We start from the raw sequence: 65,272 nt of genomic DNA on the forward strand, positions 1-65,272 counted from the left end.
CACACACACACACACACACACACACGCACACTATGCTACGGTAACTTGTACTTTTCTGATGTAGCTACAGAAACACAAACCAACTTTCCAGCTTTTTGGCCAATAGAGACACAAACCAAACCAAACCAAACCAAACCAAACCAAACCTAATATCATGCAGCCAAACATCCATATGTCTGGAGAAGTTTAAACACAATGGTTAGAAAAGGGACGCTGTGGGCCGTCAACTTTGGCTAGGGTAGAGCCTATGGGTGGAGCCTACGGGTGGAGCTTGTGGGCGGAGCCTACTGGCAGAGCCTACGGGTGGAGCTTGTAGGCGGAGCCTACAGGCAGAGCTTGTGGGTGGAGCCTACAGGCAGAGCCTACGGGTGGAGCTTGTAGGTGGAGCCTATGGGTGGAGCTTGTGGGTGGAGCCTATGGGTGGAGCTTGTGGGCGGAGCCTACGGGTGGAACCTGTGGGTGGAGCCTACAGGTGGAACCCGTGGGTGGAGCCTACAGGCGGCGCCTACGGGTGGAACCTGTGGGTGGAGCCTACGGGTGGAACCCGTGGGTGGAGCCTACAGGCGGAGCCTACGAGTGGAGCCTGTGGGTGGAGCCTACAGGCGGAACCCGTGGGTGGAGCCTACGGGCGGAGCCTACGGGTGGAACCTGTGGGCGGAGCCTACAGGTGGAACCCGTGGGCGGAGCCTACAGAGGGAGCCTACGGGTGGAGCCTACGGGTGGAGCCTATGGACGGAGCCTGGCACTGGTGCTCACTTGTTTATTGTTGTAGGAACAGTTAGACGTAGCTACAGTTAGCTAGCTAGTGAAACAAAGATGATGTGATACTGGTGTGGGCTTCTAAACGCCTAGATGGATCCTTGGTGGATCCTAATAGTTGGATTGTTACAGTAACAATACAATAACTCAAATGTACTCAGCAAAGTAGTTATGGTGTGGCTACATGAGATCACACTAAACCATACCAAATCATACCAGTAAGACAGTAGTTCTGGTACCAGTAGTAGTAACAGTAACCATAGTAACTGTAGTATCAGTAGTACTAGTAGTTTTGTACAGTGTACCAATGTGGTAATCAGCGCTCAGGATGAAACACAAAGTTCTCCTCCTCTTCCTCCTCCTCTTCCCTTTTTTCCTGGACTTTTTTGTGCCTGCAGTTCCTGTATGGATGTGTGTGTGTGTGTGTGTGTGTGTGTGTGTGTGTGTGTGTGTCTATATCGATTATATTGTAATATATTTAAGGCTAAAATAAATGGCATTATTGGCTTTTGAAGCTTTCTAAAGTGCCATGGTATATTTTTTGTAAATACTGAAGTTATAAATATCAAATTGTTATAAATATGAAATTAAAGTTTAGATGACACAATTTTGCATTTAGTGTGAGATATGTAAACGACACGAGGAGCGCTTTGATTTATCTCACCAGACACTTTAATAGACTCAGACACCCAAACAAGACACATTAAAACAAACACACATCTTGTTTTTAAGTAGTAAAATTAGATTGTGAGGAGCCAAGTTCCAAATAAAAACCTTGTTATTGTCAAGACAGGAAGCTAAAGTTGGTCTTTTTAAAGCCTAAGTATTTATTTAGCCTAAGCCTTAGTTCATCTGGTTATTGTACAATTAGATGTGACCATTCTGTATCTACTGTACACTGATGTCTAATATCTAATAAATATAATTCTTCATCAACAGTTAATGTCTCCTGTTTCTTCAACACACACACACACACACACACTTACTAACTGTTCACAGGGAAATAATTAACTACTGACTGCTAACTCTGAAGTACTGTTGACTGCTAATTGTTACCTACTAATTGTTAACTACTCATTGATAACTATAACTAATGGTTTTTACTCACTGTTGACTTATTTTTAACAGTTAACAATTAGCTGTTAACTACCTGCTGTTATCGACTATCTGTTCACAAACTGTTGAATTAGCTGAAGGAATGTATTTCTTAAACATTCATTGCCATCAAGGCTGTTCCTAACATTGAAAGAGGTAAATCATCATGGATACGCTTAAGCAGAGGTTGGAAGTTGATGTTGCACATCTGTTGAAGCAATTTAAAGTTGAAGTTTGAATTTGCACAATATAATGAGAAATAGGAATACAACAAAATAAATGAAACAAATTGTGCAGGTGAGATAAAAAAAAAATTTTTAAAAACCTTAGGGGCATATACTGAAATCTCAAGACAAAATGAGTTTTGTTTGTTTTCTTGTAAAATAATAAAAACAGATATAAAAACAAATATACCTAGGTAAGCAAAGTCTTCTGTTGGCCATCGGAAAGGTGACGTACCAGGACACAGTGTGCCATGCAACTAACCCAATGCCAAAGTTACTTTTATACCCCCAAAATTCACTAAACATATTAAGAACATTAAGAACAGAGGTAATAAATATGTCTAGGTTGGTAATAAACAGTAGAACATCATCTGTGTATAATGACATTTTATGATGTCTTTGCTTTACAGCGATACCATGAATAGAGAGGTCATCACCTCTGTGAAACAATTTAAATTTTACTATTAGTGTTACTATCGTTATCACTCTCTCCACCTACATGTAAACCCAACAGCTGGATGCAACAAGTCCAGGCAAGTTTTCTGGGGGTTGTCAAACGGCACAGAAATGTAGGGAATCGCTAACTGAAGCAGAAGTAGACAAGGCAGGTTGAGGGAAAGTGGGTTCACCAAAAAAGTAAATAACAACACTTGCTGGAAGAGGATCTCCTCTCTTCTGCTCTTAATGTGTAATTCATCTAAAGTATGTCAACTCCTAATGAGCCTTGTCTTCCTCACGGAGGCAGGACACATAAAAGAAATCTCTTAAGATGATGTCTGTCTGTGTGTTACTGTCCAACTTTATGCTTTTGCGACTTGGGTTAGGCAATGATCATGTAAGCTATTTGACATCTCACCAGCAATGAACAGTTTGTTTTTTATTCATTCCCTTAAAGCTGCAATAAGCTACATTTTCTGACCACTAGAGGGTGATAAAAACAGCAACACATTTGTAAATAAACTCACAGCAAAGCCACTCCTCCCTCTCTCCACTGCACTATGGAGGCTCCTAAGGACAAACATTGCAAAGCAGCATGCATAAATGCTAACAGTTAAGCTAACCGTACCTACAGAGAAGTGTCGCCGGTTACCAGTCTCACTTTGACAGATCTTTCTCCTGCTGAAGGTCACATGACCCACAATGACAAGTGAAGAGGCAGGTAGCAAGTTTACTAGTTTAACAAGTTTACTAGTTTAACAAGTTTACTAGATTAACAGGTTTACTAGTTTAACAAGTTTACTAGATTAACAAATTTACTAGTTTAACAAATTTACTAGATTAACAAGTTTAACAGGTTTACTAGTTTAACAAGTTTACTAGCTTAACAAGTTTACTAGATTAACAAATTTACTAGTTTAACAAATTTACTAGATTAACAACTGTAACAAATTTACTAGATAAACAAATTTACTAGTTTAACACATTTACTAGATTAACAAATTTAACAAATTTACTAGATTAACAAATTTACTAGTTTAACAAATTTACTAGATTAACAAATTTAACAAATTTACTAGTTTAACAAGTTTAACAGTTTAACAAGTTTAACAAGTTTACAAGTTTAACAATTTTAACAGTTTAACAAGTTTACCAGTTTTACAAGTTTACTAGTTTAACAAGTTTAACAAATTTACTAGTTTAACAAGTTTACTAGATTAACAAATTTACTAGTTTAACAAATTTACTAGATTAACAAATGTAACAAATTTACTAGATTAACAAGTTTAACAGTTTAACAAGTTTAACAAGTTTACAAGTTTAACAAGTTTAACAGTTTAACAAGTTTACCAGTTTTACAAGTTTACTAGTTTAACAAGTTTAACAAATTTACTAGATTAACAAGTTTAACAGTTTAACAAGTTTAACAAGCTTAACAGTTTAACAAGTTTACCAGTTTTACAAGTTTACCAGTTTAACAAGTTTAACAAATTTAACAAGTTTACTAGTTTAACAAGTTTAACAGTTTAACAAGTTTAGCAGTTTTACAAGTTTACCAGTTTAACAAGTTTACTAGTTAAACAAGTTTACTCGCTCGCTTCATTGATTCCACCATTATGAGAAAATGTTCAGGTATGGGAGGAGGTGAGTGCCACTTTTAAACAGTGAGGCAGGAGTTAAAAACTTTTTTAAAAACTTGTAAAGCTCCTGGAGGGGGAGCTTCGTTCAGGAGTGGAATTTCACAACAAGCTTTAGAAAAGAGGTGAAAACAGCAACACAGCTGGATATTGGTTTATATCATTATGTCTCAATTGTGACACTAGTTTTTTCCTTGTGTTTCTCTGTATTCCCTTCCTCCCTTGTGTCTCCACCTCCCCAGTCTGTGTGTGTTTGTGGCGTGGGTGTGGCTCCCTCTCTCCCCTAGCTCCTGGGCTCTTGCCTCACCTACACACCCGTACCTCATCACTCATCACCACCTGTATATCAACCCTGGCTCTCCATCCACTCACCACCAGATTGTTCCTCCTTGCTCGTGGTAGTCACTCTCTCAGCCGCTCAGTATCAAGTATACCTGAGTTAATTCCTATGTTTCCTCATGCCTGTTTTGTAACAGTGTTCCTCCTGTGTTCAGGATTCCTCGTGCCCTCTCCTCAGTGTCAACTTGCCTGCCAGCGCCATTCCAACCAGCCAGTCTGCTCGTCTGTTTGTCTGCCTGCCTGCCAGCTCAGCCCGGATCAACCACACCACTCAGCCCCGCTGCCTTCTGCCTCAACCCATCTCTCCGTTTCATTCCCTAATCTACCATCAGCCTTACAGTAAACCTTTTTTCCATCTCCATCCATCATTGTCTGTGTCTGCATTTGGGTCCAAGAAACTAACCGTAACATCAATGAAACCTCCACATAGCACACATTAGCTTCAGGATTGTTATAAGGTCTGATATCGTTTTTTACAGGTATAAATGACCATAGATTTAGCTGTAAGAACATAATGTGCAAAATAGACAATGAAAGGCTGTTAATGACGTTTAGTAAGAATTTATTGTCCGAACAGAGAAATTCCATGACAACACAAACACAATTCACAAGAAAGATTAATACAGAATGAGAGTAGTTGCACCCTGTGACAGTTCAGTTACTTCGGCCTATAGGGGCAAAGTTTGAACTCCAACAGAGCCGTCAGCATATGGACATTTAACATAACACTTAACAAATGGTAGGCTAAGATTCAAAACCCTGGGAGATATATGACATAATAGTTTGGGATATTTACATTTCTGACCGTGTGGATCTGTTAGTCTAACAGGTAGGAGAATTATCTTCACTCCTTACTTCAGTGTTGAGGAGTCTTTTCCAGACATGGCAGGCAAGGAGACATAAGGATCCTTCATCTGTCTTTTAACCAACTGGAACATCAAGTCAGCGAGGAGTCGAGGAGGGAGGAGAAGACGCAGTTTAGCCAATTGGAACGCAGCCTCTGTCTCTCTGAGGGCTGAGTGAGGTTAACAGGAAATGACAACACATCACTTCCTGTCTGGTACTTGTGCAGGAACAGAGGAGCCTGGGGTCAACAGTGTGGTGTGTGTGCATGTCATCTCTCTCTCTCTCTCTCTCTCTCTCTCTCTCACACACACAAATGATAATGGATAATAATAAGATTCTCTCTTCTTTGAAGGTGAGGTCAGCAGCGTTTGGTTTCCTCAGTGATGGAGGTCAGCTCTGATTGGCCCTGGATGATTGGTTTGACCTTCAAACCCAGTACAATCAGCGGCGTTTGGTTTCCACGGTGATGGAGGTCAGTTCTGATTGGCCAGACAGGATTAATTTGACCTCCTGACCCCACCTTTCGCTGGCGACAACACAACCCGCCCTGAAGCTGATTGGATACAAGACCTGTCCTGCCTCTCTCCCTGTCTCCTTGTCAGAAGGAGAGAGAAAGAGAGAGAGAGAGAGGGTTTCTGTCCACGCTAAGTTTAAATCCCTCCGTGAGTTCTGCCAACTCTCTCTGTTTTTACCATATTTATATTTCACTTCTTTTATCGATCAGAAATTTGTTTAGTGATCGGACCGCCTGAAACAGAAAACTTTTAGCGACAGGCCGCTCTCTCATTGCCGTCTTGCTTGCCCGCTAGCTTAGCACGGCTTGTTTTTAATTTTTTTAAGTTTGACAGCCCTGTCTTTTTTATTGCTGGTTACATGGATTTTACTTTACTGCCGGTTACGTTTGATTTTAATACTCACCTCTCCAGCTAGCAACTGGTCGCCTTTCGTGGCTGTCTTGGCTATTTTTGGCTTCCATGCTTTCGAGAGTGTTTTAACTACCAAGGAAAACCACCTAGAAAATAGGACATACCGGCATAACATCACCTAACGTTACCGGAGCCTGATCTTCGCAAAGGGCCCAGCTTTTGGGCCCTGACCAGTAAGTCCCTTTCCCTGGAAGCTAACCCATAGTGCTAGGTTTCTGCTAACGCCACATGATCGCTTGTGTGTAAGTGTTGGACTGTGTCTTTCTACATCTGCCTGCAAACTGCAAACTACGATACAGCTCACTTGTCCATTACCCATAGAACCCTTTACTGGCCATAGCTGTTTTCTATCTCCCCCAGCTACTGATCCAGACCATATGGCCACCTCCATGCATATGTCACCACTCACCTTTCCTTCAGAATACAAGAGCTGGGTACCGATGGTCACCTCCTGATTCGGATGAATTGTCCACAATTAAAACTGAGCTCCAGTCCATTGAAGTCCTGATCGCCGACCCCAGCAGTTGTCTCAGCTAGCAGTTGAGGACCCTGCTAATGTCACTACCGATGGCCAGCTCTCTACCCAGGACGACCACTGGCTCCACAAGGAAAATGTCCTGCACCTGGCTAATCACTTGTCCCCTCTCGCAGACCTGGCCGAGGACGACTCTTCTGCTAGTCCGCCCACTGCTGTAACTGGTCGAGTGACAATTTCAACCAGAAATTGGACGGTTTCCTCTCCTCCGTCCGGCGGCTCCAGTCCTGTCCAGAAAAGAAGCGACTCTGGAAATCAGCCTCAGAGTCCATCACCCGCTCTAACGATGAGTCGCCCTGTGCTGCAGGTCACCTGGTGGCCTCCTCCCCCTCACCGACCTCTCCTCTGCCCGCAGCGAGTCAGCTGACCATCTCCCAGGATGAGGAACAGGCCAACGTTATTAGCGCCGCTAAGGCTGTAGCATTTGCCGTCCTCTAAAGTTGCCACCAAACCTTGCTGTCTACAACTCTGGATGTACATCCTGCCCACCTGCTGTGATGTTGTTAGGTGACTCTATTATCAGATCTGTAGTTCTTCCCGGTGCCATCATGTACTGTCTATCTCATGCTAAAGTAGCAAACATTACTGAATTGGTTTGTGCTCTCATCGATCTGCACCCGACTGTTCACACCATGATTATCCACACCTGCACCAATGACGTAATGTCCAGACAATCAGTTAAACTACAGTATGAACTCGAGTCACTGATGACCACCATCGAGAGTCTAGGAAAGACCTGCCTGCTGTCCGGTCCCATCCCCAACACGACCAAAAACAGCAAACGTTTCAGCCGCCTCTTCAGTTTACACTGCTGGCTGCAGAACTTTTGTATAGCAACCGGCTATGGGTTCAGTAGCAATTCTGACTCTTTCTGGACTGTTAAGGATCTTTTTAAAATGGACGGTATACACCCTAGTAAGAAGGGTACAATGGTACTCACCTCTAATTTAATTTATTTATTATATAGCTTTTAACAGAAACTGACTAGCATCCCATCAGGTTTCTTCTTCTTCAACAGGTCCCCAGCCTAAACAACCTTTATCTTTTACATTAATTTCACCTCTGCCCCTGTGGTATCTTTTCACTCAGGCTTCTCTATTCCAGTAATTATAAGCAATAGGCCTTTGAAACTTATTAATCACCTCCGCTCTGCTGTTACTTCCAATTTTATTTTTTATTTATTTAATTTAATTTAATTTAATTTAACCTTTATTTAACCAGGTGAGTCCCAGTGAGATTACAAGATCTCTTTTTCGAGGGAGCCCTGGCCAAGACAGCAGCGATACAGTGTTGCAACAACATACGAAACAAACATTAAGAGACATACAATAAAAACAAGGCAGTAAAACAAATATAAAAAACACACAATCCTGCACCTAAAAAGAGTAGATGAGTCTAGCTAGGGAAGCATTTACAAACTCCAATTGAATCGGCCTCCAAACCCTTCACTGCACTTTTAAAAGTGCTAAACGGGATCAGCTCATTCAGCTGCAGATCTGTCTGTAAGAAGTTCCAGGCTGTAGGGGCAGAGAACATGAAGGCCTATTTGCCGAGTTCAGTGCGAACCTTAGGGACAGACAGTAGGAGGACGTTGTTTGAGCGCAAGCGGTACTTACCAATTTTGCGTGAGATGTGCTCACAAAGATAAGAGGGAAGCAGGCCGAGGATGGACATATAAATAAATATGCACCAGTGAGTGAGTCTGCGCATGGCCAATGAAGGCCACCCAACTCTGGCATATAGAGTGCAATGGTGAGTTAGAGCTTTGCAGCCTGTGATGAACCTCAGGGCGCTGTGGTACACAGTATCCAACCGATGCAAGCATTGGGCAGAGGTGTGCATATACAACAGATCTCCATAGTCAAGCAAAGGAAGGAAAGTAGCCTCAACTATTTTTTTCCTGGCAGCCACAGAAAAGCAAGATTTGTTCCTAAAATAAAAACCTAGTTTAAGCCTCAGCTTCTTAGCTAAGTTTTCAATGTGAAGTTTAAAAGTAAAATGATCATCAATTAAAATACCTAGGTACTTGTACTGCGTCACTAATTCAATGTGACGGCCCTGCAAGGTTACAGTGTTAGGAGGAGATGCTAGGGTCTTTCTGGCATTAGAAAACAACATCAGTTTAGTCTTTGCAGCATTCAATACAAGTTTCAGATCAAACAACCTTGATTCTACAATAGAAAAAGCAGACTGTAAGTACTCAACAGATTGAGCAAGGGTGGCACAGCAGCAGTAAATGACAGTATCATAAAAATTAAACTGTGCATTTGGTACATTATGGCCCAGGTTGTTTACATAAATGGTAAATAAAAGTGGACTGAGGACAGAACCTTGAGGGACGCCTGACACAACATGCAGTACACTGGAGGAAGTGCCATCAAATGTGACACATTGTGTCCTTTCAGAGAGGTAATTTTCAAACCAACCAACAGCCTGCACAGACAAACCAATATTGAGCAGCTGTTTCTTCAGGATATGTTTTTTTGTGATCTAGTGACTCAATGATATCATTAACAACCTTTAGAGATGCTGTGATGGTACTGTGCTGCTTCCTAAAGCCAGACTGAAATGGTGAGAGGATATTATTAGCGCTCAGGAACTCCTTCAGTTGCTCATTTACCAATCTTTCAAGGACCTTCGACAAAATGGCCAAGTTGGAAATAGGCCTGTAGTTATTTAGGGATGTAGGGTCTCCCCCTTTTAGCAGTGGGAGGACATGGGCAGATTTCCTCACTTTTGGGATGGCATTGTGGGTGAGAGTGAGGTTAAAAATGCTTGCCAAGGGTTTGGCAATAAAATCCACTGAAAGTTTTAAAAAGTATGGATCAAGATTATCTGGGCCTGCAGGTATTGTGATGTCCAGCGATAAAAGGGCTCTGTGAACTTCATCTACAGAGGAGTAAAATAAAAGGGCTGACCATCAAAAATACAATCATCAATATTGTATGAGGAAGGCAAGGTGTTTAAAGGTGGAGATTGGGAAAATAGGGAGCCGGAGGCATTGAAGGAGCATGTTTATCCACAATAAGTGTGAATCCATCATAAAAGAGTTTCCAAGCAGATTCAACATCATCGATGAGATCAATCTTATCCCAGTCATAATAAAATAAATCATATAAAAAGCCTTGCTCAGAAAAATGCTTCATATCACGTTTTATAACGAAGCAAGGTTTAGACTTGGGAATTTTGGCATTTCTGATTGCAGCAATGACACAGTGATCGCTAATATCATTTGCAAAAATACCAGTCTTAGAGTACTTGTGGGGGGCATTAGTTAAGAAAAAATCGATTAGGGACGATTTCTCTGCATATTTGGGGTTAGGGTGTGTGGGGGACCCTATAATTTGAGTAAGATTTAGTGAGCTACTGAGATCTTTAAAACCGTCAGATATAGGCTTTAGCCAATCCCAGTTTAGGTCACCTATCAAAATGATCTTGCTGTATTGCAGTTGTGACAGCAGCTGCGACAGTGTTGAAAGTGCGTCAGCAGCAGCTGACGGCGGTCTATAGCACCCGACTACAGTGACAGAAAACCCTTTTGAGACCTCAATATTTAGGGCCAAGAATTCCAATTGTTTACTAACAGATTTAGACAGTACAACATTTACAAGAAATTTTCTCTTCACAAAAATAGCAACCTCACCCCCTCTCTTGGGGTGATCAGTTCTATGAACATTAATGGAGATGGCTTTATCCGAAATAGATTTAATGAGCCAGGTTTCGGATAAAACAATAACATTGGCATCGGTTGATTTAGCCCAAATACGTAATGAGTCAATTTTAGGGAGTAGGCTATACCACGTATATTCACATGAATAACACCCAGGCCAGACCTGCATTTAAAGTCAGCCGGAGTATTACAAATCTCAATGTCAACTGGGCTAGGGTTAGGCTGTACATTACCGGAGATTAACAATAAAAGACATATCAGATATCTTTGCTTTGTAACACTGTAAGGCGGCTCGTTTTTAGACTTTATTGGAATAACAAAGTCAGTGAGAGAATTCTCAGAAAACACAAAACAGTTTTTCAAAACAGAAAGGCATGCAAGGCAAGGTAACTTGATGGAATTGAAAGAGTCCACGTAAGAGTGTCTCGACACTCGCCCGTGCAGTTCGTGGGGCAGAGTGCTGGTAAGCGCGCCGGGCACGACCGGCGGAGAGCGCACCTTCCCCGGTTCACTCACCCGACGGTGGTCGGTCAGCTCATAGTCCCAGAACGAGAGCGCAATAAGCGACACAAGAGGGAATTTCATTGTCAGAAATGTAGTTCAGTTTGTGCGGTAGCAATGTAATTCAAATTAGTGAGATAGTTCAGTTTATAGGAAGTCCAGTTTGTGAGTGTGCGTGTGTAAGAGGCGAGAGGGGAAAGGAGGAGATGCACCTGAGTTGGAGGTAGGCTAGCAGCAGAGTAGCAGCGAGCACACTGGGAGGAGGCCAACAATGGAGCAGGGGCGGAGCAGGGGCGGAGCAGGGGCGGAGGAGGGGCGGAGGAGGGGCGGGGAAGCAGGGGCGGAGGAGGGGCGGAGCGGGGGCGGAGCGGGGGCGGAGCAGGGGCGGAGCCACACTGTCGGTTGTAGCAGCGGTGCGACAGGCCGAGCGGCAGACCCAGCAACAGGTAGAGGGAGGCGGCGGCCAGGAGGGAAGGTGAGCGAGGAGTGAGTATAATCCAAAAAACTCACAAGGATTGACAGAATCCCACAGTATTTTGCTCAATCCAAAATTAATTGTAGCTCAGCAGAATGTAGTCAGGGTTTTGAGAGAGGCAGGTTTCAAACTTTAGAGCCAAACAGACAAATAAAACAAACATCTCACAGGACAAACGGACGTGAAGAAGCATGCTGCCATCTTGGATGGTATTGTTTGATACAGGTTTCCTGTAAAAAAAGACACAGACAATAAAGCCTATCTCCCCAGTTGTTCTTGCTCTGTTTACAGTAACAGTAATACAGATAGAAACACATAGAGAAATAAGGATGAGTTCTGCCCTCTAGCGGCCACAGAGAGGAACTGCAACTGTAATCATGTAATTTGAACTATTAATAACAATATTAATATCAGTATTACGTTTGCATTTTATTAAAACTATTATCTGTACAGATGTTATAAATACTGACATTAACAGTAACTAACAACTAACAACAATATAATTATTAATATCAGTATATATACTATATTATTATTGATGTCAGTATTAATAAAACAAACAAAAAAACAAAAAATATATCAGTATTAAAACCAAGATTTATGACAGTGTTAATATCAGTTTCTAACTTGAGTATTGTATTCATATTTCTAATAATAAATCATTGTGAATATCAGTATCAATAACAAATATCAGTATGAACAACATCAGTATTTAAATCATGTCAGTGTTAATATCAGCACTTATTTCAGTATTAATATGATCATTATTAATATCAGTATCAATAATATCAGAGCTGTAGTTACTCTCTCTCACCACTGGAGGGCAGTGAACACTGATCATTTCTGTACGTGTTTCTATCAGGATCTATATCAGTATTAATATCATCTGTATTAACAGCAATATTACTATTACCACTATTAATATACATATTAAAAAATCTGTATGTTTCAAATGTTTCATCTATATTAAGGGACTATTAGTAACAACTGTAAGAAAATCTGTAAATGTTAGTAATTTTAGCAGTTGACTTAACATGTTGAACAGTTGTTTACATTCAACTTTATTACTTTCAGTATTTTATTTTGCTCATATTCCATGATGAAACATGTTGGTATCTGCTGATTTCAGTAAAGTTTGATGGTATTTTCAGCTCCATGTGGAAACAAGATACTGACAGTTCAACATGAAACCGAACGACAGAAAGAGACAAACTGCCTCGTAAAATCTGATTATTATGGTCTGTGAAGAAAGTCCAGCGCTCTGCAGTGAAACTCGACCTGACAGCCTTCATCAGGCTGCTGAGGCCTTCAGGGTCCCGTCACAAAGTCAGAAAGTGGGACAACATGTAGCCATGTGGCCAACATCTAAAGGAGGCAAAGAACAAGAACATAGTAGAGAAAAATAATGAAACAAAATGAAACAAATATAATGCAAAACACAACAGATTGGTAACACCAATGGGAAATATAACTTCAAATTTGACCAAGAAAATATGAGAAAGAAAATCCCAGCAGAGACAAAACAACAAACAACAAACAGTGAAATAATTTATAGCAGAAACTGAAGAGACACAAGTTAGGTTTCCCTGCTCCTCATCAGATGATGGGACTTGGTGATGATGGTAGATTCTGGTTTTTGTGGTGAACTGTTCATGTGTTCAGTCTTCAGAGGGAACACATGAACTGTTCATGTGTTCAGTCTTCAGAGGGAACACATGAACTGTTCATGTGTTCAGTCTTCAGAGGGAAGCTGCAGTTGGTCCAGACGGACAGACGGGGGCGCTCTCTCTCCACATCACATCATGTTTCTGTTCACTGGTCCAACCAAACTCTCTCAAGCTTCTGTCAGCAGATGAAGCCCTGAAAGACTTTTGGCAGCATGTGTTGTGTTGTGTTGTCCCATCCTGTTTGTCTGTTTATTTATTTGTCTGTTTGTCTGTTTGTTTGCTTGTTTGTCTGTTAGCAGGATTTCTCAAAAAGTTATCAGTGGATTTGCACCAAACTTTCAGGAAAGAATAATAAACAACATACCACAATAATAATAATAATAATAATAATAATAATAATAATAATAATAATAATACAAGTTTTAAGTTGTGTTAATGTTTGTGCACTCAGTGCCAAAACAGGAGGGGAGGGGCAGGACTGTGTGTGTGTGTGTTTGTGTGTGTGTGTGTGTGTGTGTGTGTGTGTGTGTGTGTGTGTGTGTGTGTGTCCACTATCAGTATTTCTGTCTTTGTAAATCATTTTGAGAACTGTCATGTTCCTGCACAGATATTAAAAATCCATAGTATTTTTTTTCTTCATAATTCTGTGCAAAATGCAGACTGTATTGATCATTCTTGTTTTGGGATTGATTATTGATCAGTTAGATCTAGGTCGGCTCGTTCTCTGTAAAGTCCTTTCAGACATGAAGGGCAGTAGAAATAAACTGGACACACACACACACACACACACACACACACACAGTGTGTGCGGAGTAGGCATAATGACAGATCTATAGATTTGTTTTTTCTTCATAATTCTTCATGTTTAGAATAAATATGTGAACTTGAGTGTCGGCAAAGTAAATCAGTTGACAGATTATATTTTCCTTCATTATGAGAAGTCATGACTCACAACATAGACAACAACAGAGAATTATATTGGTTTATTTTAGGACAATAATTACATTTTAAAATAAAAAACACATTCATAACGAAACTTGTTGGAAAAGAAGATAAAACAATGTTTAACCTTTAATTAATAAAATACCAAATATAACAAAGACCAAAATAAAGATATTTTAACCTGTCAATCATAAACAACAACTTGATTCTGTCTGGTTTCATATTTCATTCATTTCATTTTAAGTAAAATATTCATGTTCCAGTAGCTGAGTCGTGTTAAAACCCTGTTCAGTTTCCCTGAATATAGAAAACATTCTGCTGACAGTGATTGATTAATATGTTCTTTACAGTAAAACAACTCATAAATCTATATGGAAATACACACATTAATATGCTCACATTAGGATGGAACTGTGTGTGTGTGTGTGTGTGTGTGTGTGTGTGTGTGTGTGTGATCCTGTACAGAGTGAACTATCATCTCAGCAGCTGTCTTTGGTCAGCAGTGTGAGTGTTTCTCTCTCCCTCCTCTATCTGACAAGAGACACTGAGGAACCAGACCCAGACCTGAACCAGAACCCAGGATAGAGTGGTTCAGTGAATGTGGAGTGGAAGGTGTGGATGTGGATCAGTGAGTCAGAGGAAACTCTGTAGAAGGACAGAGAGCCAGCAGACCAGTCCAGATACACTGCTACTCTGTCAGAGTCAGAGGGGGGGGGGGTCACAATGATCTGTCATTGTGACAGGTAGACCAGTTGGGACCGGCACCACCACAGAATTTGAATAGATAGAACGGCAGAACACTGTTTTCTATGGTATTTTGGCTGGTTCACCAAAAAATGATGTCTATGGTTAGTTTCTATGGTGACAACGGAAGTTTGGTCATTAAGGTGGTAAAGTGTGTCACACCGGTAAGATTTGTCATGTTACAAGACTAACGTTAAATTAATAAAATGGGCCATTCTTCTTCATGGTGGATTATTCCCCTTAGAGTGAGTTTTGTATCTTACTCATTTGGTTTAAATATATTACGGTAATAACTGGGAAGTCCTACAGACAAAAACTTGATCGCAAGAGCAAACAAAATTAAAACCCATAAATGCACTAAATGGCAGCAAGAGCTCATGAGTCAAGTGAGTCGATGAGATTTAACATGTTAACATATTCCTTTAAGTTAACCTGCATAATGTTAAATGAATCCAGATGATTAAATCACATGTCTAGTGACCAGTATCAAAAGATGAAAAGGAAGTTATGAAAATTTTGAGGGGAAAATTTTTTTTTTTTTTTTTCTTATTTTTCACCAGGACTTTGGACATCAAATAAATGTAGAACTTGGTTCTGACCTGCACACTTGAAGAAAGTCTTGGAAGAAGTTGATTGTTTTGTTTGTAGAGCCTTGGTGGCCCTGGTGGCCCTGGTAGCCTTGGTGGCCCTGGTGGCCCTGGTGGCCCTGGTGGCCCTGGTAGCCTTGGTGGCCCTGGTGGCCTTGGTGGCTCTGGTGGCCCTGGTAGCCTTGGTGGCCCTGGTGGCCCTGGTGGCCCTGGTGGCCTTGGTGGCCCTGGGGGCCTTGGTGGCCTTGGTGGCCCTGGTGGCCCTGGTGGCTTTAGTGGCCTTGGTGGCCTTGGTGGCCTTGGTGGCCCTGGTGGCCCTGGTGGCCCTGGTGGCTTTAGTGGCCTGGTGGCCTTGGTGGCCCTGGTGGCTTTAGTGGCCTTGGTGGCCTTGGTGGCCTTGGTGGCTTTAGTGGCCTTGGTGGCCTTGGTGGCCCTGGTGGCTTTAGTGGCCTTGATCTCTCTGTATATACCTCTCTGTATGTATCTCTCTGTATGTACCTCTCTGTATGTATCTCTCTGTATGTACCTCTCTGTATATATATATATCTCTGTATGTACCTCTCTGTATATATCTCTCTGTATGTATCTCTCTGTATGTACCTCTCTGTATGTACCTCTCTGTATGTATCTCTCTGTATGTACCTCTCTGTATATATATATCTCTGTATATACCTCTCTGTATATATCTCTCTGTATGTACCTCTCTGTATGTATCTCTCTGTATGTACCTCTCTGTATATATATATCTCTGTATGTACCTCTCTGTATGTACCTCTCTGTACGTATCTCTCTGTATGTACCTCTCTTTATGTACCTCTCTGTATATATATATCTCTGTATGTACCTCTCTGTATATATCTCTCTGTATGTATCTCTCTGTATGTACCTCTCTGTATGTACCTCTCTGTATGTATCTCTCTGTATGTACCTCTCTGTATATATATATCTCTGTATGTACCTCTCTGTATATATCTCTCTGTATGTATCTCTCTGTATGTATCTCTCTGTATGTACCTCTCTGTATGTATCTCTCTGTATGTACCTCTCTGTATGTACCTCTCTGTATGTATCTCTCTGTATGTACCTCTCTGTATGTACCTCTCTGTATGTACCTCTCTGTATGTATCTCTCTGTATGTACCTCTCTGTATGTATCTCTCTGTATGTACCTCTCTGTATATATATCTCTGTATGTACCTCTCTGTATGTATATCTCTGTATGTATCTCTCTGTATGTACCTCTCTGTATGTATCTCTCTGTATGTACCTCTCTGTATATATATCTCTGTATGTACCTCTCTGTATATATATCTCTGTATGTATCTCTCTGTATGTACCTCTGTATGTATCTCTCTGTATGTACCTCTCTGTATATATATATCTCTGTATGTACCTCTGTATGTATCTCTCTGTATGTACCTCTCTGTATATATATATCTCTGTATGTACCTCTCTGTATGTACCTCTCTGTATGTATCTCTCTGTATGTACCTCTCTGTATATATATATCTCTGTATGTACCTCTCTGTATGTATCTCTCTGTATGTACCTCTCTGTATATATATATCTCTGTATGTACCTCTCTGTATGTACCTCTCTGTATATATATATCTCTGTATGTACCTCTCTGTATGTACCTCTCTGTATGTATCTCTCTGTATGTACCTCTCTGTATGTACCTCTCTGTATATATATATCTCTGTATGTACCTCTCTGTATATATATATCTCTGTATGTACCTCTCTGTATGTACCTCTCTGTATGTATCTCTCTGTATGTACCTCTCTGTATGTACCTCTCTGTATGTATCTCTCTGTATATATATATCTCTGTATGTACCTCTCTGTATATATCTCTCTGTATGTATCTCTCTGTATGTATCTCTCTATGTACCTCTCTGTATGTACCTCTCTGTATATATCTCTCTGTATGTATCTCTCTGTATGTATCTCTCTATGTACCTCTCTGTATGTACCTCTCTGTATGTACCTCTCTGTATGTATCTCTCTGTACGTATCTAAAGTATTATTATCTCCATCTTTATTATGAGCAGCATTCTGTAACTGTGTTTTTAAAACTGCTGTATAAATAAAATCTTACTTATTAACTCTTCCTGTCTCTCTCTCTCCCTGTCTGACCAAAGTTGGTCAGTTGGTCGTTCAAATCCGTTTTATTGTATTTTAATCTACCGCCCCCCTGGCTCAAATAGTTCTTTTATGTCTGAATTCAGTGATTTTTTATCCTCTGTCATTAGGCTGGACAGAGTTATTATGGTTGGTGATTTTAATATTCACGTTGATGACAATACAAGCAGTTTTGCTGCTGATTTTCTTAATGTCACTGAGTCTTTAAATTGTATTCAACATGTGTCTGGTCACACGCACATTAGGGGTCATACCTTGGACCTTGTTTTTACGCTTGGTTTAAATATTGATTCTATTTGCTCTGAGGAGCTGCATGTTACTGATCATGAATGTGTTTTGTTCAACCTGTCTTTTAATTTAGATCCTCTGCCCTGTAAATTGCTCTCGCATCTTAAATCGCCTCTCAGCAGAGAAATCTTCTGCAGCTTTTGACCCAAGCGCAGTGCGGACTTCTCACGCTGACGTTGATTGTCTGGTCCACTCCTTTAATGTGCATTGCTCTTCCATTTTGGATGAAGTGGCTCCTCGTAAAACTCGACTTGTTCCCTCCGTCAGTTCATCCCTCTGGTTAAACGTCACTATTCGTTGTTTCAGGTGTAAATGTCGGAGGGTGGAGCGACTGTGGAAATCCACCAAGCTCCAAGTTCACCGTCTCTATTGCAAAGACCTCTTAACTGATTTTAACAATGTGGTTAAGGATGCGAGGGCTTCTTACTTTGCTAACTTAATATCCTCCAGTAAACGAAATCCTAAAGTCCTATTTGACACTATCAACAACATTGTCACTCCTGCACCCCCTGATGTGCCTGTATTTTCAAATGAGGATTGCAGTAACTTTCTCTCCTTCTTTGTGGATAAGGTTAGAGATGTTAGGGCAAGCATCATCCCCTCTTCCACTCCCCTTTCCGTCTGCCCAACTCAGCCATCAATTTTGAACTGCTTCTCTCCCATTTCCCTGCAAGATCTCATTGATCTGATGGGCACTATGAAAACTTCTTCAAGCCCCTTAGATATCTTACCAACGTCTATGTTTAAAAATGTACTTCGGTCTATTGGTCCGTGCCTGGTGTCTATTATTAATAGCTCCCTGCAATCTGGTTGCGCCCCATCTTATTTTAAACATGCAGTTGTTCAGCCTCTCCTAAAAAAAACTAACCTTGATCCATCCCAGCCCAAAAACTATAGGCCTATATCCAAGTTGTCTTTTATCTCAAAAATTTTAGAAAAAGATGTTGCCAAACAGCTCACTGCTGTTCTGAATGCACACAACATTCTTGATAAGTTCCAGTCTGGTTTCCGTCAGGAGCGCTCCACTGAAACAGCTCTTCTCAGAGTCTCCAATGACATCATGATGTCTTCTGATGTGGGTGAATGCTCCGTTTTGGTGCTGCTGAATCTTAGCACAGCTTTCGATCCTGTAGATCACTGCATCCTGACTGAAAGGCTCAGGCAGTGGGTGGGTGTCTCTGGGAGCCCTGGACTGGTTCTCCTCCTGTCTCTTGGATAGGAGTTTTTCTGTGTCGGTTGGTCCCTACATGTCTGCACCTGCTGCCCTGTCCTGCGGTGTGCCCCAGGGTTCTGTTCTGGGTCCTATCTTATTTGCTTTATATATGCTTCCCCTAGGACTGATTATTAGCAAATTTAAAGGTATTTCTTATCACTGCTACGCTGGTGATATTCAGCTGTACATCTCTTTTAAGCCAGATAAGACTGACAAACTGTCTGTTTTGCACGATTGTCTGATTGCCATTAAGGACTGGATGGCCAACAACTTTCTACAGCTTAACTCAGACAAGACTGAGGTTCTTATTATTGCTTCAGACAGCATCGTTTCCAAGATTGCTCAGTGTGTTGGGTCCCTTTCCTCAACTGTACGGTCTAACCTTAGAAATCTTGGTGTTATTTTTGATCAGGATGTACTTTGATCAACATATTAAGTCAGTGACCCATACATGTTTTTTCCATCTTAGAAACATTGCCAAACTCAAGTCTGTTGTGTCACAACCTGAGTTGGAGATGATTATTCATGCCTTCATATCATCCCGCCTGGACTACTGTAATTCCCTTTTCACATGCCTCAGCAAGTCATCCCTGGACCGTCTCCAGATGGTCCAGAACGCTGCTGCGAGGCTGCTGACCAGGTCCAGCAGGACGTCTCACATCACACCCATCTTAGCTTCCTTACACTGGCTTCCCATCAAGTTTAGGATCAATTTAAGGTTCTTGTAATCACATATAGAGCCCTGCATGGTCAGGCAGCTGAGTACACCTGCGACCTGCTCCATCCCTACAGCACCAGCAGGTCACTCAGGTCTGACCAGGCTGACTGCTCGTCCCTCGCTCCAGACTCAAAACAAAAGGTGATGGAGGCTTTGAGATTGTGGCTCCTAAACTGTGGAACGCTCTTCCACTGGACTTAAGATCTGCGGTGTCTGTTGACACTTTTAAAAAGCAGCTGAAGACTCATCTGTTCAGACTGGCCTTTGTCTAGCCTCTTGTGTCTGTATTTCTGTGTTTTTATGTCCTTTGTTTTTATGTTTTATTGTTTCTTACTATTTGATGGTCTTATTTTAACTATTTTACTCCTGTGAAGCACTTTGTGACTTTGCTCTGTGAAAGGTGCTATATAAATAAACTTTACTTACTTAAACTTTACTTACTGTCTCTCTCTCATCTCTCATTTTGACTCAGAAAACTTATTGCCTTCTTTCATTATATTATATTATATGATATTATATTATATAATTTTTCAATCCATCACAGGCGGAGACAGGCCATCTTCCATGCCACAGGGGCTTTCAGCACTACTACGTTACCCAGAGTGCATCACTCCTTCTCGCTCCTTCATGTTAAGGCATGTTTATCTCGGTCCAACTTCCTTGTTGACATAAATGCTTTCCAGTGTTCTGTGCAGGTTCGTCCCCCGGTGTAAACACCGGCGCTGCCCCCTGTTGTAGTACCTGATGTTAGCCACCAGGTGTCATCTGTACACACACACACACACAGGTGGACTTACTGGACTGAACTGAACAACAAACAAACAGGGACGGACAAACCCGTCTTTATTTTCGTCACAACGACCACACACGTGTTCGGCGGTGGCACACACACACACATGCTGAAATGGCGCCGTGAAATGTATTCTCCGCTTTTATCCCATCCTGGCTCGTCCTCCTCCTCAGGCAGGCCAGGAGCGGTGGGCAGCCTGTAGCGCGGCGCCCGGGGACCAACTTCTTCTTGGACCATCGCTGGTCAGGCGACGATCTTCTTGCATGTTTTTAGTGGGGGGTTCTTATCGTATGGAGGAAACCCCAGGTGAGCACGGGGAGAACATGCAAACTCCACACAGAAAGGCCCCTTTTCACGAGATAACCCACCTGGGTACTAGGCACCAAAGGCATGGGGAGAACATACCCCCAGTGCCAACAGCGACCCAGGCGAGAATCGCACCCAGAACCTTCTTGCTGTGAGGCGACAGCGCTACCACTGCGCCACCGTGCCACTAGTGCCACGAAGTGGACTAAACCAGAGCGGACTGGACTCTCTGTGTTCCCCAGCAGAGAGCACCAGCTGCAGTCTGCATATCCACATATGCAAGAAAGCTTTAAATGACTGAACAAGACAAAACAGGAATATTCAGCTAATTCAAAACATCAGTGGCAGCTTTGTTCGGTCGCAGAACCAAGCTGACAGAACCAAGGGACAGAACCAAGGAACAGAACCAAGGAACAGAACCAAGGAACAGAACCAAGCTGACAGAACCAAGGGACAGAACCAAGCTGACAGAACCAAGCTGACAGAACCAGGGGACAGAACCAAGGAACAGAACCAAGCTGACAGAACCAAGGGACAGAACCAAGCTGACAGAACCAAGCTGACAGAACCAAGGGACAGAACCAAGGAACAGAACCAAGCTGACAGAACCAAGGGACAGAACCAAGCTGACAGAACCAAGGGACAGAACCAAGGAACAGAACCAAGCTGACAGAACCAAGGGACAGAACCAAGCTGACAGAACCAAGGAACACAACCAAGCTGACAGAACCAAGCTGACAGAACCAAGGAACACAACCAAGCTGACAGAACCAAGGAACAGAACCAAGGAACAGAGCCAAGGGACAGAACCATGGAACAGAACCAAGCTGACAGAACCAAGGGACAGAACCAAGGAACAGAACCAAGCTGACAGAACCAAGGAACAGAACCAAGCTGACAGAACCGAGCTGACAGAACCAAGGGACAGAACCAAGGAACAGAACCAAGGGACAGAACCAAGCTGACAGAACCAAGGGACAGAACCATGGAACAGAACCAAGCTGACAGAACCAAGGGACAGAACCAAGGAACAGAACCAAGGGACAGAACCAAGCTGACAGAACCAAGGGACAGAACCAAGGAACAGAACCAAGGAACAGAACCAAGCTGACAGAACCAAGGGACAGAACCAAGGAACAGAACCAAGCTGACAGAACCAAGCTGACAGAACCGAGCTGACAGAACCAAGGAACAGAACCAAGCTGACAGAACCGAGCTGACAGAACTGAGCTGACAGAACCAAGCTGACAGAACCAAGGGACAGAACCAAGGGACAGAACCAAGGAACAGAACCAAGCTGACAGAACCAAGCTGACAGAACCAAGCTGACAGAACCGAGCTGACAAAACCAAGGAACAGAACCAAGCTGACAGAACCAAGCTGACAGAACTGAGCTGACAGAACCAAGCTGACAGGACCAAGGGACAGAACCAAGGAACAGAACCAAGCTGACAGAACCAAGCTGACAGAACTGAGCTGACAGAACCAAGCTGACAGAACCAAGGGACAGAACCAAGCTGACAGAACCAAGCTGACAGAACCGAGCTGACAGAACCAAGGAACAGAACCAAGCTGACAGAAACAAGCTGACAGAACCAAGGGACAGAACCAAGCTGACAGAACCGAGCTGACAGAACCAAGGGACAGAACCAAGGGGAAGAAAAGCACAGATTCAACTGGACAAATGTTTCCTGCTTGGTTCTGTTGCAGAGAACTTCATCACAGCTTGGATGAGGTGAGATAAGACGAAACTTTAAGGATCCTGTGGGGAAATTGGGGCAACAAATAGTAACAGGATACAGCAAAGAAAAATAAAACAGAAATAAGAATGGAGAAAATGGGTGGCATTAAACATGACATAATCGATAAGTATAGTTTATAACCTCCTCTATTCACAAACGACTTGTCTGGTGGAGTTTATACAGTTAACATGAGAAATGACTGTCAAGAATGAACAAACAGCCAGCAGGGCGACACGGCGACCTGACGACTTTTTACTTACTACATTGATTATACCAGCAGAGGGCGGATATCTGCTTCGGGATTCACCGGAGGCAGTCGTCCATCTTCGCCCAAGCCCTCTACATCCGTCGGGAAACTTCGGCTGTGTTCGGCTCCTAACGGTCGGTGTGTTCAAATCTTCGGCTGTCCGGCTCCTCCTGGAGACTGAAGTGAAGAAAGGAACAGAGAAAGAGGGAAAACAGACAACAGGAAAGGATAGACGGAGTCTCATAGCGGAATGACGGTGCTGCAGGAACCTGTCCAGGTAAAAGACACCGTTCAGTTTGTTGTCATGTGGCGGAGGCGAGGTATTTTCCAAGCCCGTGCTGCCTTCTCTGCTCCGGCCTCAGCAGCTACTCCAGCCCGCGGTCTGAGAGCCTTCTCCCCGCCGCAGGCCCCGCAGCCTGCCGCTAGCCGCTAGCAGCTCACACATGGAGCTTATTACAGTAGTATCAGTATTAAATAGCGCTGTCATCATAATGTGGTCGGTTGTGTTGGTTGAGGTTACCATGTAGCACAAGACTTTTACGCGAAGCTAGCTCGCTAGCGTTAGCTAACATCGGCTTCGAAGTGCCGTTCTCATCAGTGGAGAAAACATGCCAAACTCCTTTTAAAAAATCTGGCAGGTTAATGTTGTCTGGCTTATCGGCAAAATAACATACATGGTACAGCATGACTTAAGGCCTTTTCAGAATTACTAGTAGCCACTCTTCACTTCGGTGTACATCCAATGTACCAATCGGGGCTTACTTCAATAAAATAGTAACTTCTGAAACCAGTTCGCGTGCTATTCCCACGATCCTCACCCACCAAATACATCCTGGAGGGCGGTAGCAACCAGTGCGAATAATCGTAAAACTTTACATTGTATTGTAGCAGATGTTGCCTGGTGGAGTATATGTGTGCCGAATTTACCAGTGGACAGTATGGAATGGTGTAAGGTCTTAAGTCATGTTCTACCAGTTGTGTGTCTTTGCTGGTAAGCACTGTAACATTAAACTGCCAGATGTTGAATGTAGTTTGGCGTGACGAGACTGAACGTATCATTGCTACCTTGGCTACTGGTAACACTGCTAATGCTAAAGAATCCAGTTAGCCGGCTAGTGACGCCGTGGCTAACCGTTAGCCGAGCAGCCTCAGTCAGGCGAATTCCGTTTAAACCCAGGACGAAAATATAGAAGGTTTTAATGAATAACAGTCGACTTGTTGAGTAGCATGTCAGGTTTCTGACTCTTGGCCAGCAGTGGCAGTAAGGTGTTGTCAGCTAACAGTTGGCTAGCCTCCAGCTGGGTCTTGTTGCTAACGCTAGCTAACGTTAGCATGAGCTTAAAATGACCATAAAAGGCTGAACAGCAACACTTACAACATATCAGATGTTAACTAACAACAATAACAGCATATAAGCTGTTAACTAACAACAATAACAACATATCAGCTGTTAACTAACAACAACATCTCAGCTGTTAACTAACAACATATCAGCTGTTAACTAACAACACTAACAACATATCAGCTGTAAATAACACTAACAACATATCAGCTGTAAATAACACTAACAACATATCAGCTGGTTAACTAACAACACTAACAACATATCAGCTGTAAATAACAACATATCAGCTGGTTAACTAACAACACTAACAACATATCAGCTGTTAACTAACAACATATCAGCTGGTTAACTAACAACACTAACAACATATCAGCTGTTAACTAACAACATATCAGCTGGTTAACTAACAACACTAACAACATATCAGCTGGTTAACTAACAACACTAACAACATATCAGCTGTTAACTAACAACATAGCTGGTTAACTAACAACACTAACAACATATCAGCTGTAAATAACACTAACAACATATCAGCTGTAAATAACAACACTAACAACATATCAGCTGTAAATAACAACACTAACAACATATCAGCTGTTAACTAACAACACTAACAACATATCAGCTGTTAACTCTGATATAAGTAAATTTAAATAATTTAAATGTGATTGTCAGATAGTGATTCATGGTTTCTGTTAGCCGGTATTTGCTGGTATTTGTTGGTATTTGCTGGTATAGAGAGACAGGAGGAAAGACAGAAGGAAAGACAGGAGAGAGACAGGAGGAAAGACAGGAGAGAGACAGGAGGAAAGACAGAAGGAAAGACAGGAGAGAGACAGGAGGAAAGACAGGAGAGAGACAGGAGGAAAGACAGAAGGAAAGACAGGAGAGAGACAGGAGGAAAGACAGAAGGAAAGACAGGAGAGAGACAGAAGGAAAGACAGGAGAGAGACAGGAGGAAAGACAGAAGGAAAGACAGGAGAGAGACAGGAGGAAAGACAGAAGGAAAGACAGGAGAGAGACAGGAGGAAAGACAGGAGAGAGACAGAAGGAAAGACAGGAGAGAGACAGAAGGAAAGACAGGAGAGAGACAGGAGAGAGACAGGAGGAAAGACAGGAGAGAGACAGAAGGAAAGACAGGAGAGAGACAGAAGGAAAGACAGGAGGAAAGACAGGAGAGAGACAGGAGGAAAGACAGGAGAGAGACAGGAGGAAAGACAGAAGGAAAGACGGAAGGAAAGACAGGAGAGAGACAGGAGGAAAGACGGAAGGAAAGACAGGAGAGAGACAGGAGAGAGACAGGAGGAAAGACAGAAGGAAAGACAGGAGAGAGACAGGAGGAAAGACAGGAGAGAGACAGGAGGAAAGACGGAAGGAAAGACAGGAGAGAGACAGTAGGAAAGACAGGAGGAAAGACAGGAGAGAGACAGGAGGAAAGACGGAAGGAAAGACAGGAGAGGGACAGGAGGAAAGACAGGAGAGAGACAGGAGGAGAGACAGGAAGAGAGACAGGAGAGAGACAGGAGAGAGACAGGAGGAGAGACAGGAAGAGAGACAGGAGAGAGACAGGTAGGGATGGGAATTGATAAGATTTTATTGATACCAATGCCATTATCGATTCTGCTTATCGGTCCGGTTCTTTATCGATTCCCTTATTGATTCCCGATCAATTTTCTGTGTGGAAAAAAAAAAGTAGGCCTACACAGGTTTTCAGCGTCAACGCAGCTGTTTTATTATCTCTTGAGTCTGAACACAGTGTAGAATGTTAAAATAAATTACAATGCTCCTTTTCTTAAAATGATATAATTTGGAAAACAAATAAGATGGTTAGATGGTTACCCTAAGATGTTTCAACATATTGCTGGTGTTTCCACCCTGGCTGCGTTCACACATAGCGTTTTTTCCCCAACCGCCAGCGCCCTTTCCTCATTAAAAGTAATGGGAAGCGGCAGCAAGGCGCACAAAAAGCGGCCGCTCCCGAAAAGCGCTGCAGCGGCGTTTTTTTCGTCAGAGCGGAGCGCTTTTCAGAAAAGCGCCGGGTGACGTGAACCGCTTTTTCTAGCCGACCAATCGCGATCACAGAGACGCTGGCCGTTTCCCATAGCAACAACAAAAATGGAGAAAGTGGGAAATGGGACGTTGTAATAAGTGAATTTCCGTTACCGCAACAGCGATCATAAAGGCAGCATGGATTATACTGGACATGTATTGGAAATATCTGGTAAGCCTTTGCTTGTTGCACAACACTGTTCTGTCTGCTAGAAGAGCTAACCAGCCGGTTAGTGAGCTAGCAGCCGCTCGGCTAACCAGCCGCTCGGCTAACCAGCCGGTTAGTGAGCTAGTGAGCTAGCAGCCGCTCGGCTAACCAGCCGGTTAGTGAGCTAGCAGCCGCTCGGCTAACCAGCCGGTCAGTGAGCTAGTAGCCGGTTAGCTAACCAGCCGGTCAGTGAGCTAGCAGCCGCTCGGCTAACCAGCTGGTTAGTGAGCTAGCAGCCGCTCGGCTAACCAGCCAGTTAGTGAGCTAGCAGCCGCTCGGCTAACCAGCCGGTCAGTGAGCTAGTAGCCGGTTAGCTAACCAGCCGGTTAGTGAGCTAGCAGCCGCTCGGCTAACCAGCCGGTCAGTGAGCTAGTAGCCGGTTAGATAACCAGCCGGTCAGTGAGCTAGCAGCCGCTCGGCTAACCAGCCGGTCAGTGAGCTAGCAGCCGCTCAGCTAACCTCAGGTGACGTTGCCATGATCCGCTTCTTATTTCTCCTCACAAAAAGCGCTCCAGGCAGCGCTTTTTCCACATCAAAAAACGCTATGTGTGAACACAGAAATTATCATTTTACAGACGTTACAAGTAGCACTGTTGTCATCTTTCTTCGCGAAATGAAGCCACGCTTTGGACAGTTTCTTCCTCTCCGCCATGACTCCTTCTTGTTGCAAGTTTCCAGTAGCGTAGATGCAGAGTTTGATATCATGACGCATGAGTTTTTGCAATGCGCATGCGCAACTGTCAGAAAAACATGCCGGCATCGATAAAAGGAATTGATAACCTCGGAGGCATACGATTCCGATGGATCAGACAATTTGGAACCGTTCTCAACTGGAACCGGTTCTCGATTCCCATCCCTAGAGACAGGAGAGAGACAGGAGAGAGACAGGAGAGAGACAAGAGAGACACAGGAGAGAGACAGGAGAGAGACAGGAGAGAGACAGGAGAGAGACAGGAGAGAGACAGGAGAGAGACAGGAGAGAAACAGGAGAGAGACAGGAGGGAGACAGGAGAGAGACAGGAGAGACAGCAGAGAGACAGCAGAGAGACAGGAGAGAAACAGGAGAGAGACAAGAGAGAGACAGGAGAGAAACAGGAGAGAGACAGGAGAGAGACAGGAGGATAGACAGGAGAGAGACAGGAGAGAAACAGGAGAGAGACAAGAGAGAGACAGGAGAGAGACAGGAGGGAGACAGGAGAGAGACAGGAGGGAGACAGGAGGAGAGACAGGAGAGAGACAGGAGGATAGACAGGAGGGAGACAGGAGGATAGACGGGAGGAGAGACAGGAGAGAGACAGGAGGATAGACAGGAGGGAGACAGGAGGATAGACGGGAGGATAGACAGGAGAGAGACAGGAGAGAAACAGGAGGGAGACAGGAGAGAGACAGGAGGGAGACAGAAGAGAGATAGGAGGGAGACAGGAGAGAGACAGGAGGGAGACAGAAGAGAGATAGGAGGGAGACAGGAGAGAGACAGGAGGGAGACAGAAGAGAGACAGGAAGAAAGACAGAAGGAAAGACAGGAGAGAGACAGAAGGAGAGACAGGAGAGAGACAGGAGGGAGACAGAAGAGAGACAGAAGAGAGACAGGAAGAAAGACAGAAGGAAAGACAGGAGAAAGACAGAAGAGAGACAGAAGAGAGACAGGAAGAAAGACAGGAGGGAGACAGGAGAGAGACAGGAGGAGAGACAGAAGGAAAGACAGGAGAGAGACAGGAGGGAGACAGGAGGAGAGACAGGAGGGAGACAGGAGGAGAGACAGAAGAGACGGGAGGAAAGACGGGAAGAAAGACAGGAGAGAGACAGAAGAGACAGGAGAGAGACAGGAGGGAGACAGGAGGAGAGACAGGAGGGAGACAGGAGGAGAGACAGGAGGAGAGACAGGAGAGAGACAGGAGGGAGACAGGAGGAGAGACAGAAGAGACGGGAGGAAAGACGGGAAGAAAGACAGGAGAGAGACAGAAGAGACAGGAGAGAGACAGGAGGGAGACAGGAGGAGAGACAGGAGGGAGACAGGAGGAGAGACAGGAGGAGAGACAGGAGGGAGACAGGGGAGAGACAGAAGAGAGACAGGAAGAAAGACAGGAGAGAGACGGGAGGAAAGATGGGAAGAAAGACAAGAGAGAGACAGGAGAGAGACAGGAGGGAGACAGGAGAGAGACAGAAGAGACAGGAGGGAGACAGAAGAGAGACAGGAAGAAAGACAGAAGGAAAGACAGGAGAGAGACAGGAGAGAGACAGGAGAGAGACAGGAGGGAGACAGAAGAGAGACAGGAAGAAAGACAGAAGGAAAGACAGGAGGGAGACAGGAGGGAGACAGGAGAGAGACAGGAGGAGAGACAGGAGGGAGACAGGAGGAGAGACAGGAGGGAGACAGGAGGAGAGACAGGAGGGAGACAGGAGGAAGACAGGAGAGAGACAGGAGGGAGACAGGAGAGAGACAGGAGGGAGACAGGAGGAAGACAGGAGAGAGACAGGAGGGAGACAGGAGGAGAGACAGGAGGAGAGACAGGAGAGAGACAGGAGGGAGACAGGAGGAGAGACACGAGAGAGACAGGAGGGAGACAGGAGGGAGACAGGAGGGAGACAGGAGAGAGACAGGAGGAGAGACAGGAGGGAGACAGGAGGAGAGACAGAGGAGACAGGAGAGAGACAGGAGGGAGACAGGAGAGAGACAGAGGAGACAGGAGGGAGACAGGAGGAAGACAGGAGAGAGACAGGAGAGAGACAGGAGGGAGACAGGGGAGAGACAGGAGGGAGACAGGGGAGAGACAGAAGAGACAGGAGAGAGACGGGAGGAAAGACGGGAAGAAAGACAGGAGAGAGACAGAAGAGACAGGAGAGAGACAGGAGGGAGACAGGAGGGAGACAGGAGGAGAGACAGGAGGGGAGACAGGAGGGAGACAGGAGGAGAGACAGAAGAGACAGGAGAGAGACAGGAGGGAGACAGGGGAGAGACAGAAGAGAGACAGGAAGAAAGACAGGAGAGAGACGGGAGGAAAGATGGGAAGAAAGACAGGAGAGAGACAGGAGGGAGACAGGAGAGAGACAGAAGAGACAGGAGGGAGACAGGAGGGAGACAGGAAGAAAGACAGGAGAGAGACGGGAGGAAAGACGGGAAGAAAGACAGGAGCAGAGACAGGAGGGAGACAGGAGGAGAGACAGGAGAGAAACAGGAGAGAGACAGGAGGATAGACAGGAGAGAGACAGGAGGGAGACAGGAGAGAGACAGGAGAGAGACAGGAGAGAGACAGGAGGGAGACAGGAGGAGAGACAGGAGAGAGACAGGAGGATAGACAGGAGGGAGACAGGAAGAAAGACAGGAGAGAGACAGGAGAGAGACAGGAGGGAGACAGGAGGAGAGAAACAGGAGAGAGACAGGAGAGAGACAGGAGGATAGACAGGAGGATAGACAGGAGGGAGACAGGAGAGAAACAGGAGAGAGACAGGAGGGAGACAGGAGGAGAGACAGGAGAGAAACAGGAGAGAGACAGGAGAGAGACAGGAGGATAGACAGGAGGATAGACAGGAGGGAGACAGGAGAGAAACAGGAGAGAGACAGGAGGATAGACAGGAGGGAGACAGGAAGAAAGACAGGAGAGAGACAGGAGGGAGACAGGAGAGAGACAGGGGGGAGACAGGAGAGAGACAGGAGGGAGACAGGAGAGAGACAGGAGGGAGACAGGAGAGAAACAGGAGAGAGACAGGAGAGAGACAGGAGGATAGACAGGAGGGAGACAGGAAGAAAGACAGGAGGGAGACAGGAGGAGAGACAGGAGAGAGACAGGAGGAGAGACAGGAGGGAGACAGGAGGAGAGACAGAAGAGACAGGAGGGAGACAGGGGAGAGACAGAAGAGAGACAGGAAGAAAGACAGGAGAGAGACGGGAGGAAAGATGGGAAGAAAGACAGGAGAGAGACAGGAGGGAGACAGGAGAGAGACAGGAGGGAGACAGGAAGAAAGACAGGAGCAGAGACAGGAGGAGAGACAGGAGGAAGACAGGAGAGAGACAGGAGGGAGACAGGAGAGAGACAGGAAGAAAGACAGGAGAGAGACGGGAGGAAAAACGGGAAGAAAGACAGGAGAGAGACAGAAGAGACAGGAGGGAGACAGGAGGAGAGACAGGAGGGAGACAGGAGAGAGACAGGAGGGAGAAAGAAGAGAGACAGGAAGAAAGACAGGAGAGAGACGGGAGGGAGACAGGAGGGAGACAGAAGAGAGACAGGAGGAAGACAGGAGAGAGACGGGAGGGAGACAGGAGGAAGACAGGAGAGAGACAGGCTGGGTGAGCGGAGCCTGCCAGGTCAGAACAGCTCCTTACAGATCCATTTACATCAGTGGCTGTACATTGACCAACGTTTTGTCTCCACTTGCCGCTCCTCCTCCTCCTCCTCCTCCTCCTCCTCCTCCTCCTCCTCCTGCTCTTTCTCTCCTTCCCTCCCTGCACTGAGCTGACAGGCAGACTGATGCTGATCTGTGACCCAGTCGACCTAACAAAGTGTCTCAAATATCACTTTCAGGAGTGATATAAACAAGGGAAATATGACAGGAGAGTTGTGAATCTGTCAGCATGGAAGCTCGTCAGCTGATGGTGAAAGTGATGTTTTGTATTATATTTGGAATTCAAATATATCACCAAATCCTACTTACGCTGTTTATGCGCATTTTTGGCAAGTCTGCAAGGAGTTGTGGCACGCGCAACTGTAACGAGGAGTGATCTCTGCAGGGTGAACTGTAACGAGGAGTGATCTCTGCAGGGTGAACTGTAACGAGGAGTGATCTCTGCAGGGTGAACTGTAACGAGGAGTGATCTCTGCAGGGTGAACTAACGAGGAGTGATCTCTGCAGGGTGAACTGTAACAAGGAGTGATCTCTGCAGGGTGAACTGTAACGAGGAGTGATCTCTGCAGGGTGAACTGTAACGAGGAGTGATCGCTGCAGGGTGAACTAACGAGGAGTGATCTCTGCAGGGTGAACTGTAACGAGGAGTGATCGCTGCAGGGTGAACTAACGAGGAGTGATCTCTGCAGGGTGAACTGTAACCAGGAGTGATCTCTGCAGGGTGAACTAACGAGGAGTGATCTCTGCAGGGTGAACTGTAACCAGGAGTGATCTCTGCAGGGTGAACTAACGAGGAGTGATCTCTGCAGGGTGAACTAACGAGGAGTGATCTCTGCAGGGTGAACTGTAACGAGGAGTGATCTCTGCAGGGTGAACTAACGAGGAGTGATCTCTGCAGGGTGAACTGTAACGAGGAGTGATCTCTGCAGGGTGAACTGTAACGAGGAGTGATCTCTGCAGGGTGAACTAACGAGGAGTGATCTCTGCAGGGTGAACTGTAACGAGGAGTGATCTCTGCAGGGTGAACTAACGAGGAGTGATCTCTGCAGGGTGAACTGTAACGAGGAGTGATCTCTGCAGGGTGAACTAACGAGGAGTGATCTCTGCAGGGTGAACTGTAACGAGGAGTGATCTCTGCAGGGTGAACTAACGAGGAGTGATCTCTGCAGGGTGAACTGTAACCAGGAGTGATCTCTGCAGGGTGAACTAACGAGGAGTGATCGCTGCAGGGTGAACTGTGACCAGGAGTGATCTCTGCAGGGTGAACTGTAACCAGGAGTGATCACTTTTCTTCAGTCCAGTACAGCAGTGTGGATTTAACTGTGTGTGTGTGTGTGTGTGTGTGCAGGCTGCAGTGTGGCAGGCTCTGAACCACTACGCCTACCTGGACGCTGTCTTCCTGGCTGAGAGACTCTACGCAGAGGGTAAGACCTGTCTGTCTGTCTCTCTACCTGTCTGTCTCTCAGTACACTCAGAGGAGGCTCTCTACCTGCTGGCCACATGTTGACCTGTCTGTCTCTCTACCTGTCTGTCTCTCTACCTGTCTGTCTCTCAGTACACTCAGAGGAGGCTCTCTACCTGCTGGCCACATGTTGACCTGTCTGTCTCTCTACCTGTCTGTCTCTCAGTACACTCAGAGGAGGCTCTCTACCTGCTGGCCACATGTTGACCTGTCTGTCTCTCTACCTGTCTGTCTCTCAGTACACTCAGAGGAGGCTCTCTACCTGCTGGCCACATGTTGACCTGTCTGTCTCTCTACCTGTCTGTCTCTCTACCTGTCTGTCTCTCAGTACACTCAGAGGAGGCTCTCTACCTGCTGGCCACATGTTACTACCGGTCAGGAAAGCCTTATAAGGCCTACAGGCTGCTGAAGGCTCACAGCTGCTCCACACCGCAGGTTCGATTCCTGCTGGCCAAGTGCTGCGTCGAGCTCAGCAAGTAAGACCACACACACACACACACACACACACTCTACCAGGTTGGCCCTTCCAGTTTGCTCTGCTGCTTATTCTCATGATGATTCTCACATCTGCATTAGTCTAGTCGCTATCTAAAAAGAACAACAACAACATCTCGTTATGCATAAAAATTAAAGTTATTTTGCATGTTTAAACATTAGACCTGTCTGTCTCTTTTCTGTACTTTCTCTATCGGCCATATGAGAGGATGTTTGATTGATTGACGCTGGAGGCCAGTAGTGAGAGTTTGGTAGCCAAAACGGGTCTGATATTTTAAACATGCAATAAGCGACATCAGCCCTTCTAACCAATCCTGAAGCTAATGTGTGCTGTGTGGAGATTTCATTGAGATGAAAGAGAGAAGTAGAACCCGCACACCAAAGATGGATCTTCGTCAGGTCAAGATCCATCTTGGATCGAAACGTTGTCATTAGGGCTGCTGGACGGTGTTGAAATGTTCTTACCGCGGTGAAAAAGTAGCGCCCCCCTGTGGTTTGGCGGTTTACCGCCAACCCCAGACACTGCAACATTTTATATTGTTTATCAATATTATATTTTGTATAATAAGTAGGCTATTGATATAGTTATCAATATTGTTTTTTTTAATTTTCCCATGAACTGATAAAGACTGAGAACAAGAGTTAATAGAAGTAGTTTGAGGTGCAGAGAGGAGCCTCGTGTAGCCTAGAGGCCCAAACACACAGTGCAGGTAGGGAGAGACCGACTGAGCCAGTGAAGAAGAAAAAGTACTACTTTCAACCACAATGGCTACCGCAGTACCCGTGCCGGAGGGGCACCAAAACAAAAAGCCTAATGATCATCATGCACTCGCACGAATGCGACCACGTGAAATTTTAACTCGCACACTCTCAAAAAATGGTCGCATATGTCCGCAGTCTGGAGCCCTGGTTATGAGGCGCGTCAAACCGCCTTGACGCCCCTACTCTGACCTCGTTTCGATTTTAGAGCGTCAAATGAGGACCCAGCGACCAAAGCTGTTTTTTTCTGCAGCCGCAGTACCTGTTGGAGAGTACTCTGGTGCAGTAGGTGGCGTAGTCTGCCAGTAAAACCAAAGAAGAAGAAGTGATATGTAGCGGGGAACTGACATTAGAGCTTGATCAAACTAGACGGCCACCAAAAAATAAAAAATAAAAAGTTAGCAGTGTTTCCCACAGAATTTGAATGTATTTGTGGTGGTAGGTGGGTTGGCAGGGGGGGGGCCTAATATCAATAAAGGATCCCATTACCTGGACGAAGGTGATCGTGCTTTCGCTGGTGTCGCTCCTCGGCTTTGGAACAGCCTTCCTCCTGACATTAAATCTGTCAATACTGTGGAGAGTTTTAAGCAGCAACCCATTTATACAGACAGGCCTTTTCTACTGTGTGTTGTTGACTATGTTGTTACTGTATCTTTTTAATGTTTTAATTTGTGATGCACTTATGTGTGTTGCTTGTTTTTTCACTGTGTATGTCTTTATGTGTTAACTTGTGAAGCACTTTGTGACACTCGTCTTGAAAGGTGCTATATAAATAGTTTTACTCACTTACTTTAAATAAGAGGGTAGTTGTACCACCTGTCAAGAACGATGGATAGAGGTTCCAACAGACTAGCATTAGAGCCAACAACGGGGCGACCCGGAGGACTTGTGTACATTAGGTGAGGCGTACATTCCCGGTACAGTGGGATAATCGTTTAAGAACTTAAGTTCTGAAATGTCGCCCCTTGTAAGAGAATCCTGAAGAAAGGAGTCTATGTCTTGTTTGAATGTCCTAGTAGGATCCCCATCTAATTTGACATAGAAAGTTGTGTCTGCAAGTTGGCAATGAATTTCCTGATCATAATGTTCCTTATTCAAAAGGACCAAAGCCCCCCGTTGTCAGCTGGTTTACAGACCAAATTGCTCATCCTATTCAAGGACGTAAGTGTTTTCCTATCCATTCTCCCCCAGTCCTTTTGTTTAGATTTAAATAGTCCGTCAATATATCTTTAAACCGATCTACAATGTTTTGATACATGCATTAGGCCCCTAGGAATACGTTTGGCTCTTACATACTCACTCAGAGTTGTGCCTTGTTGTAGCCGTGTTGCCTTCAGTGAGGTGTTTCAACTTCTTTATAAGGTCTTCCTCAGCCACAGAGGGAATGTCTGGTAATTCAGCGTGAGGAAGAAGTACAGCTGCTGTAGCAGTCGGAGAGCTTTGTGTTTCCTGAGCTTGTTAAAACTGAGTCTCAGATCAGGCTGGTCTGCCGCGCGCTGCTGCTTCCCACCGAGGAATTAAAACTAACGTGAAGTTTGGTTCGGTTCGGTTTGGTTTGGTTCGGTTTGGTTCACTTTGGTCTGGTTTGGTTCGGTTTGGTTCACTTTGGTTTGGTTTGGTTCGGTTTGGTTCACTTTGGTTTGGTTTGGTTCACTTTGGTTTGGTTTGGTTCACTTTGGTTTGGTTTGGTTCACTTTGGTTCACTTTGGTTTGGTTTGGTTCACTTTGGTTTGGTTTGGTTCAGTTTGGTTCACTTTGGTTTGGTTTGGTTCACTTTGGTTTGGTTTGGTTCACTTTGGTTTGGTTTGGTTCACTTTGGTTCACTTTGGTTTGGTTTGGTTCACTTTGGTTTGGTTTGGTTCACTTTGGTTCACTTTGGTTTGGTTTGGTTCACTTTGGTTTGGTTCGGTTCGGTTTGGTTCACTTTGGTTTGGTTTGGTTCACTTTGGTTTGGTTCGGTTTGGTTCACTTTGGTTTGGTTCGGTTTGGTTCACTTTGGTTTGGTTCACACTCCATGTGAAACTGGTTTGAACATGTATGATATCTAAACAGCCTGAGTGCGGTCTGGTCAGACCGGCCCTCTCACTGCAGTGTCCATTCACCAAGCACTGTTGGCCAATCAGAGGCCTCCTTACCACTTCCTAACCAATCAGAGGCCAGAGAGGCAGATGGAGGGAAGAAGTGTTTTATCCACTGATGTTGCTTCATACTAATGTGACTCTTTTTCTGCAAGGAGCTATTTAAAGGAACAGTTCACCAAACTCCTCAGTTTATATGTCAATATAACATACTGAGCTATTTAAAGGGACAGTTCACCAAACTCCTCAGTTTATATGTCAATATAACATACTGAGCTATTTAAAGGGACAGTTCACCAAACTCCTCAGTTTATATGTCAATATAACATACTGAGCTATTTAAAGGGACAGTTCACCAAACTCCTCAGTTTATATGTCAATATAACATACTGAGCTATTTAAAGGGACAGTTCACCAAACTCCTCCCTCATGTCAGTTTGTCAATATAACATGTTTCAGCCTTCTGCAAAACAACTGGAGGGTATGGAGACCTGCCTGTCTGTCTGTCTACCCATCTGTCTGACTGCCTGTCTGTCTACCTGTCTGTCTGACTGTCTACCTGTCTGTCTACCTGTCTGTCTGACTGTCTACCTGTCTGTCTACCTGACTGTCTGACTGCCTACCTGTCTGTCTAACTGTCTGACTGCCTGTCTGTCTGTCTACCCATCTGTCTGACTGCCTGTCTGTCTACCTGTCTGTCTGACTGCCTACCTGTCTGTCTGACTGCCTACCTGTCTGTCTACCTGTCTGTCTACCTGTCTGTCTGACTGTCTACCTGTCTGTCTACCTGACTGTCTGACTGCCTACCTGTCTGTCTAACTGTCTGTCTGACTGCCTGCCTGTCTGTCTGACTGCCTACCTGTCTGTCTGACTGACTGCCTACCTGTCTAACTGTCTGACTGCCTACCTGTCTGTCTGACTGTCTGACTGCCTACCTGACTGTCTGACTGTCTACCTGTCTGTCTACCTGACTGTCTGACTGCCTACCTGTCTGTCTAACTGTCTGACTGCCTGCCTGTCTGACTGACTGCCTACCTGTCTAACTGTCTGACTGCCTACCTGTCTGTCTGACTGTCTGTCTGACTGTCTACCTGTCTGTCAGGCTGGCAGAGGGAGAACAGGTTCTGATTGGTGGAGTGCTGAATAAACAGAAGAGTCAGGATGACATCATCACTGAGTTTGGAGACTCCGCCTCCTTCACCCTGTCACTGCTGGGACACATTTACTGGTAAAGTGCTACTAATACAGCCTGTCACTACTGCATTTACTGGTAAAGTACTGCTAGTACTACCTGTCACTGCTGAGATATGTGGAGATATGTGTACTAGTAAAAGTACTACTACTAGTACTACTACTAGTACTACTGTGGCAGATGTAGTTTAATGCTGCTGGCAATTAAAATTCTAGTGCTCCTGTTCTTATTCTGTACTGACTGGTGATCTGTCTATCTACCTGTCTGTCTGTCTGTCTAACTGTCTGTCTCCCTGTCTGCTTGTCTCCCTGTCTGTCTCTCTCTGCCTGTCTCCCTACCTGTCTGTCTGTCTCTCTCCCTGTCTGTCTCTCTGAGCAGTAAGACAGATCGTGTTGCTAAAGGTGCAGAATGTTTCCAGAGGAGTTTAACTCTCAACCCGTTCCTCTGGTCGCCTTTCCAGAACCTCTGCCATCTAGGTAACACACACACACACACACACACACACACACACACACACACACAGGTGTTCAGACTGTAAGGTAAATATTACGGAAGGGCCAGATTAGATTCGACTAGGCTTATTGATTGATTTATTTTTATTTTTTAATCGTTGAGATTCATAAAATAACATCAGTAATATTATAACATGTAATATACAGTATAACATGTTGTATACATGTTACACTGTATATAACATGTAATATAACATCAGCCAGGAATATTTAGGATTTGGCCTCTGACATCCAAAATGTGGCACACAGATCAGCCAATCCCATTTCTCTGACATCATCACTTTTTGGGAGGCCAGAGGTTTTGGGTGTAAAATTGAGTTTTTGGGGCGTTACGCTCCGCTGGGCCTGTTGTCTCCGTTTCATGTTGGACACGGACTGTTGGTTTATTTTGATCACCACAGTATGTCAGAGTGTGTTTCGCACCATGTTACTCGTGTTTTCATGTCTTCTAATTGGATTTAAGCAGCATGTGGCGCTGCAGCCTGTTCTTCTTCTATGTTGCCGAACCCCACCAGTCTTACTCAGGTTGGGTAAAGCTGTTAAATAAACCTTTCATCATTCATTCAGTCAGAGTTCAACACCAGAAACATCTCTGACTTTTCTCTCTGCCCTTTTTCTTCTTTCATTCAAGAAACCAACTGAATATGAATAAACTAATAAATATGAATATTAATAATAATATTGTGTCTTCCCAGGAGAGAAACCAGACCCAGATCAGGTCTTCAGGTTGTCTTCTCTTCAGAGCTTCTCTGTAGCTCCGCCCCCTCCTCCTGTTAGCCCCGCCCAAAACTCCTCACACCGCCTAGACACCGCCCTCATGGAGACTCCACAGGACACACTGGTATGCAAACCAAACACACCCGAAACAGTCTGGTAATCTGATTACTGTTCGGTCTGGTAATCTGATTACTGTGTTCAGTCTGGTAATCTGATTAATGTTCAGTCTGGTAATCTGATTACTTTTCAGTCAGGTAATCTGATTACTGTGTTCAGTCTGGTAATCTGATTACTGTGTTCAGTCTGGTAATCTGATTACTGTGTTCAGTCTGGTAATCTGATTACTGTTCAGTCTGGTAATCTGATTACTCTTCAGTGAGGTAATCTGATTACTGTGTTCAGACTGGTAATCTGATTACTCTTCAGTGAGGTAATCTGATTACTGTGTTCAGACTGGTAATCTGATTACTCTTCTGTGAGGTAATCTGATTACTGTGTTCAGTCTGGTAATCTGATTAAATGGTTTAATTTTAGAATGTTTTCTCTTCAGGAGTTGAATCGTTTGAATCTAGAATCATCCAATGGGAAGCTGACGTCTGATTCGTCGGTTTCCTACATTGACTCCTCCCTCATCTCCCCGGATACCGGCTCCCTATTGGCCAACACAGTTTCCATTGGATCAGCTGGCTCCCTATTGGCCAAACAGAACAAACCTAAGAGTGGGCGGAGCTTACTGGGAGGACCAGCTGCGCTCAGTCCGCTAACACCCAGGTACACACACACACACACACACACACACACACACACACACCAGGGTGGCCGCGGGTCCTTAAAAAAATAAAATAGACATTAAAGACTTAAATAGACATTTACTAATAAAAAGTATTAAATTGTCTTAAATTCAGATTGGATGGGTCTTAAATATTTTTTTTGTCACGTCGTCACCACGAGAATTTCCGGTATGCGCACAATGCCCGATTTTTGGATGTAGAGACAATGATAAAACATTTTCAACCAATCAAACTAAAGTTCTACAAAGGACGGGGTGGGAGAATTCGGTAGTTCACTGATTCACTGCAGTGATGGCGTGTTGCTTGCTGAGGAACTGATGACAGAAGTCCAGAGGAACCCGGCGCTGTTTGACGAAGACCATCGCCTGTAATTAGCGGTAAGGTCGTTTACTGACTTGGAAGTTAGTTAACTCGATAACTTCTGCTAGCATGATGCTAAGAAAATGGCATCATGTCTTGGCCAACCTGACCGCAAATGCGCTATTATCCTGTTTTCAATATGACCGGGAGGCAACATGTGTGTCCAGTAGCCTGTTGAAAGCGTTCAGCCACGGTGACGTTCAGGTGTTTCTCTCAACATGGCTACAGGAGACTTTACTCTCTGATCCACAGTAGATGTGTGCAGAGTCTCCTGCTGGTAAAGAAATGAACAGCTTCACTTGGTGACCATTAGTACCGTTAGCTCTCATATAAACAAAGCACAATAATGTCATGAAAGCTCCATAAAAGAGCATTATTATCTGCCATCTCTCTCTCTTTTGCAGCAATTCATGAACCCAAATCGGCGGTGTCGTTATTTACTTTAGAGAGCGAGTAAAATAAAAGCACGTCGGTAAAGTCATCATGCTCCATTTTTTCTCTGAATATTCTGCGCTGATATCGTTGTAGTGTGAACGCTTGAGCAGCAGCATATCGTTATAGTTTAGAGTTATCTTTATAGTTCACATTAATAAACACATTTGGACAATGTTCTTAAACTCAACCAATTACTGTCATTTTACCTTACTGTTCATTTTGAACTGATATCAATGTGTTTATTTAGTATATTTTCACTTTTGGTGTGTATTTCCATCGCAAGTTTGGTCTTAAATTTCATTTAAAGTGGTATTAAAAAAGTCTTAAAAAGTCTTAAATTTAACCTGTTTATACCTGTAGACACCCTAACACACACACACACACACACAGTAAGGATTGAGAGATTTTTCTCTTTCACTTTTGCATTTTGGGCATTTTTGTTTCATTCTGTTTGGATTCATTGATGCTTTGGTAACACAGTAGATAACCTGTGTGTGTGTGTGTGTGTGTGTGTGTGTGTGTGTGTGTTAAGTTTTGGCATCCTGCCCCTGGAGCCCAGCCCCGGAGACCCCTCATATCTACAGAACTACTCTGCTACAATGGAAACACAGCCCACTGCACCCAGCAAGAAGGTACACACACCTTACCACACACCTTAACACACACCTTAACACACACCTTAACACACACCTTAACATACACCTTAACATACACCTTACCACACACCTTACCACACACCTTACCACACACCTTAACACACACCTTACCACACACCTTAACACACACCTTAACACACACCTCACCACACACCTTACCACACACTTTAACACACACCTTAACACACACCTTAACACACACCTTACCACACACCTTAACACACACCTTAACACACACCTTAACACACACCTCACCACACACCTTAACACACACCTTAACACACATCTTAACACACACCTTAACACACACCTTACCACACACCTTAACACACACCTCACCACACACCTTAACACACACCTTAACACACACCTTACCACACACTTTAACACACACCTTACCACACATCTTAACACACACCTTACCACACACCTTAACACACACCTTAACACACACCTTACCACACACCTTATCACACACCTTATCACACACCTTACCACACACCTTAACACACACCTTACCACACATCTTAACACACACCTTACCACACACTTTAACACACACCTTACCACACATCTTACCACACACCTTACCACACACTTTATCACACACCTTAACACACACCTTACCACACATCTTAACACACACCTTAACACACACCTTAACACACACCTTACCACACATCTTAACACACACCTTAACACACACCTTATCACACACCTTATCACACACCTTAACACACACCTTACCACACATCTTAACACACAACTTACCACACACCTTATCACACACCTTACCACACACCTTATCACACACCTTATCACACACCTTAACACACACCTTATCACACACCTTATCACACACCTTAACACACACCTTACCACACATCTTAACACACAACTTACCACACACCTTATCACACACCTTAACACACACCTTACCACACACCTTACCACACACCTTATCACACACCTTATCACACACCTTAACACACACCTTAATGACTAGTAATGACAGAAACTCTACATTAAAACATTAGTAATAATCTCTCTCTCCTGACCTGTCTCTCTGTCTCTCCTGACCTGTCTCTCTCTCTCTCTCCTGACCTGTCTCTCTGTCTCTCCTGACCTGTCTCTCTCTCTTTCGTGACCTGTCTCTCTCTCTCCTGACCTGTCTCTCTGTCTCTCCTGACCTGTCTCTCTCTCTCCTGACCTGTCTCTCTCTCTCCTGACCTGTCTCTCTGTCTCTCCTGACCTGTCTCTCTCTCTTTCGTGACCTGTCTCTCTCTCTCCTGACCTGTCTCTCTGTCTCTCCTGACCTGTCTCTCTCTCTCCTGACCTGTCTCTCTCTCTCCTGACCTGTCTCTCTGTCTCTCCTGACCTGTCTCTCTCTCTCCTGACCTGTCTCTCTCTCTCCTGACCTGTCTCTCCTGACCTGTCTCTCTCTCTCTCTCTCCTGACCTGTCTCTCTCTCCTGACCTGTCTCTCTCTCTTTCGTGACCTGTCTCTCTCTCTCCTGACCTGTCTCTGTCTCTCCTGACCTGTCTCTCTGTCTCTCCTGACCTGTCTCTCTCTCTCTCTCCTCTCTCTCTCTCTCTCTCTCTCTCCTGACCTGTCTCTGTCTCTCCTGACCTGTCTCTGTCTCTCCTGACCTGTCTCTCTGTCTCTCCTGACCTGTCTCTCTCTCTCTCTCTCTCCTGACCTGCCTCTGTCTCTCCTGACCTGTCTCTCTGTCTCTCCTGACCTGTCTCTCTCTCTCTCTCCTGACCTGTCTCTGTCTCTCCTGACCTGTCTCTGTCTCTCCTGACCTGTCTCTCTCTCTCCTTACCTGTCTGTCTCTCTACCAGTCTGTTTCCAGGATCAGTCAGTCAAAGTCGGTCTTCAGTCAGAGTGGAAACAGCAGAGAGGTTCTACCTATCCCCTTCAACCAATCACAGAGCTCCGCTCCTCACACCAGGTAACTGAAACAACCAATCACAGAGCTCCGCTCCTCACACCAGGTAACTGAAACAACCAATCACAGAGCTCCGCTCCTCACACCAGGTAACTGAAACAACCAATCACAGAGCTCCACTCTTCACATCAGGTAACTCTAACAACCAATCACAGAGCTCCGCTCCTTACACCAGGTAATTGTAATAATAATAATAATAATAATAAAAACCTTCATTTATACAGCACCTTTCATACACAACATGCAGCTGAAAGTGCTTTACATCAATAGAAGGCAGATAAAAAAAACAGATTAAAGAAAAAAAATTAGATAAAAGAACAAGCAAAATGCATTGCATTAAAAAAAAAATTTGTAACAACCAATCACAGAGCTCCACTCCTCAGGCCAGGTAAATGAAACAACCAATCACAGAGCTCCACTCATCACACCAATTAACTACTGACCAGTGACTGACTGACTCTTTACTGACTGAACTGACTGACTCTTTACTGACTGAGTCTTTACTGACTGAACTGACTGACTCTTTACTGACTGAACTGACTGACTCTTTACTGACTGAATTGACTGACTGGTTTACTGACAGAACTGACTGAGTCTTTACTGACAGAACTGACTGACTCTTTACTGACTGACTCTTTACTGACTGAGTCTTTACTGACTGAACTGACTGACTCTTTACTGACTGAACTGACTAACTCTTTACTGACTGAGTCTTTACTGACTGAACTGACTGACTCTTTACTGACTGAGTCTTTACTGACTGAACTGACTGACTCTTTACTGACTGAATTGACTGACTGGTTTACTGACAGAACTGACTGAGTCTTTACTGACTGAACTGACTGACTCTTTACTGACTGAACTGACTGAGTCTTTACTGACTGAACTGACTGTCTTTACTGACTGAACTGACTAACTCTTTACTGACTAACTCTACTGACTGAACTGACTGACTCTTTACTGACTGAACTGACTGACTCTTTACTGACTGAACTGACTGAGTCTTTACTGACTGAACTGACTAACTCTTTACTGACTATCTCTACTGACTGAACTGACTGACTCTTTACTGACTGAACTGACTAACTCTTTACTGACTGAACTGACTAACTCTTTACTGACTGAACTGACTGACTCTTTACTGACTGAACTGACTGAGTCTTTACTGACTGAACTGACTGAGTCTTTACTGACTGAACTGACTAACTCTTTACTGACTAACTCTACTGACTGAACTGACTGACTCTTTACTGACTGAACTGACTGACTCTTTACTGACTGAACTGACTGACTCTTTACTGACTGAACTGACTGAGTCTTTACTGACTGAACTGACTGAGTCTTTACTAACTGACTCTTTACTGACTGAACTGACTGACTCTTTACTGACTGAACTGACTAACTCTTTACTGACTGAACTGACTAACTCTTTACTGACTGAACTGACTGACTCTTTACTGACTGAACTGACTGACTCTTTACTGACTGAACTGACTGAGTCTTTACTGACTGAACTGACTAACTCTTTACTGACTAACTCTACTGACTGAACTGACTGACTCTTTACTGACTGAACTGACTGAGTCTTTACTGACTGAACTGACTGACTCTTTACTGACTGAACTGACTGACTGGTTTACTGACTGTCTGATGACCTGTCTCTCTCTCAGTGGCTCCCCTCAGGTCCTCAGTCCCAGTCTGTCTGCTCCTCCCAACGTTCAGCCCAGAAGAAGTTCCAGACTGTTTACTAGTGCCAGCTCTACTGCAAAGGTACTGCACTACTACTACAGTACTGCATACAGTACTACAAACACTTTACTAGTGCCAGCTCTACTGCAAAGGTACTGCACTACTACTACAGTACTGCATACAGTACTACAAACACTTTACTATTGCCAGCTCTACTGCAAAGGTACTGCAGTACTACTATAGTACTACTACATACAGTACTACAAACACTTTACTAGTGCCAGCTCTACTGCAAAGGTACTGCAGTACTACTACAGTACTACTACATACAGTATTAACACAGTAGAAGTAGATGGGGCAGGTTGAAGGAAAGTAGAAACACAAAAAAAGTACTAACCCTACATTACTACTCTCTCTCTGCCTGTCTGTCCCTCTGTCTGTCCCTCTGTCTCTGTCTGTCTGTCTCTCTCTGCCTGTCTGTCTCTCTGCCTGTCTGTCTCTCTCTGCCTGTCTGTCCCTCTGTCTGTCCCTCTGTCTCTGTCTGTCTGTCTCTCTCTGCCTGTCTGTCTCTCTGCCTGTCTGTCTCTCTCTGCCTGTCTGTCTCTCTCTGCCTGTCTGTCTCTCTCTGCCTGTCTGTCTCTCTGCCTGTCTGTCCCTCTGTCTCTGTCTGTCTGTCTCTCTCTGCCTGTCTGTCTCTCTCTGCCTGTCTGTCTGTCTCTGTCTCTGCCTGTCTCTCCCTCTGTCTCTGTCTGACTGTCTCTCTGTCCCTGCCTGTCTGTCTCTCGCTCTCTGCCTGTCTGTCTGTCTGTCTCTGCCTGTCTGTCTCTTGCTCTCTGCCTGTCTGTCTGCCTGTCTGTCTCTCTGTCTCTGCCTGTCTGTCTCTCGCTCTCTGCCTGTCTGTCTCTCGCTCTCTGCCTGTCTGTCTCTCGCTCTCTGCCTGTCTGTCTGTCTGTCTCTGCCTGTCTGTCTCTGCCTGTCTGTCTCTCGCTCTCTGCCTGTCTGTCTGCCTGTCTGTCTCTCTGTCTCTGCCTGTCTGTCTCTCTCTGTCTCTGCCTGTCTGTCTCTCGCTCTCTGCCTGTCTGTCTCTCGCTCTCTGCCTGTCTGTCTCTCTCTGTCTGACTCTCTGTCTCTGCCTGTCTGTCTCTCTCTGTCTCTGCCTATCTGTCTCTCCCTCTCTGCCTGTCTGTCTCTCTGCCTGTCTGTCTCTCTCTGTCTCTGCCTGTCTGTCTCTGCCTGTCTGTCTCTCTATCTCTCTGCCTGTCTGTCTCTCTCTGTCTGCCTGTCTGTCTCTCTGTCTCTGCCTATCTGTCTCTCGCTCTCTGCCTGTCTGTCTCTCTGTCTCTGCCTGTCTGTCTCTGCCTGTCTGTCTTTCGCTCTCTGTCTGTCTGTCTCTCTGTCTCTCTGCCTGTCTGTCTCTCTGTCTCTGCCTGTCTGTCTCTGCCTGTCTGTCTTTCGCTCTCTGTCTGTCTGTCTCTCTGTCTGTCTGTCTCTCTGTCTCTCTGCCTGTCTGTCTCTCTGTCTCTCTGCCTGTCTGTCTCTCGCTCTCTGCCTGTCTGTCTCTCTGTCTCTGCCTGTCTGTCTCTGCCTGTCTGTCTTTCGCTCTCTGTCTGTCTGTCTCTCTGTCTCTCTGCCTGTCTGTCTCTCTGTCTCTGCCTGTCTGTCTCTGCCTGTCTGTCTTTCGCTCTCTGTCTGTCTGTCTCTCTGTCTGTCTGTCTGTCTGTCTCTCTGTCTGTCTGTCTCTCTGTCTCTCTGCCTGTCTGTCTCTCTGTCTCTCTGCCTGTCTGTCTCTCACTCTCTGCCTGTCTGTCTCTCTGTCTCTGCCTGTCTGACTCTCTGTCTCTCTGCCTGTCTGTCTCTCTGTCTCTCTGCCTGTCTGTCTCTCACTCTCTGCCTGTCTGTCTCTCTGTCTCTGCCTGTCTGACTCTCTGTCTCTCTGCCTGTCTGTCTCTCTGTAGGAGAACAGTAAGAAGTTGAAGATGAAGTTTCCTACAAAGATTCCCAACAGGAAAACTAAATGTAAATCAGCCAAGACTTCAAACAGCAGCAACCTGAACGAGAGTCTGGACATCCTGAGACTGGATCCCAGTGTTCCCAGTATAGTGGACAAGACGCCGCAGTACCAGAGAGCTGCTGCAGGTAATGCTGATAGTACTACTGATACTACTACTCATACTACTGATACTGATACTGATATTACTACTATAATAATACTAATACAACTAATAATAATGTTAAGAATAATAATAATAATAAACTTTATTTATATAAAGTAAAGAGTAAAAGTAGGATTAAAAGGTAGTAAAAGTAAGTAAGGTAGTAAAAGTAATAAAAATAATAAAGGAAGAGAATAAAACAAGGATAAAAGAGAAAATAAAATTATAAAATCATGATATAAAGTAATAAAAGAGAAGGAATAACAGCCACACTATGAAAAAGCCTTTACATAAAAGTAAGTTTTAAGGAGAGACTTAAAAGATGATGCTGATTTTGCAGCCTGAGATCCTCAGGCAGGGAATTCCACAATCGAGGGGTCCTGACAGGAGAAGCCCGGTCACCTTTTGTGACGAAGCGGGACTTTAAACCGGGAGGGCCAAACCTGAGGATCGCAGGCTGCGTTCAGGCACATAGGGGGCTAGTAAGTCAAAGATGTAGCTTGGAGCCAGGTCCTCCATTGCTTTGAACGTTATCAGCAAAATCTTAAAATCTATTCTAAATCTGACGGGCAACCAGTGAAGCGAGGCAAGGATGGGAGTGATATGGTCTCGTCTTTTAGAGTTGGTTAAGAGCCTAGCTGCTGCATTTTGTATTAACTGGAGGCGAGAGATGGCTTTCTGAGTAATCCCAGAGTAAAGGGCAGTACAATAGTCTAGCTGAGATTAAATAAAGGCGTGGATGACCTTTTCAGGGTCTGAGTATGATAAAAATGATCTAATTTTAGCAATGTTCCTCAGCTAAAGAAAACATGATTGCACAACTCCTGTCACTTGGCCATCAAAAGAGAGGTCAGAATAGAAAATCACTCCCAAATTATTGGCGGCATGCCTAACATTGGTGCATAAACATCCAAGATGACTGAAAGAAACTGATAGAATTTGGGGGGGGCAATTAAAATGATCTCAGATTTAGGATCATTAAACTGGAACAAATTCTGTGTCATCCAGCATTTAATGTCATTGAGACAAGCCTTAATATTGGATGAATTACCTGCTTCACCAGGTTTAAGTGGGACATAGAGCTGGGTGTCATCTGCATGGCAGTGGACCTGGATACTATGATGACGAATAATTTTACCTAGAGGACGCATGTAAATTGAAAATAATAGAGGACCTACTACTGCTGCTGCTACTACTACTGGTACTACTACTACTACTGGTAGTACTACTACTACTACTACAACTGGTACTACTACTACTACTACGGCTGCTACTACTACTGCTGCTGCTACTACTGGTACTACTACTACTGCTACTACTACTAGTACTACTATTGCTACTGCTACTACTGCTACTACTACTGCTATAATACTACATACATCCTCAGACTGGTCCCCAGTATACTCAGTATACTAGATACTAGAGTACCACAGAGTACAGACGTACTAGGTAAGTCACAGTGATATTAAGAAATCAGACAAAACGATAACCTGGCTTGAGAAATAGAATACACAACACGTTATATTAGTATAGAATATTAAAATCAGATTATTATTAAATTGAGATCATTTAAATGACAGGTTTTTGTTCAAGTGAAGTTATTAGGATGAGATTTTATTTTATTTTCCCTGACAGTTTCCCACTTTTCCCACGTTTATTACTGCTGTTTGAAGTGAGACTGAAACATATTTAACTCTGTGATCGTCTGTTTTGGTCTGAGTAGGCTAATACCTTACTCTGCTGCACTTTGACTGTGATGACTGAGATGCTGATCAGATCTCCGTCTGACATGGACTGAGCTTTAGAAACAACTCCACATCTGACCTGATGGTGGAAACTGTGCTGACAGTGTTCAGCTACCACTGTTGTTCACTCTGTGTGTGTGTGTGTGTGTGTGTGTGTGTGTGTGTGTGCAGACGGTGTGATGGCGTTGCTACGGGAACTGGGCCGCGGTTACCAGGCGCTGTGCTCATACAACTGCAGAGAAGCCGTCAGCATCCTGAGCTCACTGCCCCCCCAACACTACAACACCGGCTGGGTGCTCACACACATCGGCAGGGCCTACTTCGAACTGGCTGAGTACACACAGGTAACACACACACACACACACACACACACATCAGCAGAGCTTACTTTGATCTTTTCACTTGAATGGATTTGAGCCTTGAGGTATTTCTCCTACTCTTAGCTGACATTGACTTAAAGGATAATTTATGTCTTTTTCAGCTTGGGTTTTTCCATGATGACGGTTGATTGTGTTGAAAATTTCACTTACTTTACTGTAGAGCTTTACAGGCAACGCTGCTGTCCAACACACACACACACACACACACACACACACACACACACACAGGGCCAAAGTAAGGTGTAACTGCTGAACCCAAAAGTCAATATGAGCATCAGTCCAGACTTCATTTTGTTAGGCTAGGCTTTCCAACATGAGGAGCTGGCTGTCAGATGTATCGTCTCCTCTCCCCATCAAACCGTACGGAGCAACAGTTAACATCAAAATGGTTGCTGTGGTTGGTTTGTTCTCCGAACGCTCCACACCGCAGTTCTCCTGGACCCGGGCCAAGACATTTTCAGGTGTTTGGTGCGGTTTGACATGTGACCTCTGACCACCAAACTGTCAGTGAAAAGTCCCGGTGAATATTACTGGGTTCAGTACTAATGATATATTTGTCTGCAGGCGGAGCGTATGTTCAGCGAGGTGCGTCGTATCGAGTCCTACAGAGTTGAAGGAATGGAGATCTATTCCACCACTCTGTGGCATCTGCAGAAAGACGTGGCGCTGTCCGCTCTGTCCAAAGACCTGACCGACATGGACAAGAACTGTCCTGAGGTAAGAACCAAAACCTCAATTCTGACGTCAGCAACAAGGAAATGGCTGTTGTCCAGTGACGGAGTTTGATGGTATTACATGAATCTGTTCAGAAGTTATATGCCCTTTAGTGAGAAGCACCGCCCCCCTTTGAAAAGTGATTCAGTTCTTCCTTGCCCATGGCCAAACTTTCCACAAAGTTTGGTGTAAATCCATTCATAACTTTGTGAGAAATCCTGCTAACAGAGGGGATGCACATTTTAAAATGTCTTTTAAAATCTTGATCAGTTTGCACTGTTAACGATCAAATATCGATATTCATTAGGCCCAAATATGTTACAACCCAGATTAGGTCTGTGGCCCAGAGAGGACGCGCTCTGACGGGACCGAGGTCCCAGAGAAGACGCGCTCTGACGGGACCGAGGTCCCAGAGTGGACGCGCTCTGACGGGAGAGAGGTCCCAGAGAAGACACGCTCTGACGGGACAGAGGTCCCAGAGTGGACGCGCTCTGACAGGACAGAGGTCCCAGAGAAGACGCGCTCTGACGGGACAGAGGTCCCAGAGTGGACGCGCTCTGACGGGACAGAGGTCCCAGAGAAGACGCGCTCTGACGGGAGAGAGGTCCCAGAGAAGACACGCTCTGACGGGACAGAGGTCCCAGAGTGGACGCGCTCTGACAGGACAGAGGTCCCAGAGAAGACGCGCTCTGACGGGACAGAGGTCCCAGAGTGGACGCGCTCTGACAGGACAGAGGTCCCAGAGAAGACGCGCTCTGACGGGACAGAGGTCTCAGAGTGGACGCGCTCTGACAGGACAGAGGTCCCAGAGAAGACGCGCTCTGACGGGACAGAGGTCTCAGAGTGGACGCGCTCTGACAGGACAGAGGTCCCAGAGAAGACGCGCTCTGACGGGACCAAGGTCCCAGAGAGAACACACTCTGACGGGAGAGAGGTCCCGGGATGCAGAGGCACCGCTGCATTAGTTTTGTCTGCCTGGGAATCCTACTTGGTTGGATAAAACAGGAAACACAGCCAACAACATGAAGCATTTCCATCACAGAAGTCATGTTGTGATTGCAGTTTCCTTTTATAAATATCAATCAACTTGAAATTGTGCGCACGTGAACGAGCATTTACTCCCACCCTGTTTACTCCCACAATTAGCCATAAATGGTTAATGAAACGCCCTTCATGAATATTGATATGCATGTAAATGTACTTGTCATTCCATTCTCTTTGTATGAGAAAATGGCGAAGTCGTAGCGCAAGACGAAAAATTTCACAGATTGTGAAATTGAAATGCTTGTTGGGAGGTCGAGGCAACGCCAGAAGTATGTCCTTAGTTCGGGTATCCCCAAAAAAACAATTTTTTTAAAAGCGCAGTGTCAGTGCCACCGGCGGGGTGAGGAGCTCTCTGACTCGACCGACTCTCTCCTCGATAACGGGGGAAACCCGAATTAGTGGCATTATGCCAGAATAAAAGGGTGACACCGATATGACATCAGAGCGAGATGAGACTGCAGGCAGGTATATCCTAAATGTACCTTTTCTTTTTTGAAAGAGTGAACGTAACTACGCATTCAACATTTCACACTCTTATTTGACTAATAAGACCCATAACAGACTTAGGAATAGACTTGACAAGTGTGTAATTCTCATGTTCTGACTCGGGGTATCAGACGATCGGCAAATAAATGATTAAGGTCTGGATGTTCCTCTGGGATATTATTATGATTACAGGTCTGTAATTTGATCCTATGGCATAAAGAGCCGATTGAAAGCGTCATAATAACATTTTACTTGATTTCACTGCTTGGTCATCAGAGTCTCCATTTCCCAGCGTGTCCAAAATGTGCGTACGGATGGGTCAAAGGTGCGACTTTCTCACGTCACGTTTATTTTTTATAAATCCCGAAATGTGCGTGGAAAGTGGCGTGCGCAAAGTTTGAGCCTGGTGTTGTGCGTACATCGTTTATACATGAGGCCCGGGTGCAGTGTTTAGTGTCCACTCAGCCTGCATGGCACACGGTTCAGTGCTGCTGCTATACAACATGATGACTTAACACTGTAGAAAAACTACAACTATATCCTCCAGAGACCAGCAGTGTTTCCGCAGTGCAGGAGTAAACCTTTAGCTCCGCCTCCATGGGTTCCACTGAACCTCTCTCTCTCTGTCTGTCTGTCTCTCTCTGTCTGTCTGTCTCTGTCTGTCTGTCTGTCTCTCTCTGTCTGTCTGTCTGTCTGTCTGTCTGTCTCTCTCTGTCTGTCTGTCTGTCTGTCTGTCTGTCTGTCTGTCTGTCTGTCTGTCTGTCTCTAGGCATGGTGTGTAGCAGGAAACTGTTTCAGCCTGCAGAGGGAACACGACATTGCCATTAAGTTCTTCCAGAGAGCCATCCAGGTAAACTGCTGTTACCATGGTAACTGTTACCATAGTTCTTCACATCCCCCTCCACTATAGTAACTACATTATAGTTATGTTAAGTAGTTGGAAATATAATTACTGTAGTGTAAACACTAGTACTACTGGAGTATACTGGACATACAGTATCAGTAATGTAGAGCAGTGTTTCACCTCTTTCTCTCTCTCTCTCTCTCTCTCTCTCTCTGTCTCTCTCTCTGTCTCTCTCTCTGTCTCTCTCCCAGGTGGATCCAGGTTTTGCCTATGCCTATACTCTGTTGGGTCATGAGTTTGTTCTGACGGAGGAGTTGGACCGAGCGTTGGCCTGCTTCCGCAACGCGATCAGAGTCAACACCAGACACTACAACGCATGGTAGAATATACTGTATATTTACACATAGATACTACAGCGCATGGTAGAATATACTGTATATTTACATAGATACTACAACGCATGGTAGAATATACTGTATATTTACATAGATACTACAGCGCATGGTAGAATATACTGTATATTTACACATAGATACTACAGCGCATGGTAGAATATACTGTATATTTACACATAGATACTACAACGCATGGTAGAATATACTGTATATTTACACCAAAGATGTCAACATGTATTTGGACTACCTGTCAGAAGTTTTAGGGCCCAGCTTGCTCTCTGTTGTCTTCTGGTTGTGTCCCTGGTTACTTTGACAGCCGATATCCGTCCATCTGCTCTCAGTAACTACTGACCCGTTTCAGAAGCTTGTATCAGATCAACTCCTGTTTGGAAATGTGGTTCCCGTCAGCAGCACAGCACTGAAACTGTCCATCAGGGTGGTAATGATATCTGATGAATGCTGGGGTAGCTTGCTTTAAAAATGTATTCCATCATATGTTCTGATTATGATGTATATCTGTCATTTTCAGATTATTTTGCCATATCTGAGGTATAAAATACTGTCAAGCTTCCAGTAATGTAGCTCAACAGAAGAGAGCAGCAGGCTGTTTATTAGAGACGGGCCTTTATTTCTTCTGGCAGGTCCACAGGACCCGGTATGCCTAAAAGTTTTCTCCTTTCTGCCATATCTCCAGCTTATATTTCACAGCCTAATATTTCACAAGAAACAAATTCGTCTCAGCAAACTCAACAAAAAGCTCCCCTACATTTAAATCAAAAAATATATATCTGTGGATTGATCAGGCGCTGGTGCTTCATCCAATCAGTGCGTGCCATTTATTGTGCGATTGCATGGCAATATTATTTATTTTCGTTATGGACTGATGGAAATGCAACAGGTGAACTGTTTACAATACATTTGAACAACGAAGAAAAATGAAAAAAATAAACTTTGTAGACAGACTAATTTAGACCCAGGCTGCTGTCTTCCTTACACACAGCTGGACAGTAACTCCAGTCAGCAAAGTCTGCACTCTAACAAGGTGATGCTGCGCCTGCGAGTATAATACAATAACAGTTGCTAAGCAACCAAGTTTCTCTAAGGCAAAGCGCGTGAATTTAGAAAGCATTTCATATGTTCTGCGGTCCGAGGGAGAAATGCTCATTACTCCTAAATGTTTGATAGATGATAAATTAAACCTTCAGGAAAAGTCATGGAATGATGGGGTCATATTTTGAGTGAGATGAAATTTCATGCATTAGAAAATTAAAACCAAATATATATTTATACACAGTACAGCACCATTCAAGTTAACACCAGACCTACAACATGAAATATTCTGCTGTATGTTGCAGGTACGGTCTGGGGATGATTTACTACAAGCAGGAGAAGTTCAACCTGGCAGAAATCCACTTCAAGAAAGCGCTGAGCATCAACCCTCAGAGCTCCGTCCTGCTCTGTCACATTGGAGTGGTACGTTAGCATGTAGCATTTTCCATTAGTAATGACTCATATGTTAGCATTAGCATCAACCCTCAGAGCTCCGTCCTGCTCTGTCACATTGGAGTGGTACGTTAGCATGTAGCATTTTCCATTAGTAATGACTCATATGTTAGCATTAGCATCAACCCTCAGAGCTCCGTCCTGCTCTGTCACATCGGAGTGGTACGTTAGCATGTAGCATTTTCCATTAGTAATGACTCATATGTCAGCAGTAGCATCAGTCCTCGGGGTGGCATGTTGGCATTTAACTGCATCTATTTACTGGTGTGTTAGCATTAGCATCAAACCTCAATTCTGTCTTTCTCTGTCACAGCAAAGTAGTAATTGTGGTTAGTAATGCCTGGTGTGTAATGTTACTTAATATTAATACTATTATAGTGTGTGTTACATTGTGTGTGTGTGTGTGTGTGTGTGTGTGTGTGTGGCTGTATATTACTATGTTAATTACTGTTAATGAATGTGTGTGTAGGTGCAACATGCGTTGAAGAAGTCGGATGCGGCTCTGGAGACTCTGAACAGAGCGATCGGAATCGACCCCAAAAACCCTCTGTGCAAATTCCACCGCGCATCCATCCTGTTCGCTAACGACAAGTACAAGGTAATTAATGCTAATTCAAATTAACATCCATCCTGCTCGCTAACGACAAGTACAAGGTAATTAATACTAATTCAAATTAACATCCATCCTGCTCGCTAACGTCAAATTCAAGGCAGTTAATAGTAATTAACATTAAAAGTACAGGATAAGTAATGCTAATTAACGTTAAGCTCCATCCAGTTTGCCATTGTCAATTGTATGGTAATTAACAAAAATTAATATTAATAAGTACAAGGTAATTAACAATAATATTTGTCCCATTCACTAATAACAGATACCTAGTCTTTTAATGTTCCGGTTTATGTCTTTGCACTTTGAGCTTCAAACCATGTATGGCAGGTGCTGTACAAATACTTAATTATTGTTATCATTATTATTATTATTAATTAATATTAAATGATATTGATAAAAAGTACAAAGTAATTAAAATGAATTATCATTAATACGTATCCCTCAAGAACAAACCAGGCCAACCCAACTAACCCCAAACTACCAACCCCACCCAACTAACCCCAAACTACCAACCCCACCCAACTACCAACCCCACCCAACTACCAACCCCACCCAACTAACCCCAAACTACCAACCCTACCCAACTAACCCCAAACTACCAACCCCACCCAACTAACCCCAAACTACCAACCCCACCCAACTAACCCCAAACTACCAACCCCACCCAACTAACCCCAAACTACCAACCCTACCCAACTAACCCCAAACTACCAACCCCACCCAACTAACCCCAAACTACCAACCCCACCCAACTAACCCCAAACTACCAACCCCACCCAACTAACCCCAAACTACCAACCCTACCCAACTAACCCCAAACTACCAACCCCACCCAACTAACCCCAAACTACCAACCCTACCCAACTAACACAAAACTACCAACCCTACCCAACTAACACAAAACTACTAACCCCAAACCAGCCCAATTTACATGTATCAACCCAAACTAACCCAACTACCCCAATCCAACCTACATGAACCAAACCAACTCCATCCATCTAACCCCACTCAACCTACATGAGCCAACCCAAACTAACCCAACCGAGCCAACCCAAACTAACCCAACCAAACCAACCCAACCTATATGAGCCAACCCAACCCAAATTACCTGAACCAACCTAACTCCACCCAACCAACCAACCCAACCCAACTCTCCAACCCAACCCAACTAACCCACAGGAACCAAACCAACTAACCCACCCACCCACCTAACCCAGGTGTGTATCAGGTGGAGTCCAGTCCTTCAAACAGGAAACTGAGCCATCAAATCACCAGAGAGGGAGGGACATTCAGTCACATATTACTGAACTGACCTATATACTGTACAGGTACCAGACTACTGACCTGTCTGTTGTCCTATCCACCTGTCTCTTGTCTGTCCACCTGTCTGTTGCTCTTTCCACCTGTCTGTCTGTATCCAGGCTGCTCTCCAGGAGTTGGAGGAGTTAAAGCAGATCGTCCCCAAAGAGTCTCTGGTTTACTTCCTGATCGGCAAGGTACCGATAACCTTTAACCTCTAGCCTTTAAACGTCCAGTGCAGGGATTTGATTCAGTCAGGAAATGTGATTAGTCTTTTTTTTTTTTCAGTTTTCATTATATTCCGGCACCATGTACATGGTATGTGGGGCAGTATGTTGTCATGGTGCGTCTGGCTGGCTGTCTGTCTGGTGCTCAGTTCACATTCCTGTGAACAGTTCATCTAATTAGTTATAACTGTTATAAGAGACACCAGTTAAACCTGTGGAGAGACCAGTGGAACCTATGGAGATACCAGTTACACTTGTGGAGATACCAGTTAAACCTATGGAGATACCAGTTAAACCTGTGGAGATACCAGTTACACCTGTGGAGAGACCAGTTAAACCAGTAGACACCAGTTAAACGTGGAGATACCAGTTAAAATAATACAAGCTTCCTCAGACAGTAGAATGTCTTCACTCTGCTCGGCCCTCATGTTCAATCAGTGTTGAGCAGTTAAACACATCTCCGATTACAAAGTGTTATTGTTCACAAATAACATTACAAACTTTTAAGTTTCACTTTCGTTTTTGTGACTGACCTTGATAGCACTCTAAGTAGAGACCGCCCTCTAGTGGCGGAAAGCGGTCAACGCTGTGACAACTCTTTAGTCTTTACACCAGGAGGTACACTGCATTGATTCTCTTTAGCCTTTAACCTCTGACCCAGACAGCCTGGGGTTTCTCAGTAGAAATCAACTGTTCAAATCACATCTTTATCCCTCTGCTTCTCCACCCCCTCTGTACCTGTCTGTCTCCCTGCCTACCTGTCTGTCTCTCTGCAGGTCTATAAGAAGCTGGGGCAGACCCATCTGGCTCTGATGAACTTCAGCTGGGCGATGGACCTCGACCCCAAAGGAGCCAACAACCAGATCAAAGAAGCCATAGACAAGAGATACCTGCCAGAGGATGAAGGTATGGAGGGAGACAGGTAGAGAGACAGACAGGCAGTGAGACAGACAAGAGATACCTGCCAGAGGATGAAGGTATGGAGGGAGACAGGTAGAGAGACAGACAGGCAGTGAGACAGACAAGAGATACCTGCCAGAGGATGAAGGTATGCAGGGAGACAGGTAGAGAGACAGACAGGAGATACCTGCAAGAGGACGAAGGTATGGAGGGAGACTGGTAGAGAGACAGACAGGCAGAGACAGACAAGAGATACCTGCCAGAAGATGAAGGTATGGAGGGAGACTGGTAGAGAGACAGACAGGCAGAGACAGACAAGAGATACCTGCCAGAAGATGAAGGTATGGAGGGAGACGGGTAGAGAGACAGACGGGCAGAGAGACAGACAGGAGATACCTGCCAGAGAATGAATGTATGGAGGGAGACGGGTAGAGACAGACAGGCAAAGAGACAAGTAGACAGAGGTTTAATCCCTTCACCACACTGAACACACTTCTCTATCTCTCTCTGCCTGTCTCTCTCTCTCTCTTTCTCTATCTCTCTCTGCCTGTCTCTCTCTCTCTCTCTTTCTCTCTCTCTCTGCCTGTCTCTCTCTCTGCCTTTCTTTCTCTCTCTCTGCCTGTCTCTCTCTCTCTCTCGCTCTCTCTCTCTCTCGCTCTCTCTCTTTCTCTCTCTCTCTCTGCCTGTCTCTCTCTCTGCCTGTCTGTCTCTCTCTCTGCCTGTCTCTCTCTCTCTCTCTGCTTGTCTCTCTCTCTGCCTGTCTGTCTCTCTCCCAGCAGCAGAGGTGGAAGACAGTCAGGAGAGCAGTATGACGGACGCAGACGACACCCAGTTACAGACGGCTGAGAGCGATGATGTCCTCTAGCCCCGCCCCCTCCTCTAGCCACCCCACCCCCACCCCCTGCTCTAGCCAACCACAGCCTTCTCTCTAAGCCCCGCCCCCTGATGTGACTTCCTGGAAGGATATTGTTGCCAGGCAACATTCTGACAGGAAGTAGCTGAGGTGTGATGTCTTTTTTTCCTTCTTGCTGGACCTTCAGTTTAGCTCCGCCCCTGGCCTTCCACCCTGTTCCACGATTGGCTGACGAAGAGGAGAAACGACAGACTGCTGCTGGTCCTGTAGCCCCGCCCCCTTCCTCTCATCCAGCTTCTCCTTCTGACAGCAGTTGGTTTTTTATGTTCTTTTTATCATCGTTAAGGTAATGAATCAATAAAACATATAAACCCCGCCCACTGCTTCTTCTTCTGTGTTTTCTGCTGTCAGCAGGTTGTTTTGTCCTTAATGTTTCGGACATTAAGGAGTTGGGGTTGGGTTTATTATATGCTTAATCAGATTGGTTATTGATTATTCACGTTTAATGAAGTAACTGAACATCAGACGTCTTTGGCAAGCTTCATCCTGCAGTTTGTATTTAATTTTTTCTCCTGAGGTCCAGCTCAGATGAACAGCAATATTCCACTTGGTTTTAACATGGAGGTTATTTGTCTCTTGTCTGCCATGAAAACCAGAATATAATCTACTGACCAGGATCAGATCAGCTGGACCAGTTTGTAGCGTTCAGATTTTTTCTTCCCATTCTTTTGAATGGAAACTGACATTGAACACGTTGGTGAACAGATTCAACCACAGATCCTGCTGCTGTGATTTCCAGCTGATGTTTGGACTTATTTTTTAGAACATAATTTCACCAAATAGCATTTTTATTGATAGAAGAGAACACAGCGCAGGGATACATGCCTCCGCCATATTTAGTCTCATTTACCCAGTACTTTACACAGTAAAATTATCTGCCAATTAGGAAGTTTAACTATGTAAGATAATTACATAACAGTATATGACTATCCACTCCTGCTAAAGCTATAGATCATATGATATATAACTCCCGCCTCAGTCCTAAAATAGACCCTAACCCTCCACGAGAATAACCCGAGAATGAGATCCTGATACCAAACCAACATGTTGAAGGTCTGATGACGAGCAGTAAGGAGGTGAAGGTCAGACACTGCTAGAGACACTACAGTCCTAGGGGCCTGTTGGTCAGTCGGTCTCCCTGCAGGGGGCCGGGGGGTGGAGGAGAGGGTGGAGTTCAGTATGTGGATGGAGTCGGCACGACACTAGATCTGGTCCTGAGGGACAGGAGTTATCGGCCTGCAGAGGGCATGAGGCTGTGGTGTGTGTGTGTGTGTGTGTGTGTGGTGTCCTTTACTGCCCGTCTCTTCTAGATGCTGCTGAGTGGCTCCTGTTCCTGCCTGATCTTGCTGCTGATCCTTACAGTCCTGTTCAGGGGTTCAGGGGGCACTTACTGCTCCAAACCATGCAGTGATGTTAAAGGTCAGTATGGATTCCACAAAGCATCTACAGAAAGCCTGGAGGACTGATGGCTGGACCTGAAACTTCTTCATCCTCCTGAGGAAGAACAGGCGTTGGCACTTGGAGAATCGGTCTTAAAGGTGAGCTTGTTGTCGATGGTGGTGCCAAGATATTTATACTCCTCAACGCGCTCAACTGTCTGGCCTTTGACCTCCAGAGTCGGTTCGATGGGCCGGCCACGCCTGAAGTCCAGCAGCATTTCTTTGGTTTCTTGGGTCTAGTTCCAGGTTGTTTTCACGCCACCCAGCAAAGCTGTCGATTTCCTTAGTGATGCGATTATTGGAATCAGTGGTGTCAATTATAACGGTGTCATTCGAGTGCGTCGTGTAAAGCGTCTCTGGGTCAGAACAGTGATCTGTGTACAGGACTGGTGAGATGACAGAACCTTGTGGTTCCCTGGTGGATCTGGTTCTGTTGGAGCTGAGATGGCCGTTCAGTGGCGGCACCAGAGATTTTTTCTTGCTGGTGCTGCAGTGGGGCTGAATTATTCAGTGGTGGTGCTGAGGGATGTACCGTATGGTAATACATATTCACAGGGCCAGACGCACGGCATTCAAAAGTCAGTTTCAAGCGTTATGTGCCTCCTATAAATACCTCTGTTGATTCACACATTTGATAGATCTAATATAGAAGTGAACTGTGACAGCGTCAACGGCATCGGAGACAACCTACACCAGAACACCAACCAACCAACCAACAGCATCCGACCCACAGCGCACCGATCCTACAGTCAGCGTCAACTGTGCTCTTCAACCGAAAAACGCAACCCTAACCTACAACGTCCACTGGCAGTCAGGGGTACTTGACTGTTGTTCACATCACACAGACAGAAATCGATCCATTTTCACGGCGGCCAAAATAATTCACGCTAGTTTGCACAAGCACAATGTACAGTAAACAAATCTCGTGTGAGTGACATCACTAGGTTCTACTACTGATCTGAGGACAGCAACGGCAAGACATTGACAACAAACTGACAACAAATAAGCAGAAGTGTAGAGTGGATCTGACCTTAGACCAGCGCGTAGTTAATGACTATTGCATATACTGCAAGGGTGCTATGGTGCGCTGTTTGACTAGATCAACTGGAGAAACAAGCCGTATTCAAAAGTATACAGAGAGAAAGCTGTAATCTGTATGTTAAACTTTAGTTAATATCTTGGTGGTGCTATTGTAATTTCTGTTGGTGCTATAGCACCACCTCAGCACTGTGGCTGCTGAATTTGACTGTCTGGCATCTATCTGTGAGGATGAGGTGTGGGTTGACCTTCATCTGAAGGAGTTTCTGTCCCATTAGGTGAGGTTGCACGGTGTTGAATGCACTCGAGAAATCCACAAAAATGACCAATGATTTTGGCTCCTCCAGGTGTGTATGGCTGTGGTGCGGTAAGGTCAACACGACCGGTCTCCGACCTCCTCTGCAGCTGGGGCAGAATGAGCCTCAAAGCTCTTCATCACCATGTGAAGGCTACAGGGCGGTAGTCGTCGTTGCAGGTGGGGCTGCTTTTCTTAGGGACTGGGCAGACGATGGAAGATTTCCATATAGCTGGTATGAAGTGTTCAGACAGTGAGCGGTTACAGAGATTACAGAAGACTTCAGACAGCTGCTTATAAAGCTTCAATGGACGATCAGGGTGTATTCTCCTGAGCACCCCTCAACATCCCGTGGGTGAAACTCTCTGTTGGTGTAAGTAAGTGCGTTGGACAGAAGGTTGGGGGTCAGCTCCTCCCTCTCCTGTGTGAAACTGCCGGTCCAACCTGCAGTAGAAGCTGTTGAGGCTCTCTGCAGCCTCTGCACATTCCTCTGGTCTTAGGTTGGATGGGATTCAGTAATATAGACCAGGTAGCTGGAAATGGGCATTACAATAATCCAGGCGAGAGGAAACAAATCAGCATGATGTCACACAAATACGTGAAATGAACACGAACTCTGAAACGCCACGTATTATGGGAAAATAACATTTCTCCACCACGGACTGAATTACGTTCCCCCGCCACAAATTTAATTAACCCTAACCCTTTGGGTTGAGGTTATGGTTAGGCAACAAAAAAAACTTGGTTAAGGTTGGGGAAATGGTTTGGTCGGTTAATAAAATAAATAAAAAATTAAAATGTGAGTTACGGTTGAAATGTCCTTTGTAAACGCTGGGAATCGAACCCCGGTCGCCGACACCGAAGGCAAATGCATACCCCCGACCCCCGACCCCCGACCCCGACCCCGACCCCGACCCCGACCCCCACCCCCACACCCTGACTGTCCACCATGCTGCTTCAATGTCACACTACTTCCTGGTTATAGTCATGTCTCCTTCATGTAACCGTTTCCTGCTGGGAAAACGTAAATTTAACACGTAACTTGCTGTTAAAAGTCGTGTTCATTTCATGTTTTCTGTGAGGTCAGTCTGAAACAAATGCATGAATAATCATTTCAAGTTGCGGCTGAGGCACAACCCGCCTTAATTTAGCAAAGTTCCTCAGCTGGTAGAAAAAAGACCTCGTCAACAACTGAACATGCCCGTCAAAATTCATAAAAGAGTTAAAAATAACACCCACATTTTTACAGCTTGATCTCACATTAGAAGACAAGGGGCCAACACACTGCTGAACCTCAGTTGCTATACTGTCTGGGCCGATAACAAGAACTTCAGTTTTTTCTGAGTTACGCAGAAGGAAATTGGTTACCATCCAGTCAAACAATCCAAAACAGTTAGCTTATCCAATTGATCTGTTTTGAAGGAGAGGTACATCTGTGTATCGTCCGCATAAGAATGGTAAGAAATACACTTAAAATGACTGATTAACTGCCCAAGAGGAAACATGTATAGAGTGAACAGAACAGGACCCAGGACTGAGCCCTGACCCAGGACTGGGCCCTGACCCAGGACTGGGCCCTGACCCAGGACTGAGCCCTGACCCAGGACTGGGCCCTGAGGCACTCCACATGACAGAGCAGCAGGTGAGGACACAACATTATCAACAGAGATTGAAAAGCTTCTATCAGAGAGGTAAGATGAGAACCGATCCCGGGCCGTCCCAGACACACCCACCCACTGCCTAAACCTCTCAATAAGCATGTAGTGGTCAGTGGTGTCAAACGCGGCACTGAGATCCAGCAGCATCAGGACAGGGCAGTCACCAGTATCAGTACGCATTAAGATATCATTTGAGACTCTGAGGAGAGCCAGTTCAGTGCAATGTTTCTGACAGAAACCAGACTGAAACTTGGACTTGGCAACTTGAAGATAGATAATAGGCCTATTATTCATCGGCAGGGATGGATCAACATTTAGCTTTTTAAGGAGAGGCTGTAGCATGTTTAAAATAATCAGGGACACAACCTGATTCAAGGGAGTTGTTTCTAATTGATACTAAGCAGATGTCTAACCCATGTTAGTGAGCCCTTGACGAGAGATGAGTGAGAAGCTATCCAACACTACAGGCTGGGCTGGGCAGCTGGTAGGGGGAGCAGGGAGGGAAGAGTCAAGAAGAAGAAATGTCTTGGAGAAGCCGGGATGTTTCTGTTTGGGAGATGAGTCTGTCTGGCCTAACAGTCTGAAACTCCAGAAGGAAGGGCCACAAGTCTTCATCCCTCCAGGTTTTGTCAGATTCAGACCGGTGTTTGAGATTCCACATTTTGATGTTGAGGTGGAGTGGTGCCGGAGTCATGTGCTGGAGTTACTGTTCATTACTATAAAACTTAAAGCCTTAAAGATGGTGTCTTTAAATGTAAAGACTTGATTAAAAGAGGCAGAAATTGGCTAAAAACAGAAACCAAAAGGCCAGTGTGATGTAGAGGAACAAACTGAGAAGGTTCGGTTCAGAAACACGTCGTTTTCTCTGTTTGATGTTGCAGCTTCACAGACTGAACATGTGACTTCATAATGTAGATCTGCTCAGCCGCCTGCCAATCATCCTGGTACTCTTTATTTATAATAAACAGACGCACGCTGTCGGATTCAAGTGAAACTTTATTGGTACAATGCACATGACAGCTGGGAGAAAGAGAGAGAGAAAGGGGTGTTGATGGTGGATTTGGCACCTAATAGATTATCAAACTGCATTCTGGGAAAAGTTAATGTTTCAGAGAAAAATGAGCAGAAAAAGAGAGAGAGAGAGAGAGAGAGAGACAGGTCTGAACAGTCTGATCCCATCAGAGCTGATAGAATGAGTTGATCTGTCTGCCTGTCTGTCTGCCTGTCTGTGTGTCTGTGTGTCTGTCTGTCTGTCTGTCTGTCTGTCTGTCTGTCTGTCTGTCTGTCTGTCTGTCTGTCTGTCTGTCTGTCTGTCTGCCTGCCTGCCTGTCTGCCTGCCTGTCTCTCTGTCTGCCTGTCTGTCTGTCTGCCTGTCTGTCTGTCTGCCTGCCTGCCTGTCTGTCTGTCTGCCTGCCTGTCTGCCTGTCTGTGTATCTGTCTCTCTGCCTGTCTGTCTGTCTGTCTGCCTGTTTGTCTGTCTGTCTGCCTGCCTGTCTGTCTGTAAAGGAAGTAACAAGGGAAAGACAGAATGACGGTTCTTCTTCTTCTTTGTATTTTTTCTGTTCTATCGCACAGTTTCCTTGGTAACCAGCGGGGAGTGACAGGCAGAGGGCTCGTCCAATCACAGGCCTTGTTTGTCAAGGGAGGCAGAGACCTAACAGGAAGAGGAGTTGATGGTTAGTTTGGATGAGGTCAAAGGTCAGACTGAGATCTGATTCTCTGGCATCGCCACTTCCTCTTCTGTTGCCATGGAGACGCTACAAACAAATCTCTGCTGTTCATCAACCCAGCCAGGACTCATTTGAATAAAATATACTAAATAATACAGTAAAGGCTAAAATCACTTTGGTTCGGTATTAGGTCTGCGGGTCTGTTAGGGTGCGTTTGGTTCGGTATTAGGTCTGTGGGTCTGTTAGGGTGCGTTTGGTCTACAGGTCTGTTAGGGTGCGTTTGGACTACAGGTCTGTTAGGGTGCGTTTGGTCTACAGGTCTGTTAGGGTGCGGTTGGTTTGGTGTTAGGTCTGCGGCTCTGTTAGGGTGCGTTTGGACTACAGGTCTGTTAGGGTGCGTTTGGTTTGGTGTTAGGTCTGCGGGTCTGTTAGGGTGCGTTTGGTCTACAGGTCTGTTAGGGTGCGTTTGGTCTACAGGTCTGTTAGGGTGCGGTTGGTCTACAGGTCTGTTAGGGTGCGGTTGGTCTACAGGTCTGTTAGGGTGCAGTTGGTTTGGTGTTAGGTCTGCGGGTCTGTTAGGGTGCGTTTGGTTCAGTATTAGGTCTGCGGGTCTGTTAGGGTGCGTTTGGTCTACAGGTCTGTTAAGGTGCGTTTGGTTCGGTATTAGGTCTGCGGGTCTGTTAGGGTGCGTTTGGTCTACAGGTCTGTTAGGGTGCGGTTGGTTCGGTATTAGGTCTGCGGGTCTGTTAGGGTGCGTTTGGACTACAGGTCTGTTAGGGTGCGTTTGGTTTGGTGTTAGGTCTGCGGGTCTGTTAGGGTGCATTTGGTCTGCAGGTCTGTTAGGGTGCATTTGGTCTACAGGTCTGTTAGGGTGCGGTTGGTCTACAGGTCTGTTAGGGTGCGGTTGGTCTACAGGTCTGTTAGGGTGCGGTTGGTTTGGTGTTAGGTCTGCGGGTCTGTTAGGGTGCGTTTGGTTCAGTATTAGGTCTGCGGGTCTGTTAGGGTGCGTTTGGTCTACAGGTCTGTTAAGGTGTGTTTGGTTCGGTATTAGGTCTGCGGGTCTGTTAGGGTGCGTTTGGTCTACAGGTCTGTTAGGGTGCGTTTGGACTACAGGTCTGTTAGGGTGCGTTTGGACTACAGGTCTGTTAGGGTCAGTTTGGTCTACAGGTCTGTTAGGGTGCGGTTGGTTTGGTGTTAGGTTTGCGGGTCTGTTAGGGTGCGTTTGGACTACAGGTCTGTTAGGGTGCGGTTGGTTTGGTGTTAGGTCTGCGGGTCTGTTAGGGTGCGTTTGGACTACAGGTCTGTTAGGGTGCGTTTGGTTTGGTGTTAGGTCTGCGGGTCTGTTAGGGTGCGTTTGGACTACAGGTCTGTTAGGGTGCGTTTGGTTTGGTGTTAGGTCTGCGGGTCTGTTAGGGTGCGTTTGGACTACAGGTCTGTTAGGGTGCGGTTGGTTTGGTGTTAGGTCTGCGGGTCTGTTAGGGTGCGGTTGGTTTGGTGTTAGGTCTGCGGGTCTGTTAGGGTGCGTTTGGACTACAGGTCTGTTAGGGTGCGTTTGGTCTACAGGTCTGTTAGGGTGCGTTTTAGACACAGTGTAACCAGGAGGCAGCCCTATGCTATGTTCCCAACGGCAAATTTCTATATAAATACTGTCTAGGCTAGGGTAAGAGGACAGGGGAGGGTTTGCGAGTAAGTTTTGCTACCATGTCAAATAGAAACTTGGGGTTATCTTTATTAGTGTTAATAAGATCTGAGTAGTAGGAGGCCCTAGCGGCGGAGAGCGTACGCTTGTAAATCATTAGGCTATCGCTCCAAGCTAGCCGAAAGACCTCGAGTTTAGATGAGCGCCATTTGCGTTCTAGCTTTCTACACGCCTGTTTTTGTGCATGAGTTTCATCAGTAAACCAAGGCGACGGTTTCTTTAGACGGCAGGTCTTTATGAGTAGGGGCGCAAGAGAGTCAAGCGAGTCAATTAGAATGGAGTTGAAGTTATCCGTGAACTCGTCGAGGGAACCGATTCGTTCTGGGAGAGAGGCAAGAGTTTTAGGTAGGAGATCAGCGAGTTTTGTAGTTGTGGAAGTATCAAT

The 65,272-nt window shown here is 45.0% G+C and overlaps 2 protein-coding genes across 6 annotated transcripts in view; one reads left to right on the plus strand and one right to left on the minus strand.

Moving 5' to 3' along the window:
- Positions 1-22,974: 22,974 nt before the first annotated feature.
- On the plus strand, positions 22,975-57,404 carry cdc27 (cell division cycle 27). Of its 5 annotated transcripts, none has more exons than XM_078284847.1 (20): positions 22,975-23,109; positions 32,127-32,202; positions 32,569-32,716; positions 36,675-36,800; positions 37,143-37,240; positions 37,972-38,117; positions 38,544-38,764; positions 40,112-40,211; positions 42,080-42,189; positions 43,857-43,956; positions 45,831-46,011; positions 47,945-48,117; positions 48,718-48,870; positions 51,167-51,247; positions 51,493-51,620; positions 52,992-53,109; positions 53,609-53,737; positions 55,171-55,245; positions 56,052-56,181; positions 56,952-57,404. In XM_078284847.1, exons 1-20 carry the CDS (start codon positions 23,083-23,085, stop codon positions 57,038-57,040), a joined length of 2,409 nt encoding a protein of 802 aa, XP_078140973.1. In that variant the 5' UTR covers positions 22,975-23,082; the 3' UTR covers positions 57,041-57,404. The 5 variants fall into 5 exon arrangements, with proteins under 5 accessions (XP_078140973.1, XP_078140974.1, XP_078140975.1 ...); XM_078284848.1 differs by having other exon boundaries at positions 56,955-57,404; XM_078284849.1 differs by lacking the exons at positions 22,975-23,109; positions 32,127-32,202; positions 36,675-36,800; positions 37,143-37,240 and having other exon boundaries at positions 32,709-32,716.
- Positions 57,405-63,139: 5,735 nt separating this feature from the next.
- The window catches only part of maptb (microtubule-associated protein tau b), a 6,582-nt gene continuing 4,449 nt past the window's right edge, over positions 63,140-65,272 (minus strand). The window contains exon 5 of the mRNA XM_078284560.1: positions 63,140-63,172. Coding sequence (XP_078140686.1) covers positions 63,140-63,172 — 33 coding nt within the window. The remainder of the gene's footprint in view (positions 63,173-65,272) is intronic.

This window comes from Centroberyx gerrardi, chromosome 7 (genome assembly GCF_048128805.1).
Source record: "Centroberyx gerrardi isolate f3 chromosome 7, fCenGer3.hap1.cur.20231027, whole genome shotgun sequence".
Taxonomy (NCBI): Eukaryota; Metazoa; Chordata; class Actinopteri; order Beryciformes; family Berycidae; genus Centroberyx; species Centroberyx gerrardi.

Bases quoted from the DNA above. Each gene is read 5' to 3' on its own strand.
- cdc27 (XM_078284847.1), top strand. From the start codon at position 23,083: ATGACGGTGCTGCAGGAACCTGTCCAG. The intron at 36,801-37,142 runs GTAAAGTGCTAC...CTCTCTGAGCAG, and splicing joins CTGCTGGGACACATTTACTG to TAAGACAGATCGTGTTGCTA. The intron at 46,012-47,944 runs GTAATGCTGATA...GTGTGTGTGCAG, and splicing joins GTACCAGAGAGCTGCTGCAG to ACGGTGTGATGGCGTTGCTA.